This window comes from Zootoca vivipara, chromosome 11, assembly GCF_963506605.1.
Source record: "Zootoca vivipara chromosome 11, rZooViv1.1, whole genome shotgun sequence".
Lineage (NCBI taxonomy): Eukaryota > Metazoa > Chordata > Lepidosauria > Squamata > Lacertidae > Zootoca > Zootoca vivipara.
The window spans coordinates 18,264,727-18,336,815 of record NC_083286.1 but is presented as its reverse complement, the minus strand read 5'-3'; positions in this window follow the sequence as shown (position 1 = coordinate 18,336,815).

The window sequence follows — 72,089 nt, the reverse complement described above, 5'->3', positions numbered from 1 at the left end:
TTTATTATTTATACCCCGCCCATCTGGTGCCTTCACTGCCCTGAGATCTTTTTATGAAGGGTGGTATATAATTCTAATAAAAAATAAAGTAGTGTTGGGCATAGGTGCTGTGTTGTCTTGCCAAAGGCAAGGTGGTTCTTTTAAAATGAGATTCAGAAGCAATGCAAAATACACAAGTGAGTGAGAAGATTAAAGATTTAATTCTAAAACGGCAAGCAATGTATACATACCAAGCAAGCACTTCAATCTGCCACTTGGAAGCCCTTAAGAAGCGGTGAAGCGAATCCCCCAGGTAGCCTCAGTTTGCACGGCTGATTAGTCCGTGCACAAGCTTCAAAGAAACTCTGCCCAATCCGTCCAATTTTATAGGTGGCCTGTGTGGGTTCCAAGACTGGCTCTGTGCAGATCATCCATTAGCCATCCGCTCCCAATGCCTTACTTTCTCAAAACAATGTCCAACATCAAAGAAGGTACCCAACATTATCCTCCACAACTGATGAGGCACAGCTTTACCTCCTCCCAACGTTCTCAAAACATCTAAGACTGTTCTCATACCATCAAGAAACTTAACAAGAGCGAGGGAGGGGAAGGAACAGAGGCAGGAAGGACTCTGTGTCAGATCACTAACTCCTTGATATATTTTGTCTTCTAGATGCATTTACCATACATGTGTAGGTGATACTGAGCTTGATGTGCCAGTGCTCTGACTTAGTAAATGACAGTTCCCTATGGCCAGTTGCCCTACATGTATAATCATACTACTTATAAACTCATATATCATACAGTGATACCTCGGTTTACCACGACAATCCGTTCCTGGGAGCCAGTCGCTCCCCGAGTTCGTCGCTCGCCGAAGGCACACTTCTGCGCATGCGCAGATCGCTTCTGCGCATCCGCGTGCACGGAACCCGGATGTAAATACTTCCGGGTCCGCAGCGGTCGCTCTCCGAGTTCATCGTAAATGGAGGCGGTCACAAACCGAGGTTCCACTGTCTCTTTCTTTTTTGCTTTGTTTTGATTTTCTTCACCTCTTTCTCTTTATTTATCTACAGAAAAAAGTTAATAACATACTAATATTAAAAAATGAACTGAATACACACTTCCCAGCATCCTTTGAAAATGAGTACTAGGCTTCCATAACAGTTCCCGTCATGTGGTGCTTCTCAGTTGATGTAGAAAGGATTCCCTTTAGACAGGAAGTTTGAAAACTACTGTTCTAAAAGTGTAACAGCAGCTTGTGAAAGAAAATAGGGCGTGGGGTGTGTGTGTGTGTGTCTTTTGCCTCAAGGACTTCTGGAACTGTTAGAAATAATGAATCCTATTTACTTCACTGTGAATTTTGGCATAGTCTTAAGGTCCAAATAAGAAACCTGCGACTCACATAAAAACTTTCAATAAATATCTATTCATGACTAGAAATTGTAGAATAAGATGATACTATGTCTATCCATTCTTTCAAGGTCTAAAGCAAGCAAAAACATTCATAATAAAATTATATTATACCAATTAAATGTGTAACCAGCGTTTTAAATTGAATGTGGAAAAGCATTCCTACATTAAGAATGTAATTATACATGTATTTTGAGGTAATTTGACTTAGTGACTTTGCTTATCTCTTGCATTCATTCTAAATCTCAATAAGTGCTTTTTAGTGATCAATATTTAATTAACTTACAATAAAGCTGCTTTTTAAGATGCAAATTAAATACTTGTTTGAGACACTTTAGGAAGAGTAATGGATGTGCTAAATGAGGGGGGAGGTGGTGGAGGGTGGGGACTGTATAATTGCCAACTAAGACATGCTACTTCTTCACCAATGATGTCAACTGGATTGATACTTGCCATTGAAGCAAGTCATCGAGATCCGGAGATAGCTTGAAGTGCCCCCAAGGAGTTTAGTTAGGCAGGCTAGTATCCTGGGAGGGTTTCTATGCATGGTTAAGGGACAAGCAGGTATTTATTTATTTTACAGAAGCAGTTATACATCATTCTCTCCTAAAATATCTGAGTGGCGCATAAAAATATTTGTACAATAAAACACCATTAAAAACAGGTAGGTAGCAGGACATTCAATGCAGGAACTCAAAGCAGCTGTCTTATTACAAAATAATTTCAGAAACAGACTTGAAAGAGAAGTTGCTGAATTACAACTCATTACTAAACTGACGCGGGTGGCACTGTGTTCTAAACCACTGAGCCTCTTGGGCTTGCTGATCAAAAGGTCGGCAGTTCGAATCCCTGTGGCGGGGTGAGCTCCCATTGCTCTGTCCCAGATCCTGTCAACCTAGCAGTTCGAAAGCACTTCAGTGCAACTAGATAAATAGGTACTGTTGCAATGGGAAGGTAAACAGCATTTCCGTGTGCTTTGGTTTCCGTCACTGTGTTCCGTTGCGGTTTAATCATGCTAGTCACACGACTTGGAAAGCTGTCTGTGGACAAACGCCGGCTCCCTCGGCCCGTAAAGCAAGATGAGCACCGCAACCCCAGAGTCGTCTGCGACTGGACTTAGCTGTCTGGGGTCCTTTGCCTTTACCTTTTTTTTTACTAAACTGAAAACCATGGAGAGACCTGGTCTGAATAGAGATATTGGATTCTTGTCTCATTACATAGGCTAAAGCTATTTTTGATCATCTGCATGCTATCGCTTGCTTTGTCCTGTAGGACTAATTGCAGTCATCAACAGTTGTCAGCAGGTTTACCATACCCATTGAGTCAATCACCCATCTCCTACAACCCTTCTAAGAAAAACCCCATCGCACTATATATAAGGGTCTTGTGACTTCTGATTCAGTGTATCTGAAGAAGTGTGCATTCACATGAAAGCTTATACCCAGAACAAACTTAGTTGGTCTCTAAGGTGCTACTGGACATTTTATTTATTTATTTCGACCATTAAAAACAGTACAAAATCATTATTAATCAATGTTGGCCAGTCAAGAAAGTAATTTGTCCATGTGTTCTTAGAGTACAATATAGTATTCTCTTCATATTTTGGGTCTTCCTGCTGTTTATGCCCTGTTATCTAGGGACCCACATTGTTGCTTACTCTTCATCCTGTGCTACAGATTGTGACTATAGCTGCCAAGTTCTCCCCCTTTTTAAGGGAAATTCCCATATGCTGAATAGGCTTCCTCGTGAGAAAAGGGAAAATTTCTTGACGGCTATGATTGTGACAAAGTTCAGCTGCAACGTTTTCTCTCCCTGGACCAGGCAGTTAGTTACCCGAACAGTAACTCAAAGAATTTACAAAACCATATCTGTATCATGGTGTGAGAAATTGTTATTTAAAACTGAACCCTATCTTTCCCAGACGAAGAATGCCTTGTAGGATTACACATATTCCTTTGACTCCAAGGGAATGTTGATCTCTATCTTTATCTGTCATTGTGCTACCAAATCCTCTAATAATCTCAAATGCACAATGCATACCAAGTTAAAGTAGAGCTATCGGGAGGTGTGTGGGGGGGAAAGTACCCATCTTTTCAATGGATACATGTAATTTTTGCTTTCCTCTTACAGTGGGATGTTTTCGTTTGCCTTGGTTTTACATTTCTTATCACGCTTCAGAAAGACACACCCACCGGAAAATGTTGCATGTAAAATAGAGCATCTGCATTGACAAATAAATTGTTGATTATAAATAGAAGAACATACGTGCGGGAGAGAAATTGGCTCCTACCAGCTGGAGGAGCCAATTGTGAAATAGTGTCCTCAAAAGAGGCCTTAAATAACTCAGGACCGCAATGCCTCTCCCCATATAACCCATCCTGAACTCTGCGTTCATCATCTGAGTCCCTTCTTTGTGTGTGTCCTTCATGAAAGGTCCGGAAGATGGCAACACCATAATGGGCCTTCTCTGTAGTGGCTCCCCATTTGTGGAATGCTGTCCCCAGGGAGGTTCGCCTGGTGCCTTCATTATATATATTTTTGGCACCTGGTGAAAATGTTCCTCTTCAACCAGGCCTTGGGCTGATTGACATCTGATGCCCTTTTAAAATGTGTCATGGGAGCAGGGCTTATTGGGTTGTTTTTATTCTACAGCCTTTTAAATGTGTCTGTTGGAGGGGAAGGTTGTTTTGCTGTTTCACTTTACTTATTTACTTGTTTTTATGCTGTATTTTATTCTGCAAATCACCCTGAGATCTTATGATGAAACAAGCAAATAAACAAATAATACACTTAGAATGAAGGAAGATAGCACTTCCGAACTGCAGCGGATGAATAATATGTCAATTCCCTTTCCAATCTTAAATTTGGATTGCCACATTTCCAAATTTGCAGTTTTTCTGTTTTCCTTTAAAAGGTTCTCGTGAAAATTCATCAGCATTTTAGTGTGAATTTTTCCTAATATACACATTTCCTCTCCTGTAATTTTGCTTAATATACACATTTTTGCAAAGCCATGTTCCCTCATATAATGTATGTCATTTTTACTGATATATGCATGTATATAAACATTTTACTGTAATATATGAACATAAGAATACCCATGCTGGATCATCTAGACCAGGCATCCCCAAACTCGGTCCTCCAGATGTTTTGGGACTACAACTCCCATCATCTGTAGCTAACAGGGCCAGTGGTCAGGGATGATGGGAATTGTAGTCCCAAAACAGCTGGAGGGCCGAGTTTGGGGATGCCTGATCTAGACCAGCATCCTGCTCTCACAGTGGCCAACTTGAAACCTATGGGAAGCGTCTAACCAGGACTGAGAGCAATAGCACTGTTTCCTCCTGTGGTTTCCAGCAACTGGTATTCAGAAGCATGGCTGCCTCCAATAGTGGAACTCAAACACAGCCATCATGGTTGGTAAGCCACTGATAACCAAATCCATTGATGTGGGTTTTGCATTGCAAAATTCAGAGAAGTGTAAATTTTGAAGGATGACTTTGTTTCAATTCTCAGTGTTTTGGAAAATGCCAGATGACATTAGTTTGCATTCAAATGTGAACTGAAATAAATTTCTGCTCCATCCTTACTTCTGAGAGCATCTCAGTCCAGGAATTTGTTTTCGATATCAGATCAGAGCGCACAGACTTTTCACCTGAAAATCTGTTCTTGGTTTCCCCAGCAGTGCCTTTCATTTCATCAGCCCAATTTGGGAAAATGCTGCTATTATTAAACTGTTGGGAGTAAAAAAATCCCTGGTGATCTACTATAAATCATCTTGCTGCTTACTTCTGCTGTGGAGTTCTGCCTTCATGCTCCCACAGAGCTGGAGAGCTGGGGGGCATAAATCCAGCTCTTCCTACTCTCACATGTGATGGGTGGTTGTGAAAACCAATTGAACCAGTCTACTGCATGCCCACATGTATTTATTTATTTCCATCAATAACCAGTTGAGAAGGAGGGAAGAAAACAAAATACATAGGGTACATCAGGCACCCCCAAACTGCGGCCCTCCAGATGTTTTGGCCTACAACTCCCATGATCCCTAGCTAACAGGACCAGTGGTCAGGGGTGATGGAAATTGTAGTCCAAAACATCTGGAGGGCGAAGTTTGGGGATGCCTGGGGTACATGTTTGTACACAATGTTATTTTCCTTATTTTTTTTTAAGGAAATCCTGTGTTTAGATGCATTTCTCTCCAAAACCAGTTTTGATCCGGATTGAGAAAAAGAATGGCCTAGCTGCATTTTAAGCCAGTAATGTGTGCACAACATCTGTTGGCATTTTTATAAAGGAGAAAATTGTCAGGTGGGAGTCTAATGGAAGTGAGGTGGAAAAATAAACTTGCTAAGTTCTTACGTTGTTGAGTTTCTGTTCATAGCATGGACAGGTCACTTTTTTTCTTGCTCGTTCATTACTCTTATGGCCAGTAATTTATGCTGGATAACAAAATTTATAGCTTTCATAACTACCAGGTACACAGTATTTTCCCATAGACTTTTAATTTTTTTATCTCTACATCATGTTTTATTTCTACCCTGTTTCTCATATTTTAAGACATACTCATAAAATAAGCCATAGCAGGATTTTTAAGCATTCAAGGAATATAAGCCATACCCCGAAAATAAGACATAATGATAGGCGCAGCAGCAATGCCGGCCACGGCAGGAGGAGGAGGAAAAAAATAAGACATCCCTTGAAAATAAGCCATAGTGTGTTTTTTTGAGGAAAAAATAAATATAAGACATGTCTTATAATATGAGAAACACGGTAGGGCTTCTAGAAGGTTGAAAGATTTAAAGGTTCTATGAAGGTAAATGTTGCCCATCTCATAACACTACACTAATATAATATACTCGGTCATTAAGGGAGTGAGAACGTTCCATTAAGCTTAATTGGAATTAAGTGAGCACAGCCAACATCAGGTCAGCTAAATATCTGCACTCACTACACTCTTCAGACATGCCTTCCCAAATGGGGAGGGGAATATCCTTGTCCTGCTTAAATTATATTAGTTTCAATGGAGCCTGATCCATAAGAAGAAGAAGAAGAAGAAGAAGAAGAAGAAGAAGAAGAAGAAGAAGAAGAAGAAGAAGAAGAAGAAATGAACTTTTATCTGGCGCCCCAAAAAGTGAATCAGTTGTCAAGCGAACCTATCTGGGGAAAGTGGTTTCACAGTCAGTGCCCACAAGCAAAATAAATAATGTGTTTGTCTCTTATGCTGAAGGCAGTTATATCTTCAACACGGCTGGTGACTTATAATGATGATGAATCTATGCAGAATTGTAGACATTTATGTAGCCACCTGCAGACAGATGCCTACATTCAAACAAAGAACAAAGTAAGGAGTTTTGTTCTCTTAAAAAAATTGAAAGGCAGAACACAGGCGATATAGGATGTGTCACCTTTTTCAGTTGACAAAGTCTTACCACAAGCCAAGTAGGAAATTGTTCCTTTTATTACAGCTGTGCAAGAGGAATTGACACGAGCTCTTCCTTTGTTCGCTGTCATTCTGCAATGATATTTTTGAAACATCTGTGCTCATGTGGAGAACAAAGCCTATACCAGGTTTTTTTGCGAGTTACGGGTGTGGGTGGGGAGTCTTCAAGCGGTGCAGGCTAGCTTTCCTTTCAGTAGGCTACCTCTAACAATACAGCTTTATACTTTATGTATGTCCAGAGAACTAAGTCTGGCTAGATTCAAGGTGATTTGTATTCAACGGGTTTAAATTTGGAGCCTTAAGGAAGCCCAACTCCCATGTGGTTTAAAAGCAAACTGTTTTACCATTAAAGCAAAGCCCGCACCCACAGCCAACCAACATACCAGCAAAGGAGAGATAGGAAACTCACTATAAGCTCCCTGTTGTTCTTTGTAGGCGACTGGGTGCCTGACCCACACCTGATGTCAGGTGTAAAGCTGATGGGGGGTGATTTTGCAGCTCAGTGGGGGACCCTTGCTGGACCAAATGCAGCCCAAAGGATGAAGTTCCATCACCCTGCATTTTAACTCGATACAGTTCTCCGTTCTAATAAAAACGGCTTCAGTTGCTGCTGTATTCTTTTGACACCCCCCCCCAACTTTCTACTGCTGTCCTTTCGAATGCCAGCTCCAATTGCATCAGAGAGGATAGCTGAGTGCTAGCACAAGAAATGCTGAGATAATTGTGTTCTTTCCTCAGCCTGGTCAATCTTTTTTTCTTTTCACTTTAAAGATAAGCAGTGTGGCTCATCGTTCTAATCAGGTTTAGGGCCTCTGTATCAACCTTTAGCTCTTTTCTGTCCTTAAATCAGTGCATCAATTCTATTCCAAAATATTGTCATTTTTTGTTCAGCATTGCCCAAAGTTGCCAATAGACTATTTCCTGTCATTAGCTACTACCAGGACACTGATCTATCCCTTTCTAATGAGTCCAAACTACTCTTTCTTATCTTTTCTCCCTAAATCGTGTCCAAAATACAGAAGCTTGCTTAATTTTCTTCGCTTGTGATCACATCTCCCCTTTGAGTCTTTTTTCGCTTCCTGTTTTCTACCATATTCAAATTAGAATTTTAACCTCTAATACCTCCGAGTAATTTTCCTTCTGTCTATCCCCTATCTTATGTCAGTTTTCTCCAACCCAGTTCCCGCTAGATGTTCCTGGACTATGAATCTCATCAGCCCCAGTCAGCAGTGCCAATGATCAGTGATGATGGGAGTTGTAGTTCAACAACACATGAGGGTACCAGGTCCATGAAGCCTATTTTAGGCTATTATTCTGAGCACAGGAGTATAAATCTTCAAAAGGTTTGTGTGAGAGGCAGCGATTCCTGAGATATGCTAGTTCCAGGACATTAAGAACTGCAAAGACCAAAGAAAGCATCTTGCATTGAGCCAGGAAATAAATTGGAAGCTGATGAAGGTGGCATGAAATTGGTTTAATATTGTGTGTCCTGACAAGCTTTTAATAGCCTCAGAAGTGACATTCTTATTTCGCCTCTCATTCAAACTAATTAGAAAAGAAATTTCAAACGAAACAACTACCGTAGAGGCAAAAAAGACAAGTAACATTTTTAAAAAGATGAACTCCCTCCCGTTTCTCCTTGGCTTGCGTAGAAAAAAACTGAGGGAAATTATACATATCAGACCTTATAGTAACCCTGCTAATAAGCTCCCACTGCCACAATTTAACTTGAAAATAAACACATAATCTCACTTCTTTTTCTAGTGTTCCTGCTAATATAGTGTAGGCGTGAGATTCACCCCTGACATAGCATGAAAGCAAGAACCGAATGAATGTATTTATTATAAGGAATAATGTACGGTATGTACAAAGGGGCTTAATTTAAAGATATTTAGATTATACAGGCCTTTTTTTTTCAGCTGGAACTTGCCAGAACTCAGTGCTGGCACATCTTATGTGGATGCCGTTGCCAATAACACTGGGATAATATAATGTTGTGAGATAAAATGTTACACTTTCAAATGCTTTACCTGATCTGAACTTCTTCAAACTAAGAAATGTGGGAGTAATTTTTGTCTAGTTGGCACCTTTTGTCAATTATCATAAAATATCAGGATGGTATACAACATGAAAAGATAACATGACTGCACAATCAGGCAGTTGAGCAGGGTTGAGGTAGAAAACAACAACAACAAAACAACAACAAGGAAAGGGAAACTAAGGTGACATTCACAATATACATTTAAATCACTATGAGACTATGCTATGGGTAAAGGTAAAGATAAAGGACCCCTGGACAGTTAAGTCCAGTCAAAGGTGACTAAGGGGTGAGGCGTTCAACTTGTTTTTCAGGCCAAGGGAACCATCGTTTGTCTGAAGACAGCTTTCCAGGACATGTGGCCAACATGACCAAACCACTTCTGGCACAACAGAACACAGTGATGGAAGCCAGAGTGTACGGAAATGCCATTTACCTTCCTGCCACAGTGGTACCCATTTATCTACTTGCGCTGGTGTGCTTTTGAACTGCTACATGGGCAGAAGCTGGGACAGAGCAACGGGAGCTAATCCCGTCGTGCAGATTTGAAACGCCAACCTTCCGATCAGCAAGCCCAAGAGGCTCGGTGGTTTAGACCCCAGTGCCACCCACATCCCTTTACCATGTTATACAGGCATGGCTTTCCCCAAATAATTCTGGTAGCTGTGATTTGTTAAGGGTGTGGAGAGTTGTTGGGAGAGCCCTGATTCCCCTCCCAGAGCTACAATTCCCAGAGTTCCCTGGTGTCAGGGGCTGGGCAGAGGAGGAGGAGAAGTGGTAGAGACCACTTCCCCATCCTGACCCTTCCAGGGAAGAGAAAGAGAATTTAGATTTACAAAAGGGGTTTGCGGGAGGTCACAGCTCAGAGGCAGATGAGGGGGGAAAGTCGGGAAATAATGGGAGAGGAGGAGCAGGCAGAGCCGGAACAGCAGCTGGCTGACACATTGTCACTAGAAAGCATTCCAGACCCTCCATCTCCCAGAACCCGGTGAGCCTTAAAAGTAGGAGAGCAAAGAACTCAAAGACAGAAGGCACTTAGCAGCATTTGTAGTGGAGCTGATGAAGACGACGAATGAGGAAGTGGGAGAGAAGAGGGGTAGAAATTCACTTGGGACAACGCCATTATCCAAGCAGCTGGATTCTATCGCCTCTCTCTGTAAAGTTTGAAATAATCAAAGGACTGTAAGAAACTTTTCCTTGTCTTTCTGCTTTCCTGGGCAACCAGGTGGGAGCCGCCGACAGCATCCTGACACCTGAGGGATAGGGATTGATGATTAAAAGACTCTGAGAATTATAGCTCCCCTCCCTATAGAATGGCTTTGTGAATGTGGCATTGTGTTTAGGAAGTTGAATCTAACCCTCGATAAAAAGGAATGCATGGCAAGTGTGCAGCTATGGTAGAGAGAAATGCCTTCTGTTCTCAATACACAGCTGGAGGGCACAACATATTACAAAAGTGTTGCATTGATTATCTTTGTCAGATACAGCATGGTCACTTCACCATCTTTTTATCCAAGGATTGAGCATGCCAAGGAGAAAGCTCATATGTTTTATGGAATTTGCTAACTGCATTTATTTCTGAGACCCTACACTTCACCAACTGATACTTGCCAGGAAAAACAGAACCTGACTTTGGCCAAACTAGAGCAGATGCCATTTATGCAATTGAGGGTGTGTGTGCAAATAGATGCTGGGGTGTGTGTGTGGAGTGGCTAGAAGGATTTTAACCCTTTGTTCCTGACTGTGATTCCTGATCCAGATTGGGGACTCTGTGTCTCCTGTTTGCATTGAAATTAAAACTTCTTCGGCACAAAGGACTAAGACTCTTTCCAGCCCTCAAGTCCAAATTTGGGATGTGTTCCATGTGCCTGGCACTTGCTTTTTAAATACCCATGTGCTCAGGCATCTTGGCTACTTTGCCCCTTAGTATCGTTTTCACACACACAGAGAGAAAAGCTCACCACATCATACTACATAAACTTCCTTTATCCCATATGGCATTTTAAAGAATCTCTATAGTCAGATGCTGTTCCCCCAGTCTTTCTTCACCCTTTCCATAGACTTTGTATGAAAAAAAGAAGGCTGTAATTAGCTCCCGAGCAGCTGTGAACTTCACACGAACAGACAAAACTACTCTAGTCAGACAAACCCAGGAAAACATGATAGGGACGCTTTGTGCTTTTCCGAGTTCCAGTTGCCCATTTGCCTGCTACGGTGGGAGCTGCTTACATCCTCCCAGCAGGAACCTTGGGCATTGCAAAGCGGCAATTTGAATGCAGCCCACCTTACTACCGACTGCTATGGCAGGCTTTCCTGCTGAATGATACTGAGGAGAAAAGCCCTGTAGTGAAGCCGATCTTCTCAACTCACAGCAATCGCTCCAATCTTTGCTCAGGCCATAAAATAGATGTGCCACTTTCTCTGTTCTGTCCCCAGAACATCAAGAGTAAGGTCTAAAGGCAGATGAGCCTCTGAATTGTTAATAACACACATGCACAAACACAAACTGATGAAAACATTTTTATTTTCCCTTAGGCAAGTCTATCAAGACTTGTAATATCGACCCGTAATTTTATTTTATTATGTACATTTTTAAAGAAATCTGCTAATTCTACTTAAGTTTTGAATTTTTTAAAAGTCAGCTTTTTAACATCTGATTTTATTGGTACTTTTAATGTATATTTTATAATGTTTTGCATAAGCTGCTTAGAGCTTTGGATGACAAAGTGGTAGATAAAACCTGTTAAATAATTGCCATCGCTTTAAAGCTAAGCTTTGTTCTATTCCCAATAAGCGTGGGACGCCTTTGCCCGACGGCACCATGGCCCATAAAGGTAAAGGGATCCCTGACCATTAGTCCAGTCACGACCGACTCTGGGGTTGCGGCGCTTATATCGTGTTATTGGCCGAGGGTGCCAGCGTACAGCTTCCAGGTCATGTGGCCAGCATGACAAAGCTGCTTCTGGCGAACCAGAGCAGCACACAGAAACACTATTTACCTTTCCGCTGGAGTGCTACCTATTTATCTACTTGCACTTTGAGGTGCTTTCGAACTGCTTGGTTGGCAGGAGCTGGGACCGAGCAACGGGAGCTCACCCCATTGCGGGGATTCGAACCGCCGACCTTCTGATCGGCAAGCCCTAGGCTCTGTGGTTTAACCCACAGCGCCACCCGCGTCCCTTGTGGCCCATAGATTGCAGCAAAATACTGGACAAGGTTTTGCCCAATGTCTTGTTTGTGCGATGGGCTAATGGGAGAAAAAACTGTCCCATGAGCCCTTGCAAAACCTATATAAGGCTCCCTCTGCTGGAGCTCAGCGCCATTTTGCCTTGAGAGCTTGCCGCCTGCCAACCATCAGGTTAGAGCCTTCACAGAGCACTTTTGGGTTGCTGGTTGACAGGGCCATAAAGGATCCCCCCAACCTTATTGGCACTTGGTTGGGTTCCCCCCCACCTTTTCCTCGGTGAAATGATGTATTTCCTTTGTTAGGTGGAAGAATGTTGTTTGTATGAGGGCAGAATCAGCATTGGGAAGGATCAAAATGGTATAGGGGGGGCCTCCATTAGGGGCTTGAGGGGCGGATTGACCACGACAAACCCAAGCTCAGGTTCCGTATCTGCCTGGTTGGAACCTGCACCTTGGTCCCCAGTGAGACCTTGCTTGCTTGGCTTGCACTGCAAAAAGGATCAACACTGGCCATAGAAGCCAAATATTTGAGGGGCCCCTACAAAGTTGATGGGCATTCCCATTCAAATGGTGTGTGCACTGTGTCATGAGATCGACTATGCAGGGCGAAACTTACCTGGGCCCCCACAATTTTCTATTCAAGTTGGTACCCCAGCATTGGCTGACTCCCATGGTACAGGTTTGGAGCGGTTCAAACCTGGTGGATCCGTTCCATTTACACACAGCCTGGATAGCTGAGTTGGTTAGAGTATGGTGCTGATAATGCCAAGGTTGCAGGTTCAATGGGACAGCTGCATATTCCTGCCTTGCAGGGGTTTGGACTAGATGATCCTCAGGGTACCTTCCAACTCTACAATTCTATAATTCTGTGATCAATGTGGGGCTTGTGGAATGATGAACTGATGCTGGAACCCAATGCCATGCCAATCCTTATCCTGCTTGGTACTCTCAATAAAGATTTGGCCTGTTTTTATCCCATCACTGTTGTGCAGTCTGGTTATTTTGCTGCTCCAATGGGTGACATAATGCTCCTGCCTGGACAGTTATGGACTATGAAATGGGAGTGTAGGCCCAGTTTCAGGTTAAATGAATGGGGAAATCTAGACACAGCTTCTCAGACACTGGAGATACAGTGGTACCTTGGTTTGTGTCCACAATCTGCTCTGCGGAGGCGGTCGCTCGCCGAAGTGGTCGCTCACCGAAGGCACACTTCTGCGTGTGCGTGAAGCACTGATTGAGCACTTCTGCGCATGCGCGCGCTGCGCAAATTGCTTCTGTGCATGCGCGAGCTGCGCAGATCGCATCTGCGCATCGACTCCGCAGAACCCGGATGTAAACACTTCCGGGGCCGCAGCGGTCATTCACTGAAGCGGTCGTTCGCCGAGGTAGTCGTAAACCAAGGTTTGACTGTATAAGAACAGCATCCTCCTTTCCAAACAAGCCACAGATTTAATAACCATTCATTCTTTGTTTTAAAATGGGTGCTAGGAAAAAGAACCCCAGTGCCTATCATTTCCTTTTAAAAGTAATATCAATCCTTGTTCAACTTCACAGGACAAAGATTTTTGAATCATGAGTCAGAATACCAGTTGCTGAATACCAGTTTGAACAACTGTGTGAGAGAACTATTCTCTTCCATTCTGTTTCTGGCCCTAGTTGGTCACTGTGGGAAGTAGAATGCTGGGCTAGAGAGGCCTTTGATCTGTTCCAGCAGGGTTCGTATCTTATTATGAGTCTTCTGTTTCACAAATCAGTAACTGCAGGCTAGGGGCTGGAAGCAGCAGGTCTTTCCCCTTCAGCAAAAATTTAGCTCAAAGTGAAATGATGGAGTGACAGATTTAACGGCCCAGTGAAATCCACACACTGAAAGTAAGCGATCAGAACTTGATACGTGCAGTTAAGCATCTGAATGAAATGGGATTCTCAGTGTATTAGTGAAGCCCAAATATTCAATGGAATATGTGCTAGAACTTCTGTTAAAGTCTCAGTCAAAGCATTACGCCAGTTCAATGCCTAGAAGAGTGTGAAACAGTTCGCCACAGTTTTTCAGTTGCAACTGTAGGCAAATGTCACCTTCGATGTCAGCAGTCAAACTAGAGTTGAAAAGAGACCCTGAAGTTGGGCAATGTTAATCTGAGCTCTGTTGTGCCTAAAATGCAATATCCCATGGGGTTTGGAGGAAACCATGCAATGGTTCTGCCCTAAAACTTTGAAGCAGCAGAAATTAGGAAGCTTCAGTATCTGTATTTATTTGTGAACAACAGATCGACAACCTAGCATAGCGGGTAGGATTTGCTACATAGGTAAAAACCAAGGTTTCTTCCAATCAATTTCAGCTGAACTGTAGAGGGTACCAGGGAAAGCAGTTTCCATTACAGACCAGGCATGTGTCCTTAAGTGACAGGTGACACACACTACATAAGGAATCAGTAGCTTGAGCAAACAGTAGAGCAGTCCTGATTGATCAAAATACATGACAAGTTCAGCTATGTGCCACTTTTGTGGTAGCTGCTTAGAACTTTTGCTGACTTTTAGGAACAGTCACGAGACTTTGGCACTAGGGTGGTGATAAGATTAAAGATAACAGTACATCATCAGCATAAATAGGATGGTGCTTGCCTTTTGAAAGGATTAATAATGAAACTTTATTTGCATCAGCCATCGGCCATAGCAACAAAAGAAACATGAAGGGAAGAACAACAGCTTCACAATATATGTGGCATTATACCTGTAAACATTGTCTGAATGTTTTCAAACGTTCTTTTGGAAGCTGAACATCCGATGTGGCTTCTGTGGCTTCCCCTGTGTGCTTTTGAGCATGTATCTCCAGAGGTTTTCAGGTACAGTGGAACTCTGATAGGAACAGGGCTTTTTTCAACTGGAACTCATTGGAACTCAGTTCCAGCACCTCTCAGGTGGGCGCCATTGGCATTGTAAGAAAACAAGGTAGGCGTTTATGGTGAGTTCCAGCACCTCTTTTTTTTTCTAGAAAAAGAGCACCAGATAGGAACATACTTTTAAATCTGCTGGGAAATAACGGGAAATTTCCAGTCTATCAGATGGAAGAATTTCTAGGATCTGACTGTACAAACATTATAGGCAAGGATTACTGGCATTCATTAAAGTTTTATATGTCGAATGTGGTTTAACTGCAATATAAACATTTGGTTCATGTTCTCATAAAGACTATTCCACCTATTCATTTTGTTCCATTCTAAAGAAGCATGGCTTGTCATTGAGAGATTCTTCATATTACAGTGTAAGACTTAGGGTGCATTCAAATGTGGGATTTATTGTGTTAAGTTTCCTGATTGTAATGCCAGCTGATTATAATGATGACACATTTTCTGACATTCCTTTCATACTGTTGCATTATGGAACTGTGGCTTTTTGACCTATATACTGTCATGTCCCATGGTCTGCAAGAAGATCAAACCTATCCATTCTGAAGGAAATCAGCCCTGAGTGCCCACTGGAAGGACAGATCCTGAAGCTGAGGCTCCAATACTTTGGCTACCTCATGAGAAGAGAAGACTCCCTGGAGGAGACCCTGATGTTGGGAAAGATTGAGGGCACAAGGAGAAGGGGATGACAGAGGACGAGATGGCTGGACAGTGTTCTCAAAGCTACCAACATGAGTCTGACCAACCTGCGGGAGGCAGTGGAAGACAGGAGTGCCTAGCGTGCTCTGGTCCATGGGGTCACGAAGAATCGGACACAACTAAATGACTAAACAACAACAACAACAACAACTGTCATGTCCTGCTCAATTTCATTCACACTAGTGGGCATGATGTAATACAACCGTGAATGTCATAGAACATGCTGCCACCTTTTATAAACATGTGTGCTTTTGTTCCCCATGAGTCATCCAGGAAAGTGGCAGGAAAGAACTGTATGCCAGAATACTTTTCTAGATTTCATCACAGGTCATGATATAAGATGTAAATTTCCACTGTATTCCACTAGACTTCCAGTAGTGGCTTTTACGTCATATGAAAGAACAAATTCAATGTGAAAATTAACAGGTAGGCAAATGTCAGGAAGACAGAATAAGCTGCCATGTGAATGCAACCTTAGTCTTCGTAGCTCCCAAGCAACATACCAAAATAATTCTTCTGACAGAACTGCACTAAGAATCTTATATAATACTGTGTAGAAAACATGCTAAATTAATTTGGGCTACAAACCTTCTATTTTTGTTGAACAACATGTGAAAAGGCAGTAGTAGAATACTCAGGTGTATGAGGCAACATTTAGATGGGACTGGTATTTGGCAGACTATATTTTCTGGGAAGGCACTGCAAAATTCAGTTCTAGTTATTAAAATGTGTAGAAGTGGAGGAAAGAGCACCAGAATCTTGGGTTGCTGTCTTAGTCCCAGTATGCTGATTCAACACGTCTGTGAGAAACATATACAGTTTGCCCACTTATCTGAGAGTAAAAAAGGTAAAGGGGTAAAGGACCCCTGTATGGTTAAGTCCAATCAAAGGCGACTATGGGGTTGCAGCGCTCATCTCACTTTCAGGCTGAGGGAGCCAGCGTTTGTCCACAGACAACTTTCCAGGTCATGTGGCCAGCATGACTAAACTCCTTCTGGCACAACAGAACACCATGACAGAAGCCAGTGTGCATGGAAACACCGTTTACCTCCCCACCACAGCAGTAACTATTTATCTACTTGCACTGGCGTGCTTTCGAACTGTTAGGTTGGCAGGAGTTGGGACAGAGCAACGGGAGCTCACCCCGTCGTGGGGATTTGAACCGCCGACCTTCTGATCAGGAAGCCCAAGTGGCTCAACGGTTTAGACCACAGCGCCATCCAAGTCCCAGAGAGTATCTGAGAGTATGCTTCATTGCACTCAGTGAGTTTTACTTTTGAACAGACATGTATGGCATTTCACTGGATCTTTTGGGGGAAGCCATGAAGGTTTAAAGCGGTAGAATGCTGCTTTAAATGCATCAGGCAGGTGGGGCCTCAGACAGACAGAAGCAGAACATGTGCTGCCAAACACACTTTGCCAATTGAGGTGAAGAAGGGTGGGGAGGGGTTTTTGGCTCTGTTCTGACTTTGCCTTAGGCTTAAGCACCTATCAGGATACATAGTTCTGGGTTGGGGAGCAGGAATTAATTTCTTGGAGACACCAGTTTAAATTCCAACAACACTGCAGCCCAGCCCATACAGTGAAAATTTAGGATATTGTTTCAAATCTAATTATAATTTGTGTCACTAAAAAGAAATGAACGCAACTCTTTCTGTCTCCTTTGAATTATAATCACTGCTATAAATCTATCAAGTGTGCCGTTATGTCAAATATGCAGCGACAATACAACTAAACACAGATTACAGTATTTTGCTTCCCTCCTGATTTCAGAAAGGACAGTTTATATCTTTATGTTTTAAAAAAAGAAAGCTGCGGTGGTACATTTTTGAGTTATGAAATGGAGGCTGTTAATAATGAATAAGATGCATGTTGGATAGTTGCAGTGCATATAACTGTGCTAAGTGTGAAGCTCTTTAAACAATTTATAAACATGCAACCCAATTAGAAGCATGTTCACTCAGAATTAAACCATGCAGGGGCCTTAGAAGTGCAGCTTTAGAGATCCTTCATCTTTTTTTTGGGGGGGGGGATAGGCAAGTCTAGACACAGCCTGTACGGCTAGCTATAGGGAAAGTGTCCTAAGAACATAAGACAAACTTGCTGGATCAGACCAATGGCCCCTCTAGTCCAGCGACCTGTTCTCACAGTGGCCAGGTGGATGTTGTGAGAAGCTGGTAAGCTGGTACATGAGGGCGACACCTGTCATTCACAGCTATTGGTATCCAGAGGCATACTGTATCTGACAATGGAAGTAGAACATTTTGACTAGTGGCTGTTGCTGTTAACCTCATGAGCACTGTCATGAAATTCTACTCAATATTGATCCAGAGTAGACTCCAATGTATAGTTAGCAGAGGAACAACTTAAACACATTGCAGGACCCTCCCCAAATAGACCAGAGGTAATTGTATTTCATCCAGCAGAGTTTTACTGCTACTGAAGGCAAATGAGCATAATGGTCACAAATGTAATACATTCAGGATTGGCACTGTCCATAAGAAATCGAGGTGCAGCAGACTTAAACTTACAATATGGTACGTCTAAACCTGAACACTATATACAGAACACCACACCAGAATGAAGAGAGATTGAAAAAGAAAGTGAAGCCCAGGCTGCTTCTGGCCCTATTCTTATAGTCAGCATGACCTTGACAGAAAGAGATAACAGAACCAGTTTAAACCAGCTGTATTCAGCTTCTCTGAAGGTATAACCCAAATATCACGAACCTTCTGCTTGTTTCTTTCACACAGAGAAGCTTCCAGAACCCTCTTGAATTAATTAGAATAGAGCAGCAGGAACTGATCCCTTCGTGGGGACTCGAACTGCCAACCTTCTGATTGGCAAGCCCAAGAGCTCATTGGTTAAGACCACAGCACCATCCTATTACCATCATGGAACACTGGTTCAAGGGAACCCTCATGAAAGTGAATAGGTCATCCTGTTCTCACAGGGACCAATCAGAGAAGCCTGCAAGAATGTCTTGAGCACAATGATACTCTTTCCATCCTTTTGTCTACATCAGGTGCATCTGATACTGGAGACGGTATACAGCCAACACCAGGCATCCTCAAACTGTGGCCCTCCAGATGTTTTGGCCTACAACTCCCATGATCCCTAGCTACCAGGACCAGTGGTCGGGAAATATGGGAGTTGTAGTCCAAAACATCTGAAGGGCCAAAGTTTGGGGATGCCTGGCCAACACGATTAGTAGCTATTGAAAGCCTTTTCCTGTATGAATTTCTCTAGCCCTCTTTGGAAATCATTATGCTTCTATTTGTACAGGAAAGAATGTTTCAATCCTGAGCACAATTTTGAATGAGAACACTAAAAAGAAATAAGGATATAACCTCTTTCTTGACTTCTGGGCAGCTCCGAGGTCAGGCTTTCTCGAACAAATTCCATTAACTGGGTAGACAGAATGCAGACCCTGTGGGTGAAATATTTGTGTGTTTCATTAATTCATATGCTTTGCCCCAGTGTATGATTTTAAATGATGCTCTGTAACTTTTTTCTTCCTTAGGGGGATGGATAATTAAGACAAATGCTATATAGCATTCTATTAATTCTTTCCCCACACTATTGGAGAATATTCCCTGATAAACAACAAATACAATCTCTGCGGAATGACGAAGGGCACCACCTCAATAAGCAAAAGGCTCTGTAAAGTTAATGCGATGATGGATACAAGAGATAAAATTAGAAGGGGCACACTATGAAGCAGTTTTGAGAGAGGAAATGACTTACAAGTAAAGTCGTTGGGCTAAGCTAGGTCGTTATCCTAATTGTGTTTATGTGGGAGGATCAGTAAAATCAGTGCGACTTGTTCGCATGAAATTGCCCTAAACGAGAAACTGCTTATGGTTGTAAGCGCTCTGATACATGAGAAATGCCTGCGCATATTGGGTCCCGTTACTGATATGAATGCAAGAAGCCATGTACACAAGAGACTCATCAATGCATCTAAGCATCTTGGATGTGGGTAAATACCTCTAAAATTGCATTGCAAAAGAGAAGGTTTAATCTTGCTTGTTCATAGTCTTCCTCCTCCCCATCAAGCTAAGATGATTATCAGTGATACCCATCCCCTCTATTAGGGTCACCATCATCATCATTATTATTATTATTAATTTTTGGTGGGGTTGCTCTCTTGGCTTCCCGGCATTGCACATTGCTACCAATTAGAGGGGCAGGTCCAAGTTTCAACTTGTGCCATTTTCCCATTTTACAAAAGCTGTCCTATTTTAGATCTCCCAATCTTGGACAATTCCTCTCATACGCCTTCTTTTTTCCCCCTTTTACTTCCATGGCTTTGCAAAATTAATGAGAGAACAAGAAAAAGTTGCGATTTGTTTGTTTGCAAACAGCATCTCGCCAAAGTGTTAGCGTAAGACCATTCTCTCATTTAATGTGTGAAAAGGAAAAGGGAACATTTCCCCTCCGTCGTATTTAAACTTAAAGCAGCATCGTTCAAAATCCATTCCTACCTGAAGATGATGTCACTGCTAGGCAGACACTGAATTAGACAGCTTCTGATCATGTCATGGAGGAAAATGTTCAGCTCAGGCTGACAGTGACATAATGAGAGATGAGCAAAACTAGAAATACTCTGGTTATCAGGCATAGCATATCTTCCTTATTTTACTGTATATGAAAGCAGCTTTGCTTTGACTGGCATCTCATCCTTCTACATTCTGTAAAATCAGAGTCTTAGTTGCATTTTCCCCCAGCATATCTTCAAGCCATCATTCTTTTCATGAGATAGCTTGCTTATTGGGATTTTTTTTAAAAAAAATCACAAATAGAGCTCTTTCATGATGTGTGGAGTATCTGTCAGTGGAAAGCAAGCCGACTGTGATAAGCACAGCACACAGTGATAGCATTTGCTGCTGGAGGAGCCGAGGTGGGTTTCTTAAATCTCACCCCAGCCTCAATCTTTTCACTTCACGTTGAGAACTTGCCCCTTTAACCTCCCTTTCCCGCTACATTGGAAAAGTGGGCAAAGTTGACCTATTTCTACAATGTGTTTCCTGAAGTGTACCAATGCGAGTGACCATGGCTGGTTTTAAAGGAGTCTGACTTTTGCTTCACCTCTAGTTGCAGGCTTGTTCTGATGTGGCGGAGTAAAAGCTGGAGATGGACAAATCAATTTTGGCTTCTCTCAGTTTCTCATTTTTTCCCACTCTTAAATTCAGTTCTCCATATCAGTTTGCATTAAAAAAAAAAAAAAGTCTGCATGAAAATTCACCAGCATTTTATTGTGAATTTCTCCTGATATACCAGGGGCGTACCCAGGATCAAAACTAGGGGTGGGGCCAAGGGGTGGGGCCAAGGCACGGGAGGGGAGGGGCCACAAAGTGGGAATATGGGCGGGGCTACAGAGCCCAGGTGGAGCGCGCAGCCGTGGGCAAAAGCGGCGCTGCCAGCGGGGCTGGTGGGCAGAGGTGGAGACGGAGCACAGCCCAATAGAGTGCGAGTTTGGCATTCCCGCCTGCCGTGCCCTCCAGCTTCCCCTCACGCTCTCTGGTTCCCTGTCGTGCTTGGCCTTGCTGGAGGGCATGACGGGGAGCTGGAGGGAGGGCGCGGCGCGGTGGGCGGGAACGCCGAACTTGCGCTCCGCTGGGCTGTGCTCCGCCTCCGCCTCTGCCCCCCAGCCCCGGCGGCAGCACTGCTCTTGCCCATGGCTGTGCCGGCCCTGCTTCTAGGGGGGGCAGCTGCCCCCCTGCCCCACACTGGATATGCCCATGTGATATATTATACAGATTTTACATGAAATTTTGCCAAATACACACCTTTTTGCAAGGGAATGTTTTTTGATATCATGCATATTTTGTACAACATTTTCACTAATATATGCACACTTTAGTATACAGGGGGGTGAACATGAATAAAATAGGGGGCATTATTGATCACATAACATGGTGCACACACTCTATTTGAATGGCAGTGCCCATCAACTTTGGGGGCCAAAGATCACTCAGCTTCTAGCAGCTGCCAGTATATACAAATTTGTATACATTGGATGGCTCAAGAACCACACTGTGAAATTCAGAAAAATGTAAGTTCAAAATATACTTGTGTTTTGGTTTGCATATTGCTTCAGGAAGTGTGAATCAGTTACTCACTCAAAAATGGAAAGAAGCAGAAGTCCCAGCAAAGGAAGAATGGATACAGAAACTTATGGAATACAGAGAAATGGTGAAACTTGCCGGAAGAATAAGAAATCAAGATAACAAACTTTTTATAAAAGAATGGAAATGGTTTATTGAATATTTACAGATAAATTGTAAACAGATAAGAACATTGGCAGGATTATTGTAATAACCTGCAGTTTTATAAGAGTATAATTTAAAGTAGATGAATAAAGGAGAAAATTAAGTTAATTTGGATATGCAGAAGATATTAAAAATAAATTTAAGGAACCGCAGAAAAGGGGGGAAGGAAGTCAAATTGTTAAAATGATTGTAAAATGTATAAACCTGAAAAGCATAAATATTTTTTTTTAAAAAAAAGGTAGGTTCACCTTGAAATGGAAAGTGAATTAAATTATTCCCCCATCCCTAGTGAAGGCCTTACTTCTATTTATCCCTCCATGCATTATTATGCCAATACTTCTTCCTTCCTTCTTCCTTTGTTTGTTTAGATAAGTTAATGGTTAATCTGTTCTTGTTGTCTTCAAAGTTCTCTCACTCCCCCCCAATAAAAACTAATAATGTTGTTGCTTCAAAGACAGAAGCAAAACCAATAGCTCCCTTTTAAAATACAAAACAGGGAAGCCCAGGAATACCAATCACACTGCAGGTGATCACTTAGGCATCGTCAAAAAAGAGGACACAGATTTGCATGAAATTTGCATATTCATTTATATCTATAGATGCAAATTTAGAGATTATTTCTATAATTCAAATAAAAATACTATACATCTCACCTAGTGAGGAAGACTGTGGGCAGGTGAACTGCCTGTGTGCTTCCTCAGTCAGCTGTACAGGTGCTAACTATTGATGGAAATATTTAACGCTTAAAATAATAATAATGCACTGCTCTGCTTTAACAGCAGCAACAAAATCACCCAGAATTTTCAGGGCTTTAGAACCATTTAGACAGCTCCACTTCTTGCAAACCCCATTGATATAGAGTTGAGAAATGCAAATACATAGGCTTCCGGGTTCAGCGCCAACGCCGTCCGGTGGGGTTTGCTTCGAGCTCCGAGGCAGCCCGCCTTTGCGAGGGGGGGGGGGAGCAGCGGGAGCGACGCTGCGCCCCATAGAACCCAGGGTCGAGCGTCCCTGGGGCAAATGCTCAGCGGAGTCCCGATTTTCGACTCCCCAGCTCGCCGGCAGGCTCTAATAAGAGCCCCGGTGCAGGAAGGGTTGAAGTCGTGGGGGCCATATTGAGCGCCATCGTTATCCTCGCGGAGGGAAGCTCCGAACCGGAGGTGGAGAGCGCTGGATTTTTCCTAAAGAAAGATTGAAAAGATTGGGAACCGTGAGTAAAAGGATTTAAAATTATAATTGGACTTTAAATTTGGAACGGGGGTGAGATCGAAAAAACGGAAGCCGATCCCCCCCCCCACTGATGAAAGAGGAAGCAGTAAGAGGAGAAGCACCCGATGCCGGGGAAAGGAGGTTCGTAATTTGAACAATTCCAAGGATTGATAGAAAATTCTCCCCCTGAGGCAGGGCAAAGGGGGAGAACTGTATTAAAACTGGAAAATCCCTGCAAATAGAGGACATTAAAGAGGGAAGAGCCGCTTCCTCTCCCGAAAGCGGCAACCCGGACAGAACAGCAAGCAGACTGAGAGGATATAAAGGAAATGGTGGAATTGGCTTATAGACACTTCTAGGTGAATAAAAGGCTGAACTGAGGAAAGTAGAGACTGGACTGTTTAAACAGGAGATTGGTTGCAGCCTAGTGAAATAATTATAAAAACTAATGTAACAACATTTGGAATGGATACATCGCATCCAGTTTGCAGCATTCAGAACAGTTGTAACTTGTAACCACTTCCTGTTTTTCAAGCTCTGCTCTGCCCTTGAAAACTTGGGAAAATGTCAACAACAGATTATGCGCCTGGCTTCCAGAGGAAAGTTATGGAACTCTTATGGGAAATAAAGATCGGAATGGACAAAACTCGACAGCAGATGGAAATAATGAATCAAGATGTACAGAAACAGAATTTGTGTGAAAGAACTTTGATGGAGGACAATAGGACAGATGAACCTAACTACGGCATAATTGAAGAAGAAGAGGATGATTTGGATATACAAGAGGAGAAAGACCAAATTTCGACTTGGAACAATCCCCCCCTTTGGAGGGGGAGATACAAGAGCTGTCTGAGGGGCAGAGAATTCTTAAAAAAAATGGGATCACCCCCCTCCTCGAGGGGGAAGAACAAGAGCTGCTTGAGTGGCAGAAAGCACACAAGAAACGCAATGGGCAAGCAAGATGGGATCATCGGGGGGAGGACAGAGACATTTGGGTGTCAAAATATGTTAAAAAGGGGGAGGGATGAAGGAGGAAGGAATATATTCTGTATTAGGATGGATAAGAAGGTCTGAAAACTGGATTGTTGACTCTGGACATTGCTGGAATTGAAGGGAATAGCCGTGAACGAGGGAGGAGGAGGAAAAATTGAGAATAAAGGTTAAATTAAAGATTGGGAAAGTAAAAAGGAATTAAAATATAAGGAAGTCCTTGGAAGGAAATTGAGGCAAGGGAGGGAAATTGTTTTAAGTTAGTTAAAATTAGGATGTAATAGTAATTGGGCACATTAGACAATTAGTTTGGGCAAGAGGATTTGGGATGGTTGGGTGTCTCCCCCTTCTTGTTGGTCCCCTTCGGGCTGGGAGCTTCTGGTGGCAGGGGGGGCTTCAGGGCTGGGGGGGGGCAAAGGGAGGGGAGGGACTCAATTGGATAAAGAATCATCCCCTTGCCTCCTTTTGCCCTCCGGGACTCTTCGTGGCAGGGGGAGTCCTGGAGGTTGGGGGAGGGAGGGCGTGAGAAATGGGAATAAAAGAGAAGTTAATAAAGATTTTGGATGGTATATGAATATATGATTGGAAGGTTGGAAATAGAATGAGGATAATGATAAGAAAACTGTTAAATGAGATTTAAAATGAAAATCAGTTAGGGGGGAGATCGGGGAAGCCTACATATAAACAATGTTTATGGAAAATGATTAGTTAGTATTTATTATTATTATTATTATTATTATTATTTTTCCTGTATTTTTTCTTCTTCTTTTTTTCTTTTTCTAGTTTTTTTTTTTTTGAGGGGGGATTAAGTGTGGATAGATGATGGGATGGATACTCACTTTCATCTCTCCTGCCAACCTGGAGTCTCTTGGTGGCAGAGGGGGGTTCCGGGAGTGGGAGGGAGGGGTGGGTAGAAATTCAATCACAAATTGAACCACTGTCGACTGCTCGCTTTTCGGGGGATCCTCTTGTGGGAGGAGAGGGTGGAAAATTGGTTATGTATTTTTATGTACGTTCTCTTTATTATGCAAAATCAATAAAATATTAAAAAAAAGAGAGAAATGCAAATACATAAAAGGTAAAGGGACCCCTGACCATTAGGTCCAGTTGCGGATGACTCTGGGGTTGCGGCGCTCATCTCGCTTTACTAGCCAGGGGTGCCGGCGTACAGCTTCTGTGTCATGTGGCCAGCATGACTAAGCCGCTTCTGGCAAACCAGAGCAGCGCACGGAAACGCCGTTTACCTTCCGCCGGAGCGGTGCCTATTTATCTACTTGCACTTGGATGTGCTTTCGAACTGCTAGGTAGCTAATCATATAGATACATTGCACAGAAAAGCAAAGAGTACATAAAAACCGAAGAACATGAGGTTTTGTAGGGGGTCTCAACCAACTTGGGGGGCTTTGTTGACTGTGACTCAACTTGGGGAGGAGTAAAAACAACCCCAAATTTCTCCACTTCACATTATATTCAGCCCCAGCCCAGAGTGGTTTCACATTTTTTTAATCAACTATTTGGGTTTTGATGTACAAAAACTATAATGGTGTCATATTGGTTGGATTTGATTGTTTTATTGTAATTTTGTTTGATATAATCCCCCTAAGCCACAGAGAAAAAGTGGCCTACAAACTGTATGTATGTACAAACGAATAAATTTGAAAGCATGTGTTAAAAGCAAAAATCTGCCCTTATTCCCTTATGGGGTACACAAGGGCCTTATTGGGTTCTCCATTAGTCGGAGAATATATAACAGCGGCCAACCAGAGAAGTTTGAGAAGCAAAGCCTTTATTTTTGCTGTTGCAACAGGGTCCTTCCCCTCACGCAGGAGAGCAAGGAAGGAACCTAGAACAAAAGAGAACCTCCACCTTTATCAGTTTTCCCATCACCAAGAAACACCCCCAATACATCATTCCTACATCACAGCTATGTAATCAATACTTCACAAAAAAGGAGGGTTCAAGGTAGAAATCTGAGCACTTTTGACACCTCCTAGTCCTCCTCTCACCCCTCCCAGGTGTGAATTCCTAAACACAAAGAAAAATTAACATTTTCGTAAGAGTTGATCACTGTCTTTTGTTTGGAGGAGTCTTCCATTGTGAATGAGACCTGGCACCATTGATGGGGAAATGTCCAGTTGGCAGAGCCTCCGGCTGACAGGATTATGGCTCCCAAGTTGCCTGTCATGTGGAAATGTGTGTGTGTGTGTGATTCAGTGGGGTGGGGAAAACTCCTACAACAAGATGGATATCACTTTAATTCTGGTCTGTTTGGGAGAGTCAAAATGGTTTTCAGGCCTGTCTTCCTGTATTGTTTGCGTGGTACATTTATGAACATTTATTATATATGTGCGACCTCAAAATTCTTATAACGTGCAAATCTGCTTCTTTGAACTGTGTTATTCTCATCCACAAATTCAAAATTGATTTTCTGCATATTGTTTTAGTTCTATGCGAGATACTGCCGCTCCCCAAAAGACAGTTCGGCCACTGCAGATCACACTAGCATGTTGTTGTTTTTCTGTAGATATGGCCACATTACAGCAATGCCAAACAATGAATGAAAAACTGAGATGGGTGCATCGCTATCAGTGCTGCTTGCAAGGCACTGTGCTGAAAACAGATGTGAGAACCCAGGCTAACCTCTTTGCAGTGTAGGCACAGCAGGTACCGTAATAGAACTGATTCATTGAAAGACGCTTCATTCCTCTTTTGTTTTTCGATAAATTGAAATATCCCTTAAGTAATGCTTACCTCTTCTTCTGTAAATAGAACTGCCACCTTTTAACTGCTCGCCAGTCTTTCTCCAGGCCTGCAATTCCAATCTAACTGCCTAGAAAGGTTATTAGAGGGGTACAAAATTAGGTCGACCACTTCATAACAGAATTGGAAGGAAAGGCGCACAATCAGTTTGTGAGATTAAGGCCAAACTAGACATGGCATTATTTTTGTTGTTTGGCTTTGTGTGGTTGCTGGTTTTTAAAAAGCCAGAAAAGGAGGTGCAATGTCACTGGTGGGAGACATTGCTGGGATTGCAGCATGCAAGGCATGGGACTTTTAACTCTTTGCCGATGCCAAAAACTCATTCTGAATCTAGTTCGCCATCCTGGATATGGGAGGAATGGTGTGTTGTCCATTAAAAGAAACAGTGTGCTTAAGTGAGTTTAATCAGAGATTAAATAACACAGGACATTCAATACAGGATCTCAAAGCAGCTGTCTTATTACAAAAGAATTCCAGAAATTGACTTGAAAGAGAAGTTGCTGAATTACAACTTATCACTAAATTGAAAACTATGGAGAGACCTGGTCTTAATAGAGATATTGGATTCCTGTCTCATTACATATGCTAATCATCAGCATACTATCCTTTGCTTTTTCCTGTAGGACTAATTGCAATCATTAACAGTCGTCAACAGCTTTACCATACCCATTGAATTAATCACCCATCTCCTACTACCCTCCTGAGAAAAACCCCATCCCACCCTCCCACTATATATAAGGGTCTGGTGACTTCTGTTTCAGTGTATCTGAAGAAGTGTGCATGCACACGAAAGCTTATACCCAGAACAAACTTAGTTGGTCTCTAAGGTGCTGCTGGACATTTATTTTATTTATTTATTTTATTATATTTTGACTGAGTCAGACCAACACGGCTACCTACATGAATCCAGAGATTAAATAGTTTTGAATAGAAGGTATGCTTTAAAGTTTGTGCAATCTCCACAGGAAACCATCTTTAAGACAGGATTTGGGCACAGCTAGTTAGGACAGTGACAGTAGATCCCATACATTGCTGGAGATGTGGCTCTTGCAAACCTGACGTGTTATAAAGCATTTCACACTGCTGCTGACTGATTTTGGTAGGTAGAAAACAGCACACTTCCTGTATTGCAAAAGTACATATGGTATTCACACTGGGGAGGAGCTGCGCTTGTTCCATCCCAAGCTTCCCATATTGAAGGATCCCTTCATTGAGGCCTCCTACATAGAAGACTCCTTGTGATTGGGAACCTTGATAATACAGGGTTCCTGATTTTGGGTAAGCTTGTACACATCTTCAGATGAATACACTTAGAAGCCCTCAACCGACCACCCCACTCAGTGTGGGAAGGTTGTGGGTGAGCATGCCTGCTGTGTACATTGGAGTGGTCATGTCATTTACTTCCTTTCTCCCCAGCTTGTTTGTTCTTTGAAGAATTGAAGGGGACAAAGATCTAATATCACTTTAGTTGCTATCATTATGGAACGGCTCCTAAAATGAGTGAATTTTTACATTTAGCTGATAGATCCTAAGATAGCTCGTGCATAATTGTTTAATCTTGGAAATCTCACACTTGCCAGATGGCTCCCTTACGATCTCTGCCCTTTGAAATGATTTGCAAATTTTAATTAAAATGATTTAATTTTAAATCATGTCAAGCACAATTGGTCTGAAGTTTGTCTCTTGACAAACAAACCCCCTCTGATATGTCTGCTTCCATCACAACTCATGAAATCTCCCCAAGTAGCTTGGCCACCCACCTAAAAGCACTATTTATGAAAAATTGCCCTAGACAAATATACTTTTTTATTTTTTTATTTTTGCATGCTGTACATAATGACCTTAGAGTCAAACTCCCCATGTCCAGGAAATGACCTCATGGACTCTGATGAGGTGATGGAGTGAGGGAGGGAATTATCTTTAACACCAACCTGAGATGGCCACACTTCCCAGAAGCCTTAGTGCCTGAAGAGTCCATCCTGTCAGCACCTCCCTTGTCTGAAGAGTTCGCACTGCCATTGTCTTCAGAGTCCAAAAACTATGGTGGACCCATAGTCCGCTCAGTATTGTTGTCCCAGAGCGGCTGGGGCAACCCAGGCAGAAGCATGGGATATACATAAGAAATTGTTGCTGTTGTTGCTATTGTTGCTATTGTAGCCAACAGTTACAGATTAAAAGGAGGCAAGGCCCTTTTAATCTCAAAAGCCTTCTCCCAGCTGAAGGAGAGCTAGCCACCCAGACTGAGGTCCCATGCTACCGGTAGTTAAGCCTCAATGCAGGCTTCTCTGTTGCTGAAACAAGAGCCTGCTTTTATGTGTCGCCTACAGGCTGAGGTCCATTTGGAGCTGTCCAGGGTGCTGCCTTGAACTGGGACTTGAACCTCTGGAAAAGCTTGAACCACAATCTGCAATACAACCCTGTACAAATTCATAATAACTGAAGTTCAGACCTGGCACCACCATAATGCATGGCTGGACAAATGCTAGGTTATGGGACCCACTTTTGTCTATTTCCTTTTGTCTGCTGGTTATGGGACCCACTTTTGTCTATTTCCTGTACTCTCTGCAGTCACAGTTGCAGCAACCACCCTTATTTCCCTGTTGAGTTCAGTTAGGATTTAATAAGAGGTAAGTGTGCTTAGGATTGAAGCCTGCAGCTAGTCGATAGTGATTTGCCTAATATAAGAGCACCTTAGAGGTGGGCAAGTGGGTGGGGAATATACATATATTTCTAAACTTTGGACCCATAACACAAATGTCATATTTTGAATCTGAATATTGTGATGTAGACATTTACATGAAAATGATCTTCCTTGTAATTTATTTACTCTTCTTGAAAAGCCATTAATATAAATGAGATTTTTTTTCAAAAAAAATGACAACAATTTGTTTTCTGCTTCCCTTCTGTGTAGCATGGGACATTTTTTCCCCCCAGAGCCAATTTGCTTTGGACGAGTGAGCACGTATGATGTGTTTACACTAACCTGTTTATTTATAAGTGTATGAGCAATCAGAATAAGATTACCAGAAAGAAAGGAGTTCTAGATTCATGGAACCAGCAGCATCCTTGAAAAAGGAAGCACTTAGTTATCCACACTGCATAATATATGGACTTTGTGCCATAAGATATGGTGATGTTCATACTAAATACTGATGAATTTTCATGAGGACCTTAAAAAAAAAAGCAATCTGATTTGGAGAACTGAGAGGGAAAATCCTTCAGAGTTGCATTTGTTTTCTGTCTCTGTTGTTTACTCCCACTGCCACCCCCTCTTGCCTTCTCAGCAGGAGGAGAAAGTTTACCTGCTGGGGGAAATGAACAAAGCACATCACATTCATTCACCCAAGTTCTCCTCAGTTGGAGGCAGAGGTTGTGGTAGGAAATCATGGAGCCAGCAAGAAAGCTAGATTTGGAGGGCTTCAGCTGTCATTCAAAGCTGATTCGCCTGGTAGTTCAGGTATAAAGGAAGCCTTGGGATGTCCTTTCAGCTCTCTTTGCATTTTACAGCTGTCTTTGCCTTCAGTCCAAGTCAGAGTTGAAAGCAATATCTGCAGGACAAAGAATATGTCTTGTACCTTGGCAGCAGAAAGCTGATCTAAGAGAGAGGTACTGCAGTGTTATTTACTTATGCTGGCTCAATCACTGCCTTTACAACCCTCAGAAGACAGTGGACAGCAATTTAGAGGGGTAGCCTTGCTCAGCAGCATCCTAGTGCATTTTCTGAAGTCTACTGCAGGGAACCAAGGGGCTTTGGGAGTTGTGGGGTTTCAGGTGGTTTGAGCCACCAGCCAAGTGCAACACTGGATTTCCCCCCAAGGGATCTATCACTTTGGAACTAATTGCATATACTAAATTTCTTATGCCCGCACCTCTGGGTCCATGTCAGCATAAAGACCTCTGAATCCTTGCTTTCAGGAGGGGGAGATAATAACTTTCAGAACCTGACTCTACTTGTAGTAGATATGGTTTGAATACACATCAATCGGGTTCTCACTTAACATTAAAGCATAGTTTAGTGTGACAAGCACAGGCTTTGGAATCTATGTGTTCCCCTCCATTCTTCTCCCTTAGCAGATCTCTCCCGTCTGTTTTTAACTAACAAGTTACTTGTTAGGTCTGAACTGAGAACTGTGATTAGTGTTAACTATGATTTAGGGGTGTTTAATCATAGTTTGTGTTTTACTTTAGCAAGTAACTGCAGTTAGTTTAAGATAGAAGTAGATGCTTCTTCATTCCTGACAGCCATGACAGAGGAACAGGGTAGGAGGTAAGAGTATATCGTCCCAAGGCTTGCTGCTACTTATATATGTAGCACTCAACTATGCAGCCTGTCTCTGTCTTTAAAAAATGATAATGCTTTGGATGATAGTGAACATTCAGACTGCTTCCACCATACATTAGAGCCATATTCACACTTTACTTTGATGAAATAATCATGTAGGATATGGAGAAGCAGTCATTTTTGCCCCACCTCTTTTAGCTCTGTTAAGGATAATGATTTAATTTCCTGAAATGGGAATGTTTACTTATGTTAAATTACTGTGTACTTTTAACATGGGCTTTCTCTCCCCCTCTGGCAGTAGCTCTCATATGATTGGCTGGCTGTGAGTCACATGAGAGAGGCATTCCATTCTGTTGTGACTGTTATTCCAGTCACTGTCATTTTTAACTGCTTTTTGTTTTCCTCTCTCTGTGTGTGAGGGAGAATGGCTGCTGAGAGAGGCTTCTCTGGATACTGCTGAGGATACTGTCACTGTGATCTGTCTGAAGTGAAACTGACAGAGGAAGATCCCTAAATGATGTTAATAGGGAGAAAACTGTGCAGGAGCTCTCTGTAATGAATGAAGAGAATATTGCTGAGGTGAAAGTATATATATATATATATATATATATATATATATATATATATATATATATATATATATATATATATATATGTCATAAGAAACTATAGTGCCTGAGTGAGGTAGAACTCTGGTGCAAGTCTCAACACAGTTTTGTTTATAAGAAGAACTCAATCTATGATTCAAGTGAGAATGTACCCATGTTTGAATAAGCATGAGATTGCAAATATATTATTTTCAATGTTTATGAAAATTAAGTTATTTTGAATATAAAGAGTCTGGACATTGTATAGTCTCCACCCCCATCATTCTGCCCGGACACTGAGGTCCAGCACCGAGGGCCTTCTGGCAGTTCCCTCGTTGCGAGAAGCCAAGTTGCAGGGAACCAGGCAGAGGGCCTTCTCGGTAGTGGCGCCTGCCCTGTGGAACGCCCTCCCATCAGATGTCAAAGAGAAAAACAGCTACCAGATTTTTAGAAGACATCTGAAGGCAGCAATGTTTAGGGATGCTTTTAATGTTTAATCGATTATTTTATTTTATTTTTCTGTTGGAAGCCGCCCAGAGTGGCTGGGGAAACCCAGCCAGATGGGCGGGGTATAAATAAATAAATTATTATTATTATTATTATTATTATTATTATTATTATTATTATTATTATTGTCTTTACAAAGAAGCTATCAACCACCTAGAAGTGTTATTTAGCTCCCTAGCTATAAGCTACTCTGCTACTTTGCATATCATCAAAAATTATTTTACATACATAACAAGCCCCACTCTCAATATCACCTCTTCTGCTTTCAATAACTTTGTGATGTGCCCAGTAAAAAAAGACCAACACACTTGCACAACCAGATGTCCTGACTTGTGTGGAGCCCCTTCTCATGAGCAGGATCTCAAATCATAGAATCTATTGACCTTTCTTTACGGGAAATCATGCACAGCACATTGCTATTGAAAGAAGATGTGGTATTGGGAATGGGGTGAAAAGTGTGGCCCAACTAGACAAGTAGTGAGTGAACAGGGCTTTTGCTTCTCTGGCTTTGCTCTAATACGAGAGGATACAGTGCACGTTCTCCCCATTTTCTGTCTTCCTCACTTAGAAAAAGATTCTATAAAAATAAACTCAGTAATGGAGACATTTTTAAAATCTCGCTTGGGGAGAAAAAAAGAAGAGGTTTTCCTCTCAAAATACCAGGCAAAGTTCTGAGGGAATATTTAATCTTTAGAGTGTGAGAGAATGCTTTTGTCTTTCAGAGCAATCTTTGCTACGAACTTGCTACAGTTAACCGCCGCAGCATGGCTTCTTCACCATGGTGCAATACAGTAGGGCACAAAGGTTTTGCAGAAATCTGTAATTCCATTCCCTGAAGTGGTCCAACAAACACTACAAAGATCATTGGCAGTATCTGAATCAACAGACTCAGACTATTGGTGATTAGCTTGTGATGCCTTTTGTAAATACTTGTAAATAAAGGCTATAAAAACGCCAATGGGTGTGAAGTGGTGATTACAGTGAAGTATCTCTCTGACAACGAGCCTTGAAAGTAGTAGAACAAAGGGCTCAGAAGCAAAGGCCCTAAGTGCCACCCATAGAAGAGATGGTGATGATTGAGGAAAAGGATCTAGGAGTCTTGGTAGACCACAAACTTGACATGAGTCAACAGTGTGATGCAGCAGCTAAAAAGCCAATGCAATTCTGGGCTGCATCAATAGGAGTATAGCATCTAGATCAAGGGAAGTAATAGTACCACTGTATTCCGCTCTGGTCAGACCTCACCTGGAATACTGTGTCCAGTTCTGGGCACCACAGTTCAAGAAGGATACTGACAAGCTGGAACGTGTCCAGAGGAGGGCAACCAAAATGGTCAAAGGCCTGGAAACAATGCCTTAGGAGGAACGGCTTAGGGAGCTGGGTATGTTTAGCCTGTAGAAGAGAAGGTTAAGGGGTGATATGATAGACATGTTCAAATATATAAAAGGATGTCATATAGAAGAGGGTGAAAGGTTTGTTTTCTGCTGCTCTAGAGAAGCGGACACGGAGCAATGGATTCAAGCTACAAGAAAGAAGATTCCACCTAAACATTAAGAAGAACTTCCTGACAGTAAGAGCTTTTCGACAGTGGAATTTGCTGCCAAGGAGTGTGGTGGAGTCTCCTTCTTTGGAGGTCTTTAAGCAGAGGCTTGACAGCCATCTGTCAGGAATGCTTTGATGGTGTTTCCTGCTTGGCAGGGTGTTGGACTGGATGGCCCTTGTGATCTATTCCAACTCTATGATTCTATGAGGAAGTGGGAGAAAAAGGGGGTGGGGAGTCACTTGGGACAATGCCATTATTCCAAGGGGCTGTGTTCCAAGCCTCTCTCTGTAAATACTGAATAAAAAGCAGATGGCAAGGACTTTTCCTTGTCTTATCTGTTCCTGGCAACCAGCCATGGGGGTTGTATGGACTACTTAAAATGAGGCTGCATTTTAAATTTTAATATTGTATTTTAATCTGTATTTTAATTAATTTCTTTAATTAAACCCTGAGCCCGGTTTTGACTGGGGAGGGCGTGGTATAAATAAAATATTATTATTATTATTATTATTATTATTATTATTATTATTATTATTATTATTATTATTTCCTCTGCCTCCTGACACCACCCAAGGCAGAGTCTTCGTGGTCAGGATCTTACTGGGGCTTCTTGGCACATTGTTTACCTGCCTGTTGTGATTGACGGAAAATTCCAGTGGTTACTGAGAAGATATTAGATGAAAGAACCTACCATTTCTGGTCACTGCATTGGAGATCCAGAGCCACTAGTGTCTTAAATACAGCCAAATTGTTCTTTAGATGCCAGGAAGTATTAATAATAAATAATAATAATAATAAATTTTTATTTATACCCCACCCTCCCCAGTCAAAAACCGGGCTCAGGGCGGCTCACACCAACAGAATTACAATAAAACATAAAAACAATTAATTAAAATACAGATTAAAGTACAGTATTAAAATTTAAAGTGCAGCCTCATTTCAAGTAGTCCATAAATCCAAGCCATGAGGGAGGAAAACACAGGGGTCAGGCTGAGTCTAACCCAAAGGCCAGGCGGAACAGCTCTGTCTTGCAGGCCCTGCGGAAAGATGACAAATCCCGCAGGGCCCTGGTCTCCTGGGAAAGAGCGTTCCACCAAGTTGGGGCCAGTACTGAAAAGGCCATCTAGCCATCTTATGTGTAACGAAAGAACTTCATTATTAAGAGCGCAAGAAGAACCTGGCTGCTGGATCAGGGCAAAGGCTCATCTTGTCCAGAATCCTGCTCTCACCGTAGCCAGCCTATGGGAAGCCTGTACACAGGATCTGAGCACAGCAGTGCTCTCTCCTACTTGCAGTTTCCAGCAGCTAGTATTCAGTGACCGACCATCTCCAGCAGTGGAGGTAGAACTAGCCATCATGGCTGGCAGCCACTGATAGCCTTATCCTCCACGAATTGGGCTTGATTAACACTCGCACTTGTTGTTGTGATGGGAATTCAATTAAAAGCACTAGTGAGTTTTGTCATTCTGTGTTTTCTCAATTAACGGAGCCTAAAATTATAACAATTAGCATGTGGACATCTGCAGAAGATTTTGAGGTCAGAAAGGAGTCCTCATCTTCGTTAAGGTTGGGAACCACTGGCCTTAAAACAATTTCCCCATATGCTCCCTCAAGGGAAAAGTCCTTATCATAATGAAGAGAAATGTTCTTTCTCGGAGAATTAATTTTTCACCACAGTGATCAAATTGTTGCTGATCGTGGCAGGAGGCTGAATAATTGTTGCTGAGGCAGATATAGTGGAACTGTCATCTAACTTGCTGTCACCTCTTCTCTTCATAAGTTCCATGTTCCACTTAGCTAATAAATTACTGTCTCCCTGAAATAATATTCTGTAATAATGCCACATCATCTTTACAAATTGAAATTCGCCCCATAAATTCTTACATAGGAGATGCTTGGTGTGGTGTAGTGTAGAGAGCCAGTGTGGTGTAATGGTTAAGAGTGGCGGACTCGTAATCTGATGAACCGGGTTCGCTTCCCCACTCCTCCACATGTAGCTGCTGGGTGACCGTGGGCTAGTCACTTCTCTGAAGTCTCTCAGCCCCACCCACCTCACAGAGTGTTTGTTGTGGGGGAGGAAGGGAAAAGAGATTGTTAGCTGCTTTGAGACTCAGTTCCCTGATAAATGCCTATTATGCCTTAATGTTTTGCTTGCATTCCTAATTTATTTTTCCTATCAGCTCAGGTATACATATTTGTTCCTCTTCTGTGGGTAGAATGCAATTATAATTTTAAAGTCATGGGCATTCAAAACACCCTGATTTCCATGATTAAAATGAACAAATGACTTCCCCTCTGCAATGGAACCAGGCACTTTAAATATAAGGCAAACAGTAATGATTTGCCTTTCTTGATTAATGGTTTTTATCAAGTTAGCTGACAGCATAAATGTGAACAAACGGTTTTCAACACAAATGAGTAGAGAGTTCTTATGAAGCACTTAGAAGTATGGAGAACATGTGACAAGGACTTTTCATTGACCTTAACCTGGCAGTGCTTTCCTTATTTATTTGTTTAGTGCTAAAATTTGTGTAAAGCACTTCTCATACACAACAACAGATCTCTTCTCAAGGGATGCAGTATCTGAGGGGATCAGAGGTTAAGAAGGGCAGAAGGGAAGGGCTCAAATAAATGTCATAAAGTCCATTTCCTGCAGAATCAATAGTTCTTCTAACACAACATCACATGGCCCTTCTCAGCTCCTTGTTCTCAATCCAAGCACTGAGAGAATAGCCCCCCCCCTTTAGATCACTGTTGTCTTAAGTTCAAGGGCGATATTTGTGCCTTTCCTGGAGTTTCTAGATCACAACTTCCATCATTCCTGACCATTGGCCATTCTGACCTGGGATGGTTGGAGCTGGAGTCAAGCCGCATCTGGGGGTTGACAGATTCCCCACAGCTGTCTGACATCAACCAGGGCATGGTCCATTACCCCTTTGATTCCTCCTTTCGGCTTGATTCAAAATCAGTTTGGCGAATTTACAGTTTCCTCTGCAGTTGTTCTGAAGAAGGCCACCTGTTTCCTGAGACTTTCTGCCCTCGGTTTATGAACACAATTGGTTCCGGAAGTCTGTTCATCAACTGAAGCGTTCATCAACTGAAGCAAACTTTCCCATTGAAAGTAATGGAAAGTGGATTAATTCGTTCCAGATGGGTCCGCGGCGCTCGTAAACCAAAAATTCGTAAACCGAGGTGTTCATAAACCGAGGTTCCACTGTACATGCGTGCCAACACACTTTCACCTCAGGGGAACTTTGTTCTCCATCACCATCTGTGATGGGGAGCCACTCCAAAATTAAATCAGCATCATTGATATATCACATTTCCTGTCTTCATGGCCTCAGACAGCTGTGGGCTTTTTTGTTTTGATTCCACATTTGTTTTTATTTTTTTATTTTTTAAAAAAACCCTTCATTTAGAATCTGAGTTTTCACCTCCTTCCTCCAAAAGTATTTATGACACCGAGTTAGGCCAGAGGACACAGCTCAGGGGAATTCCTGCACCTAGGTTGCAAGCATGGGTGTACCCAGGATCAAAGCTAGGGGGGGCACACCAGCCACGCCCCCAGCCACGCCCCCAGCCACCCAATTGGCTAGCTGGCAATAATGTGGCCAGGATCCACCCAGGAGGCATGGTCAACGTCCACGCCCCCCAGAGAAAAGGGGGCCGTTTGCAAGGCAGCACACGGAGCCACCCGCGCTTGCACTCCTGCCTCGCCTGCTCCTTTAACGGCAGCGGTGACTAAAACGAGGCAGCAGCAGCAAAGCTATGCCATGGAGCATTGTGGGACAGCACTGCTCACTGTGACTTGAAGGAGTGTGGGCTGAAGTTATCCCAGGTCCAGGTCCAGGGTTTTTTCAATGGAGGCAGCTTCGCTGCTGCTGCTGCCGTTTCGCTTCAGCCAAGCAGGCTGAGGCGGAGCACAGCAGGCAGTGTCCCTGCCTGTCCTCTCCAGCTGCCCTGCTTCTGGGGGGGCAACTGCCCTCCCTGCCCCATGCTGGGTACGCCCATGGTTGCAAGGGCACTGTGGAAGCCCTGATCTTTTCTGAACAATGTTTGGGAAGCTTCACAAAATGAATGAAATACAGTTTAGGCAGTGTCCCTTGTACCACGTGACTGCCCTAGCCGGGCACCACCCTACTCACTAGCTACTTAGACTGTCGAAAGGCTGGCAAACAGTTCCTTTGCTCCCAAGGCTTGGGAGTAAACAAGATGAGGGAACATAGTTTAAAAACCACCAAATTGCCCCCATTCCACCAGTTTGGGCTGCACTGTGTACAGTGACTAGACCTGTGTCTAAAAGCAGAGAAACACTTCTGAATGATGTGAATTTTATGAGCTGTTTATCAAAATGTTCTCCCACACTGAAAATGCAACAGTTGACACAAAAATTCAAACTCGTGAAGATTCAGCCCAACCGAATTGCTACCATGCTCACTAAGTAAAAGACTGCTCGGTTGGGTTGCTGCATCACACAGCTCATAGCAAACAACAAGATTCACCGAGAATAAAGGTTAACATTGAAGAACTCTTGCATGTACTCCTACAAAATCAAGGCTTGATCACTGATTATACATTTAGAGAATCTCATTTTACATTCTGAGCTGGAGGAACAGCTTCTGAGAGAAATGGCACTCACATTGTAATATATTGAAGCAGTACATGTTGGACATGTTTATATTCTACACCAACTTCAACAAAATCATTAGAAAGTAAACATCTGCCCTACTCAAGGCTCTGCTGAGGGAAAACAATTGTGTTGTATTGACACTGATGTGTGGAATATTGGAATAATTTTTATCTCCACGCAAGTCTCTTCTATGAAAGCAGGCAGAAGTGAGCATATGGTTTTACTTCTTATAAATCTTTGCTCAAATGCCTAGTTAGGTCATCCATGCCAAAACAAATGGCTCACTGAAAACACTAAAATAAATGTAGCCTGTGTAGTTTTGCTGGGGGAGATATTTCTGAATTCATACAGTTTGCTTTTCCCTCCAGGATCCTTTTTATCATTTCAGACACTGTAAATATTTGAACACACTGTAAAGACAAACCTGCGAAGGGAAGATTTCCACCCAAGTGAACCAGATAAAGTATGGGAGGAACTGTTTTGAAAAGGGTGATACTGAAAATAAATTTTAAAAACCGAATCCTTGCGAAATGTAATATTTCACGAACATTAAAAGAAACCGTTGACAGCTATACAACTGTTATCGGTCACAAACCTTAGTACAGCTTTCAAATACACATATAGACTTTGATCCACAAGCCAAAAATCATTCCAGCATGTTAATACTTTAGAGAAGAAATATATATTGAAAGAAATATTTTCCAGAGAAGTTACATGGTATGTCTAAGAATCTGTTTGTGGGGGGAAAAGGAGTGGCTACTTGGTGGTACTGAAGAGAAACAGATGTCCATTCATTACATGCCTATTGTTGACCATTTCCATGTATCTCACTTATTTGTCCATTCCCAGTCCTTCCCACATCCTCAGTGGGGAACAATGGGAAACGTGGAACTGGTGCTGACTAGGCAGGCTCCATCGCCACTAGGAGTTCTTTGTTTCAGAGTATTTTAAGCAGGTCCATCTGAGGTCAGCCTACAAATTAAAACAACAACAACAACAAAAACCCTAGCACATGGCATCCTTCTAGGGGGAAGGCATTCCATAGCTGGTGTGCTACCACAGAGAAGTCCCCATCCCATGTCACCGCCTGTTGTCACCACAGATCTAAGGCTAATATTGCCTACAGGCACTGATGCAGCAACCGATTGTGATGGTTATGAGAAATAGGCAGGGATGAGGCAACCCCCTCTGGTGGCATGATCCACATGGGCCGCAAATCTCGATGTACAGTAGATCTTTGCACACCGCCCCTTGTTCCTGATGTAGACCTTCAGTTACCCCTTCTTCTCTGGTGGGGAGAGGAGCACCATTTTGTGGGTCACCTCAGGTGCCAAAATGTCTTGGTTTGGTCTTAGCAATAGAGTTGGGTGTCATCAACATACTGGTGACGCTATGTTTCAAATTCCTTGATGACCTCCACCAGCAGCTTTGCACAATAGGGTAATGGGACAGAAATAGTACAAAAATAGTCTATCGGTGCCTCTGAACTGGTGTACAAGGGACAAACGAAGAATACAAGAAGCTCTGGATTCTAGTCTATATCATATAAAAAGGTAAAGGTAAAGGGGCCCCTGACCACCAGGTCCAGTCGTGTCCGACTCTGGGGTTGCGGCGCTCATCTCGCTCTATAGGCCGAGGGAGCCGGCGTTTGTCCGCAGACTGCTTCCGGGTCATGTGGCCAGCATGACAAAGCTGCTTCTGGCGAACCAGAGCAGCGCACGGAAACGCCGTTTACCTTCCCGCCGGAGCGGTCCCTATTTATCTACTTGCACTTTGATGTGCTTTCGAACTGCTAGGTGGGCAGGAGCTGGGACTGTGCAACTGGAGCTCACCCCGTTGCAGGGATTCGAACCACCAACCTTCTGATCAGCAAGCCCTAGACTGTGGTTTAACCCACAGCGCCACCTGGGTCCCTATATCATGTATCATACACAAAATGGAAATATTACTAAAACGAGATGCTTTGTCTGAAATACCTTTGCACCTGGAATATCATAAATATGTAAAACTATGTATGTGATAATTTTTCCTTGCTTAGAATTGATTTTGGAAATAATGGAGAGGGGGAGGGGAGGAGATTAAACAGCCTTGGACCTGCTGACATTAAGGATTGTTTCCTCTCATACAAGAAGCTCCATCTAAGAGTGCTCTTGAACTTAATGGTAATGGTGCAAAGGCAGTTAAGCAGGTTAAGTATTTCCAAACAGGATGGTTGTTCTGCTTTGCAAAAACACAATTAAGGGTATGATGCTTGATGCAGACAGGCAAGATATAAATTTTAATAATATTAAGGATATAATCAAAATTTGAAGATATATATGTTTTTAAGAATCAAGCCGGAAAATATAAAATGAAGGAGAAAATGAATGTAAAATAATCTGCAGCTCAAATCCTGCTGCTGCCTGCATAGTGCATTTAGGACCTATTTTTAGACATCCACTGCTTTTGAAGTGATTCAGCATGTTCTTGACCTAACCCTTGATGGTTTCTACACATTTAAAAGCCCATTAGGTCCTACCATTTTCACTTTAGCAGAATTAAACAAGTTCAAGCTTTGGCTTAATATACTGTTCTCGAAATTCTGTGGGACGTATGCCTGGCTCAGCTGAAATAATTTTAAACGACAGAAACATTTCTAGAGAAGCAATAAGAGGGGTGGGGAATGTTCCTTGAATATTGCTTCAAAACGATTCTTCAGTAAGTTCTTGTTATTTTGTTTGTGTGATTCATGAACAAAATAGTTGTGGAGTTATCAGTACAATATTGTCTTCAGTATAATGGAGCTATTTCTTTTTCTGAAACTATTCTTAGCTCAGCTAGTAACTGATAGTGCACTGCAATAGTTTGAAATCCTCAGAGGGAGAAATAAATAGCTCTATCCCAGAGCTTATTTTACAACCCAATCAACAGACCATTTAATTTCAATTACTTGTGTTTAGGATTATTTAAACCCATTAAAATCAATGGGACTTACTTCCCATCCTCCAGTTGTAATCCTAAAATTTAGCAAATGCATATCTGTTAGCCAACTGTCCGGTGAAAGTATCTTTGTATTGTCATAATTCTAGTTCATTTGCATAAGTGGAAAGCAGGATAGTTGTAAAAATCCATAGAAGAAACCACTATATAATTCTCTCTCATTCTCTCTCTCTCTCTCTCTCTTCTGGTTTTATTCTTGTTTTTTTGTCCTTTATTGCTTTGTTAATGCTGTTTGATTATTTTATTGTTTTAACTTATTTTTAGGTAATTGGTGTCAGATAACCATGCATTGTTTTTCTCTCTGAGATCTTCGGGGGAAGGGTGGGTTAAAATATTATTTATTTGCTTATTAAGAGTCTCTACAACCCTCTCTTCACCTGAGACATTCTTTCTATAGTTTGAGATATGTCGGCAGCCCCATGTGTATTTTCTACTCCACTCATAATTTTGTTCTTCCGAAGACTGAAGCTGCAACCCAACCCCAATTACTTTGAAGTAAGCCCCACTGAATTAAATGGAACTTACTCGTGAGTAGGCATGGTTAAGATTGTGCTGTTAGCAGATGAAATAACAGTGTAGTATGATCAATATGTCACTTCGCCTGTATTAAGATATTTCACACTTAAAGATCTTGTTCCAAAAGACCTGCAGGGAAAGAATATGACAAAAGGTTTTAACTTTTATGTGCAAGACAACCCATCATTAATTCCAGATTAAAAGGGGGGAAAGAAGGGGGGAACATGCTATCTTCCATCAGGAAAGATATTTATATCTTCCCCTTTCCTTTGTTAGGATCACAGATAACCAGTCCATATATTTTTATTAGCATTCATATGCAAAGGCTTCTTTATTTAGTTAGCCACCCTTGTGTTTTATTTTTATAGCTCCAGGGTGGGCTTCCCTTCACCCTATAACATGCATAGCTGCTTTCTACTGGGCTAGTATTTGGCAGAGCCTTGGGCATCCCTTCCTAGAAATGTATGCTAAAAAATTGATTGTGGTTCAGAATAGAGACATTAAAAATGAGAGATGCTTTGAAATGCAAGATGTAGGTGGAAATATCAAAGGGGCTAGACATGTTTAGTCTAGAAAAGCTATCGGGCATGATATATGCATTATGGAAAATTCTATATTGGGCTGGTCCAGGAGAATGGGGTGCACGTATGCTTGGCCTTTGTAGGAAATACAACAGAACATGTAGTCAGGAATCACCATTAGGGTTTGCATTTGTTTAAGAATGAAAAATGGAACGGAATGGAATGGGTCCAATTGGTTTGAATTTCATTCATTCCAGGAATAATACAGGGCATAACGAAGGTGGATCATTTGGAACTTCCATTCATATCTACTTGGGATTCTCATTCACACCAGTTTGGGAATCCCATTCATTTCCCCCCCATTATGCCATTCTTGGGTGGAGAGGACTTACTAGCTCTGAGAGAAGTCTTCTTGGTAACTGTGTCAATGGCTACTAGCCATGATGTCGATGGCTATTGGAGTAGGCTATTGATGGCTACTACCTCCAAGGGCTGTACTCTGGCTGCAGAAGTGGAGGCAGCAATCCTTCTGAATATCGACAGAAAGAGAAAGTGCCCTTGTGCTCATATCCTGCTTGCTGGATTCCTAGAGGCAATTATCCTGCCACTGTGAGAACAGGATGCTGGACTAGATGGGCCATAGGCCTGATCCAGCGGGCTCTTCTTATGTTTTTATTTGTCAGGATGGTTTTATTTACGTGCAATGCTCCAGACCTAATGTTGTTCTAAGGCAGGCATCCCCAAACTTCGGCCCTCCAGATGTTTTGGACTACAATTCTCATCATCCCTGACCACTGGTCCTCTTAGCTAGGGATCATGGGAGTTGTAGGCCAAAACATCTGGAGGGCTGCAGTTTGGGGATACCTGTTCTAAGGTAGTGTGGTGGCCATCACCCAGCGTGCCACAGGTTCAGGGTAGGAGATGGGCAGGGAAGCTGCTGACCACTCTCCTCCTGCCCTCCGCCGCTGGGTCAAGCCGGACCCGGAAGCAGAGCGGCTATGGCTGGGCCATGGCCGAGGAAAGTGGGCGGCAGCTTTGCCACCCATTCTCCCTTTGCTCTCCGCCACCAGGTCAGGCCCATACCTGCCAAGTTCTGGCCTGAGAAATAAGGGACTGGACCGGAAGTAGCAGACCGGAAGTAGCGCTGTCGACATTTTGGAACTGGGTGGAGCATGCTCAGAAGCGACTTTTGATGCTGCTCCGCCCAGTTCCAAAATGGCCATCGTGCCAGAATAAACCAGGAAAAAACAAAAAAATCCGTTTTTTCGGCTGGGGGCAGCTGGAAAAACGGGGGTTTCCCGGGGAATACGGCAGACTTGGCAGACTTGGCAGCTATGGTCATAGAATCATAGAATCATAGAGTTGGAAGAGACCACAAGGGCCATCCAGTCCAACCCCCTGCCAAGCAGGAAACACCATCAAAGCATTCTTGACATATGGCTGTCAAGCCTCTGCTTAAAGATAAGCAGACCTCCAAAGAAGGAGACTCCACCACACTCCTTGGTAGCAAATTCCACTGCCGAACAGCTCTTACTGTCAGGAAGTTCTTCCTAATGTTTAGGTGGAATCTTCTCTCTTGAAGTTTGAATCCATTGCTCCGTGACCCGGCAGCGGAGGCAGATCTGCTGCAGCTGGGCAGGCCTCACTGCGGCCGAGGTGGAATGCTCTCTGCAGCTGGGTCAGAAGTGACCCGGCAGCAGAGCTGCTGCTGGGTGCAAGGTGTGGCACAGGCGATGTCAGGGAGGATTCGGAGGAGCAATGGACAGAAGAGGCAGAAGAGGGGGCGGAGAGCAGTCAGGGAGAACAGGAGCTTGGGATGCTGAAGAGCCCTGCAACCACCCAGAGGCTTGGGAAGGAAGCTCAGACTCAGGAAGGGAGGGGGCTTTCAAATCAGCACAGGCAAGGAGGGAAATGAAACATAAGGATAAAAGACATCTCGCGTAATTCCCACGCCTACTTTGTTGGCACGGGAATCATAGGAAGCCACTCCCCGAATCTGGCTCAATGGGTTTGGACGCGTAATTCTGAACTGTAGCTGCTGTTGTATATATGTAATACAGACTGTAAATACCACGCGGATGTCTTTAGAAAGCATTCCAGACCCCACTCTCCCAGAACCTAGCAGGCATTGAAAGTAAGAGAGCAGAAAGCTCAGAAGCAAAGGGCACATCTTAGCATCTGTAGCGATGACACATAATGGAAGAGTGGAAGGGGGTGGAGACTCACTCGGAGCAATGCCATTACTCCAAGTGGCTGCATTTCTAAGCCTCTCTCTATGAATATTGAATAAAAAGCATTGGTAATAACTTTCCTTGTGTTATCCGTTCCTGGCAACCTACCGTGGGGGTTGGATCCTCTGATGCCTGACAGAGCAAGGATCCGATGAAGGAACCTGCTGTGGGGCACCTGCTTGTGACCCTTCTCAGAATTGCACCTGGGGCCATGGCCCCCACGACACCACCCCCCATGCTACGCCTCTGCCATCACCCTCAAAATGACTTAAAAAACCAATAAACACCACCTACTGTTAGAAACTGAACGATCACCTCTTTATTGAAAGCTCACTTCAAAGTGCTTATTGTGTGTGTGTGTGTGTGTGTGTGTGTGTGTGTGTGTGTGTACACACACACACACACACACACACACACACACAGATAAAATTGGCAAATCCCTTGAAAAACTGACAGGTTCAAAGTATATATGATAAGTAGCTTCCAGCACCTAAGCAATAAAATAAACTTTGTAGTGTACTGGTGTGTTTTGTGAAGAAAAAAGGAGGGGAAAACATGAGATGAAACAGTCTCAATTTTAAATTTCATTATACAAATAATATTTTTGATTAAAAAACCCCACTATATTGGGGATGCTTAATTTAGTATATCTCCAGCCACACACCATGGAACCAACTACCTAGAGCACAGCAATCTGAAAAATGAGATAAAAAAATTCCTTCAGTAGCACCTTAAAGACCAACTAAGTTTATATTTTGGTATGAGCTTTCGTGTGCATGCACACTTCTTCAGATACGAAGAGAAATGAGAGAGAGATTAATGGAAGTTTGCATCCTTAAGGTTTTGTTTACTCACTGTAGGAAGACAATGTTATCAGTTAATAATGGCAGGATGTATATAAAGCAGGGTGGTAAAAAGTGGGGAAGTGTTCTTTAGGTCATTAAAATGGCTTTTGTTAATAAATGTGTGGGATTTTATGTACAAAACAAATTAACCAGCTGTTAGTTTGATGCTCTTTGGATTCAACCTAAAGTTTATACAGTACTTGTTTCTGTGAAAACATGGTCACTAGCTCCTGCCAGTTTCGGACCATGAAAACACTGGCAGCAATACACCACCTTTTTAACTGGGGTAACAACTTGGTTTTTGTATTTGAATAAAATACATTAAATTATACCTTCAGGGGAATGGAAGAACATGATTTATACTTTTTAAAAACAGAATATTGCATGACTCAGACATTCTGAGTCCCATGAATTAGGGTTGACATATTTCAAAAAGTAAAACCCAGGAAAACCCAGAAGTCGTTCAGGTTTTTTTTAGACAAACCCTCAAGATGTTGAGCATTCCTTTTTCTTTTCTTTTTTTACAAAAAAGTAAAAAACACCCCCCCAAGTGTCAATTCTGCAGGCCTACATGAAATGTTTTGTAACTTTCCAGCTTACCAAAATGCCTGTAAGAGGAATGAATATTTTTAGAATCCAAAAGGGCTTAGACTTTGTGCTACTGGCAGGTACTCTTCTAGTTTGGAACAACTTCGGAAGGGAGCAACTTTCAAAAAACCTATGTACCAACTTCTTTGGGGCACTGATTTTCTGGCCATAAGCAATAAGCATTTCCCCTCAAGGTAGTCTTTGCATATGGACTCCCTTCACCAATCTGGTACCCACCAGATGTGTTGCATTATAATGCCCACCAGCCTAATCCATGAGAGCTGTAGTCCAAAACATCTGGAGGGCACCAGGTTGGCTAAGCTAAGGCTGTGCAAGCCCTGAGGCAATAACAGAAGAAACAGGAGTAACACATCATTTCATGGATGTCTGAAGTCACAATTGTTAACACTGGAAAACAGAGTTGCGTTTACACTGAAAATTATTCCGCTCACTCCAGTATTGTTCCTCGGCTCTTTTTGCTGGCCCATGTAGGACCAGCATGGATAGTTGTCCCTGGTGAATATTTGACGCTTTCTCCCCCTGTGGTCTTGATCTATGGGCTACCACTAAAATGAGGCTGCATTTTAAGATGTATTTTAAACTGTATTTTAACCTATATTTTAATCAACTGCTTTTTAATGTTTTTACTGTATTTTATATTTGGTGTTAGCCGCCCTGAGCTCGGTCTTGGCCAGGGAGGGTGGGGTATAAATAAAATGTTGTTGTTGTTGTTGTTGTTGTTGTTGTTGTTGTTGTTGTTTTAGGTAATTCCTCTATAACAGGCACGTCCAACAGGTAGATCGTGATCTACTGGTAGATCACTGGACGTCTGTGGTAGAACACTGGCTCCCTCCAAAGAAGCTCAACAACTTTGGCTCCCCTAAAATGCTCAACATTTTAGCCCTTCACCCCCCAAAACAGGGCTTTCTTCCCACCTCAGAAAAGCTCAACAACTCTGACATGAACCCCTAAAAAATGGGCCTTCCTAAAAAATCTCAACAACTTTGACCTGAACCCCTAAAAACAGGGCTTTCCTCCTCCCTAAACAACTTTGACCTAAACAACACCCCAAAAGGGGGTAGATCACTACCAGTTTTTAACTCTGTGAGTAGATCGCAGTCTCTTTGGAGTTGGCCACCCCTGCTCTATAAGAAGGACTACATAGCAGCCATCCTTTTGCTTTTGCTAATTTGTTCTGTCTGCACCGTAGCACTTTTCAGGCATTCAGCACCCATGGATAGCAAAGGTATGAAAAGTCTATCAAGGACGTGGAACCCCACCCTTACCTATGAATGCTAGCCATGTCCCCTGACATCAGTCTGAAGGTGAGAACATAAAACATAGAATCATAGAGTTGAAAGGGACCACAAGGGCCATCTAGTTCAACCCCCTGCAATGCAGGATTCTTTTGCCCAAAGCGGGACTCAAACCCATGGCCTTGAGATTAAGAGAGTATGCCTATATATGTATGGGACTCACTCTATGGGGGTAGGAGGAACCTTCGCCCGTGGAAGTTTTTGTCACTATAGAGGGAGTCCTATGTGCGTACATAGCACGCCTTCAGGCTGATGTCAATCATACCTCAGCCAGGGAGCATGGCAGGCACATGAGTTAGTAACAAGGCTAGCCTGTGCATTCTCAATAAATCCTTCAGTGAACTGGGCTCTTGTTTGGCTGGGGAAAAAATCTTGTTTGCTAGACTACCTGAGAATAACAGGCCAAGGCCCAAAATGATATGGGATCAGTGCTAATCCAAAGTGTAGAGGTAATCTTATGTTCAATCGAATTTAGTTGCACATTTTTCTTTCTTAGGCTAGAGGGACTATATGACATGAAAAATACATTTCCCACTCCACATGCAAGAGTACAAGTAAATGAAGCTGAGGCTGCCAGAGATCTGGAGAACAGGAAAGCAGGTCTCTGTGGCTCTATGAATGACTTATTAAATGAAAAGTTGAGTACCGCACACTGGCACCAAACATGAAACAGGTTGGGAATGAAGGCTGTCAGAATTTCGTAATGACTAGTTGGAACCATGGATGCTTAAAGTGCTAGCCAAAGGCAGCATTTTTTACCTGCTGTTCTAGTGAAGACATGGTATGAGATTGGGGTTCTGAATTTTAAGCATCAGCATTTGTATTTTGTTGGCATAGTATGCTTTGTAGGGCTGCTCCAAGCATGACAAGGTATATCTTCAGTTTCGCTGCACTGCTGCTTCAAGTGATACTATAGGAAGCAGTGCCCAACATTAGGGTGGTTGCTGAAGACCTAAGGCCAGCTGGTTTGCAAGTACAGTGGTACCTCAGGTTACAAACACTTCGGGTTACAGACTCCGCTAACCTGGAAGTAGTACCTCGGGTTAAGAACTTTACCTCAGGGTGAGAACAGAAATCGTGTGGCGGGGGCGCAGCAGCAGCGGGAGGCCCCATTAGCTAAAGTGGTACCTCAGGTCAAGAGCAGTTTCAGGTGGAGAATGGACCTCCAGAACAAATTAAGTTCGTAACCAGAGGTACCAGTGTAATTAGTAATCCAAGACTAAATGGGGCATGGTAAAGGGTATGGTATTGGGACGCGGGTGGCGCTGTGGGTTAAACCACTGAGCATAGGGCTTGCTGATCAGAAGGTCAGCAGTTTGAATCCCCGCAATGGGGTGAGCTCCCGTTACTCAGTCCCAACTCCTGCCAGCCTAGCTGTTCGAAAGCACTTCAAAGTGCAAGTAGATAAATAGGTACCGCTCTGGCGGGAAGGTAAACGGCGTTTCCGTGTGCTGCTCTGGTTCACCAGAAGCGGCTTTGTCATGCTGCCCACATGACCTGGAAGCTGTACGCTGGCTCCCTCGGCCAATAACGCGAGATGAGCGCCGCAACCCCAGAGTCGGTCACGACTGGACCTAATGGTCAGGGGTCCCTTTACCTTTAAAGGGTATGGTAAAGTGCCGTCCTGTGAAGACTACAATTTATTAGCAGGGAAATGTAATTACCCGGTAGTCAAATACGGCTACTTCCACCCCAATTTCATTTCTAATTAACCTGCAGAAAACCACTTCAGGATTTTAAAAAGAAAGTACTTAATTAAAGCATCTTCGGATGTCAGGTGATATTTCAAAGTTTGCTGAGACCTTCTCTTCCAAGTGATACAATCCAAAGACAAAAGAGGTGTTGGCTATGAGTGCAGTTTTGGATGGTGTAAATTGGGGCTTAGCCTTGATAATGTTTGTGGCAGATCCACTCCTTGCTTCAGGAGAGGATTTCAGAATGCCGTCATCACAAACTCTCCCCCACCCCACCCCCCAAGATGTATACAGTACTTAGACCAGGGGCTTTGGAGAGCCAAATGACTCATTTTGAATTTTGAGAGACTGCTGGGAGCGCCAGTCATAAAATGGCTGCCATTGTGATGTATAGGGTTGCCAGACTCAATAGTGGACAGGACTTCTGTGCCTTTAATTGCCCTGCTCTCTTTTGAGTCTGGAAACCTTAAAGAGAGACCAGCAGACCCTTTGTTTAATTTCCAAGCAAAGGGTCTCCTGGTTTCTCTTTAAGGTTTCCAGACTCAAAAGAGAGCAGGGCAATTAAAGGCACAGAAGTCCTGTCCACTATCGAGTCTGGCAACCCTAGTGATGTAGCATAACACAAAACCAGACCCTGTGAATGTGCCTATTTTCAGGGACAGTCCCGGATTTACAGAAGCCATCCTGGTTCCTGATTTGATCCTGGAATGTTCCGCTTTTCCTTTAGACGTCCCTATTTTCATTGGAGAAATGTTGGAGGGTATGCAAAATTTGAGAAGCAAGGCTTTTCTCACAATAGTATTTCCATAGGAGGAAAGGCTTATCGTGTTGAATTTATGCCTAGAAAATAAAACAGAAACAGAAGTGTATTATAGGGGGAGAGGACATGGCAGCTCTTTAGGACTCCAGGGATTCCTATTCCCTGCTGTCCAAACAACTCACTCATCTATCTCAGCCCTAGTGTCACTCATTGGCTAACAACACTGACAGCTGGGAGCAGCTGGGAGCAGAAATCACTTAGAAGACTACTTGCACATTTTGCTGAATAATTTTCTTTCTAGGAGAATTACTCATTGTCACCAGATTGGTGACCCCCTGACAAATAGGACTCTAGAATGAAGAACTTATGCCTGTTTATGGTTGTATGCAAGGAAGGATCTATACAGCTCTATGTCTATTAAACCTAATCTGAATCCAGATTCATATTTCCAAAGATCTCAGGCCTATGAAGAACACAATCGTGTTCTATTTTGTTTCAAATATACCCTCTGTCTACTGGTTCCTAACTATGGCTATGGAGCCTGTCAAGTTTTGAGTGGTGGATTTAGAAACTGCTGATCGGAGCTGCCTGTTGCAGTGGTACCTTGACTTACGAAGGCGATCCGTTCCGCGGCGCTCTTCGGAAGTTGAAAACTTTGGAAGTCGAAGCGTCCATTTTGCGCTTTGCGCTTTGCGCATGCGCAGACCACACGCACTGCTTCTGCGCATGTGTAGACTGCGCGCGCAGCGAAAATACTTCTGGGTTAGCGGACTTCGGATGTCGAAACCTTCGGAAGTCGAGGCATTCGTAAGTCGAAGTACCACTGTATGTCTTTTCTGTCAAGAGTAAGCTTTTGTGTGGCCCCACAGCCTATTAATGCGAGCATTTAAATCAAGTGAATATGTGTTTCTTTAGGGCTTATGCAGCCCCACAGCAAGACTGATGCATTTTACTTGGAAGCAAAACGAAACCTATTTGTCAGGGCAGTGGGATATATGAGGAAGAGTCTTACAACTTCTCATGGCCCAGGGAATTGCTTGAGGCTGAGTATTTAGAATGAGGTGGTGTTTAGACCTAATTTATCCAACAGCAAACACTTCAAAGTGCCACCTACATGAACACTGCCCAAGTCTTAATTGGAATTGTCTATAATAACTTGTAATAATAGCTTCTGCTCTTCTAACTCGCCATCAGTTAGGGTGAATTGCTGCTAGGATATGTTATTATTCAGGACTCCACCGCCGTTTGACAATTTCAAGCAGTACACAGATGACTGCCAGATGTTTAGTAAGGTGGCACTTTAATACTTCAGCGATGTAAGAGAATTGTTTGTGTCTCCCCACCCCCACCCCAGAAAGAGCTGTCTTTGTCTAGAGGTTTTGCAACACAGCCACAGAACATTGCTTCAGGGTTAACACTTAACACAGAGATGATTCATTTTCCATCTCCACAAACCGGGGGGGGGGGAATCCCAGTGTTTGTAAAATGTTAGATGTGTTCCAAAAACAGTGATTTGTTTATTAAATGGCTCCCTTGCTTTTTTCTCTTAGCTTATAGACACGAGCCCTTGCCTCAATAAGTGCTTGGAGAATTCAGCTAAAAATCTTTATTTTTATTTGTTTCTCTCTTTGGTATGTGTTGCATTTATGTATAAACGGGATAAACGGGGGGGGGGGGTGAGGAGTAGAGTAGTCTGTGTGTGTGTGGTGTGTGGTGCGTGTGTGTGTATTTATGTACAATTTCTGGCAAATGGCCTGTGTGGGATTTTCATAACCTTCTTGCCTGTAATATACTGCCTTGCTTGTCCTTTGGCAAGCTATGTCTGGCTCTATATTTTGAATTATAGGAGCTCTGCTTTACCTGATGTTTGTAGTTATTGTAGCGTAACCATGACAACAACAAAAATCCAGCTGTCAATCTTTTAGACTGCTTAATTTCTGTGTAAAATTGTAAAGGCCTCTACCATAAAAAACCCACTTACAACCAGCTACCACAGATAAGCTTGCACAACTCCAACCATTGTGCTTATGCACAAACACCAAGATGCCCCTCCTGTCACAAAAAAAAAACCTGAGCAAAGAAGATTTCACAAGCAAACGAATCAATGGACAAGCTACAGACTGACAGACTTGCCCAGGGTCATAATTGAATTGAATCTGGTGGGGAGTATTCTTTTCTGATCCTAAAACTTGATCATAAACAAAAGGCATTGCGGGCAGCCTCTTGGCAGGCTTCTGCTTAGTGGAGCTAATCCACTTTTGTCAGTGTAGACACAATGCCCCGACTTTGGCACCAGCTTGCCTTGCTCCCACCTATTCCTGGGAGCTTGACTCTGTGGCACCACCCTGCTGGCTGCTTCTGGTAGCAGTGTGAAAGAAACCTTGTGCCAGGAATCCTCAAATTGTTGTGTGTTACTCTAATGACAAAGACCAAGGGGATATTTCGCTCTTCAAATCAAAGTTTAGGGGCTTTAGAGAAGTTAAGACCAATTTGACACCACTAAATTTGTTTCGTATAGTTAAAGCTATGGTTAAAGCTATGGTCCATATAGTTAAAGCTATGGTTTTCCCAGTAGTGATGAATGGAAGTGAGAGCTGGACCATGAAGGAGGCTGATCGCTGAAGGATTGATGCTTTTGAATTATGGTGCTGGAGGAGACTCTTGAGAGTCCCATGGACTGCAAGAAGATCAAACCTATCCATTTTGAAGGAAATCAGCCCTGAGTGCTTACTGGAAGGACAGATCGTGAAGCTGAGGCTCCAATACTTTGGCTACATCATGAGAAGAGAAGACTCCCTGGAAAAGACCCTAACTGATGCTGGGAAAGATTGAGGGCACAAGGAGAAGGGGACGACAGAGGACGAGATGGTTGGACAGTGTTCTCGAAGCTACCAACATGAGTTTGACCAAACTGCGGGAGGCAGCGGAAGACAGGAGTGCCTGGCGTGCTCTGGTCCATGGGGTCACGAAGAGTTGGACACGACTAAAAGACTAAACAACAACAACAACAACAACAAATTTGTTTCTGACCATCAGGTTTTTAAATTGTTTTTAGTCTGTAGCCATTACAATGTAGCTCACAAAAACAAACAAGACAACCCAGGAGTACATTTTCAGGAATTCTCAAAATTTGCATGTTCTCCAAATTATTAATAGGTCACATAGCATCTGGTGCCTTCGTTACATAACTTTAGGCACCAGGCATAAACATTCCTCTTCTCCCAGACCTTTGGCTAATTAAACAATCAATGGCCTTTTAACCCAGGGAGATATTGTTTTTGTTTTCTACTATGTTATGTTTTGTGTTTTTATATTATAAACCACTCTGTGATCCTTGGATGAAATATAGTATGCTATAATATATATATATACCTTGACAGTTGATATAGTTTGGGGTCCAAAAAGTAGCTTGTAACTTTCTCACTGCTAGTGTATATCAAGATACCGTATAGGTAACAAACTTGTCCACACCGGCCAGTGACCCCAGATGGGCGGGGTATTATTATTATTATTATTATTATTATTATTATTATTATTATTATTATTTTGAAATCATCTGGATTGACCTTCAAGAAGATTCAGAAGTGAATAGTCAAATCTATCTCTAGGCAAATTCTGTAAAGGTCAATATAGGATATTTTGCACAATGCCTTCAGTCTGGCTATGTGAATATCTTCTATTTATGTTCAGAGAGAATAATTTGAAAGCTAAACTGAGTAAAAACATGTCTAACAGGATGGGGGGGAGTTAATTCTTGTAGATAAGCAGCTCTTTTATGGTCACATTTAATGTTACTAACTCAAACTGAATTCTTAATACTATAAATTCAAAGTTCATTTGCGTATCTTAAGCAAGAATCTTCTGGTCAGAAAGGTCTTGAGATGACAGGGGAAATGGAATACCTCTGTATCAAATTGTTATACAATTTTGCCCAGCTTTTTCTATTCTGTGGGTCTAAAAACACAGTTTTACTAAATAGTTAATTGTGAGAGTTTTCCCCAGGACAAAACCATGGATTTACGGTAGTTATCCCCTCACAAAGGTCCCGTCCCCTACTTCACTTCTAAGTAATTTTTAGTCATATACTGTATGGGACTCCAAGCAGTGTATGTAAAATTTTATTTTATATTATATCCAGTTTGTCTCTACTATCTACCCCAGATTGCTGTTCCATGTAACAAACAAGACATACTTTTAGCAACAAACACTTTTACCATCAGTTTTAACAAATGACTATGGCCTTAAATGAAATAAAGTCCTTATACAGGTATCTCCCAATGAATGGGTAGACAAAATTTTAATTGTCTCAACCTAAGTGTGTCACAGAGTATTTTAAATGATTTTAAGACAGTTCACAAAGCTTTGCATTATATTTAATACAGTTGTTGGAACTTCTAAAATCTTAAATGTTTTTCCAAAAACGTAAACAATGAAACACTTTCCAACTTTCCACTTTATATCATATGGTTCCAGTTATTTTCCTGTTCTCACTCTTGCTCTTTCATACAAGTTGGTTTTTTTGTTTTGTTTTTTTGTTTTAGATTTAAGAACAATCTTGAGAATCTATTGGTTTTTATCCAAATTAGTTCCATATGCACTGTGGTTCAATTCTTAATTGGATGACCAAATACACTTAGTGAATTCTTGCAACAGTTACATGTGGCTGAATTCCCAGCTCTATTCCCATGGGAACATCTTCCATATGGTCTGTTCCATGCCATATTGGCAATGTCTACTGATTGGTAATAAGGAGAGGCACAGCCTGTTTTATTGTTTAGTCCGTCTTTTCATGGTTATCCAAAGCATTGATGCTCAAGGTTTGATGGTAAAATTATAGTCCATATGTGTGGGCTACATCTTCTACATTTCTCTGTTTGGGGAAGCTTTTAATGCTTGATGGATTTCTGTATTTTAATATTTTGTTGGAAGCCGCCCAGAGTGGCTGGGGGAACCCGGCCAGATGGGCGGGGTATAAATAATAATTATTATTATTATTATTATTATTATTATTATTATTATTATTATTAGCCTTATTAGCCTTATGAATATAAACATGTCATTAGTCCATGAACTGCCTTGTTTTCTTATTGCTTATATCTGTGAAACCTAGATTCTATGAAGATTTCAAACTAATTCTCATTTTCACTTTGTTCGTGGTGGTCTGTCTGTCTGTAATAATCATAATAATCCCTCAAGTGGGTTAACCTATGCTTGGGTTTCCTAAAATTTCAGATTGTGATGGACAGAGTCTCCTATTCCCACAACATCTTTTAAAGGTTCTGCCTGACCTGCACATAGTTGCTTCACTATTGATAAACTTCAGCCTAAGCAAAACCTGAACTGCAAACAATAGGCACTCATCACTCATAGAATGGCTATTAAGACGAGCCCTTAATGTTTTTCAAGCACAAAAGGAATCAGGTGATATGTGAGGAAACACTATTAGAGAAAGATGATGAGAAGCTAGTAGACAGCTCTCCACAATAGCAAATTGCCTGCCATGTTCTCCCTTCTACAAGCTAATCTGAGAGAAGAATCTGATTACTTGTGTCTACCAAAGAGCAAATTAATGGACCATTTGTTGAGTTCATCCAGTTTCAGTGCTTAAAGTCAATATACAGTGGTGTCTCGACTTACGAATTTAATCCGTTCCGAAGGCACCTTCGTAGGTCGAAAAATTCATAAGTCGAAAAGCGCCATTGGCAACGCATTTTCCCATAGGAATGCATTGGAAACGAAAAAATTCGTAAGTCGAAGCAACCCCATCTAAAAATTCGTAAGTCGAAAAAACCCTATCTAAAACCGCCGTGGTTTACGTTCAGATGTCGAGAAATTCGTAAGTGTGCGGCCATTTGCCCCACTCGTAAGTCGAAAAATTCGGTTGTTGAGTCGTTCGTAAGTCGAGGTACCACTGTATGGCCAAAGAAAGCTTTGAACAATTTTGCATTCCCACAGTTTGCATTAACTCTGTTACTGGTGTTCATATTTGCTCTGTTTCTGAGTCACACTGAAGTACTCTATTTCTGAGGCACTCTATATAAAGCTAATACATCAGTCCCCCCCTCACTCTTATGAAAATCTAAGAATGAACACACACATACACACACACACACACACACTATTTGGCAGAAGCAAATGAAATTTGCAGGCACAGGAGCCCCTGCTGAGTAGATTCAGCCTGTCAAATTGCCTTTTCAAGGGTAAGGAACAGGGGGTTGTCTACATCTTATTTTTAGCCTTAAAATAACTAAGGGGCTGCTGAGTGGTAGGTATTCTTGACTGTACATATTTTAAAAAGTTAGCAACTTAGCTTTCTTAGTTTCCACCTGACCCGGAAAGGTGTCTGTGGACAAACAGTGCCCCCTCGGCCTGAAAAGTGAGATGAGTGTCACACCCCAGCCTTTGACTGGACCTAACTGTCCAGGGGTCCTTTACCTTTTACCTACCTACCTTTGTTTGGATAAGCCCTAATACTAACCCTTAAGTAATGCTACTACTGGAACAAAAGTCCAGTAGTAGAACATGTAATAGCAGTATGTATTTGTATTATTGTATTATATCTGTTAGGGAAATCTGTAAGGCTTTGATGGTTGTAATTTGATGTGTTTTGATTTGATATGTTTTGATTTGAATCTCAATAAAGTTTTTTTAAATCTAAAAAAAGAAGAAGTTTGCCATCCATGGCGTTTCCTCTGTCTGGGCTCTAAATAGGTCAAATAAGCTTGTGCATAGGATGGCTTGAAAAGGTTAGAAGGCAGGCAGAGAGAGAAAGCAAGAGAAAGTCGCGTTCCAGCATTTTCATGAGAGCGTCCTAGCACTGACCAACACAAATTGAAGTCAATCAATTCTAACTACAACGTTCTGGCCTTGTATACCAAAGCTTTGTGACAAAGTTTTCAGAGTCAAGGTACTAGGGACATACTTAAAACAATCGTGAGACAAAGCTCTGCAGCAACACTGGATCTGAAGTGAAAATTGTCCTTCCAAAATTATTCAGGTGAAATAAATTGTGTGAAGTGTTTATTGTACTTCACTTCTCCCGTGGGAGGTGTAGCTTGAGATTTATGCTTGAAGTACTATGTGCCTTCGGTAATGCTAATGTGGCAGATGGATCAGAAAGCCAGCAACCCTGCTTCGTCAGTGAATACCACAGGAACAATTTATTAAATAAAGCTCTCTACTCAGTCTTTTGCCTAACCTGCGAAATGCATATTTTAGTCATTCTTACCATTTGTGTTTGCTTGGCAACTGGATTACTGTGCTTGGAGACTTTATCTTCTCTTGGGCCTCCGTCCTCTGGTGGAAATAAACTTTTCATTTTGACATCACTGTTGGCTGCTGGGGGAATTATTATGACTTTAACGTTTATATGGTGCCTTTCAGAGGTCTCATAGTGCTAAAAATTACAAGTCGACGGCCAAATATTGCAGCTGTGCAACAATTTCCCCGCACATGAATATTATAAAAGCAATGAAATTGACGCATCAAGAAATATTCTGTTTTTATTAATACAAATTATTTATATTCATGCCAATAGGCATGCAAAATAAATAAAAATGTTGGCACCCTTTTCGGCTTTCTGTGGGGATGCGGAAGCAACACTATGGTTGTTATGGATGCAGAAATGACATCTTTTGCTATTCAGTTCATTTAATAAGGTTAGAAAAGAACAAAAGATATGTGAATATCACAATGTTCTGGCTATTCCTTAGTGGTCAGAATTGTGTTAAACAAATACGTGAACTATAGTTCACAAATAATAATAAAAAATGATGATGATGATGAAATCCATTCTCCACCCCAAGTAATGTGAACAAAAATGCATATACAGTGGTACCTCGGTTTTTGAACTTAATCTGTTCCGGAAGACTGTTCGAATTCTGAAATGTTCAAAAACCGAGTCGCAAAGGGCCGTCTGCAAATTTAATTGAGAAACACTCAGCAGAAGCCATTTGACTTCTAGGAGCGTTTGAAAACAGAAGCATTTACTTCCAGGTTTTCGGGGTTCGAGTTCCGAAACGTTCGTCAACGGAGATGTTCAAAAACCGAGGTACCACTGTACTAGTGTAAAGTGTCATAAAAATGCACATATTAGTGAAAAAACATACAAAGTTGCATTATATTAGGGAAAACAGGCTTTGTAAAAATGTGTCTATTGGGCAAAACTGGATACAAAAAATGTGTATGCAGTATTAAGAAAAAAAATCACATTATAAACATTGTAGCTGTTGCATAAGGACTTATTATTAAAATTGGCTTAAAATTGGGTTAAATAATAGATTGGAAGCAGAATTAAATAAAATTATTAAACCTTGAAATCCAGCACATGGGGGGATCTAAATTGTGTAATTGACTATTTGATTGATTGGTATTTGAATTGTTATTGTAATTTGGTATTGATAGAAAAAGGCTTATATTGGATTTTTGTAATTGAAAACTAATAACAATTATTACTGTACAAAAAGAGAAAAATTCACACTAGAGTAATGATTAATTTTATTGAAGGCTTTAAAAAAATACAAAGTAGTATGGAAATATGCAGAATTAAACTCAAGACTGGGGGAAAAAAAAGAGAAATGGAGAGAAACTGAAATTGACATATGTGCCCATTCCCAGTATGAGCCAATGTTAAGTCCTAGTTAAATTCATTTAAATGGGGTAGTTAAGTGTGTGCCTAAATATATCCCACTGAAGTCAATGGGGCTTACAAATGGATTGTGCTCATTTTACTTCTGGAAATACGGACTTTAGCTGTCTCATACTGTGGTCTAAATTTGATTCATTAGGAGTCACTGTAAGCTTTCCAGAGTAGACGGTTCAGTGCACCATAAAACAAACTCTGTGGAAACCAGAGCAACAGTGCATTATCCACTTAATAGACCATAATATTGGGGGTGGGTGGAAAGCTTTCTTTAAAAAAAGAAAAAGAAAAGGTATTGCTTTGTAATTATGGAGATAACATTGAGTGCAACTTCAGGTAAGTGCTAGCATCATTAAGAAACTATTCCAAAAGTGCACTTTTTAATTAATCTGCCATTTATTCTACTGAACTGTGATGAAGCATTACAAATTAGTACACACAGGGGGCCAAGACTGTGACAATTAAGTTTTGTGAAATCCTGGGAGAAAATAAATGCGGCTATGTTGTCCGGTTGCAGAACACCTTTCAATCCAGCAGAGGCATCTGCTAATGTAAGAGAAGAAGCTGGGGCATAGCGTGGGTTACCGGTGCCCGGAGTGAGGCACGTGTTGTGCTCCTTTAGTGGACTGGGCAGTGGTAAGTCCCTTTGCCAGCCAGTGTCTAATCAAGGGAGTCTCTCCTTGCAAACTAGACACAACCTGGGAGCAGAGATAAGGCGGAGAAACACAATGCCAGGAGCGCCGCTGTGTCGCCTTGCCCTCCTGTCCTAGCAGCAAGGTGCTCTGGGTAACGCATGTGGCTCCAGCAGTGTTTTTCCACCTTCCTTTTCCTCCCTCCGTCCTCAGTGAGTGGTGGCAGCTGCTCCCCTTCACCTCCCTATCTCTCAGCCAGCCCAAGGGAGGGGCATGAGCAGGCGTCCCTTCACCAGCCGCAAGGAGAAGGAGGTGCCACCATTGCCCCAGCCCCAAAGGCCTGGCTCACCTCCCCACAGCTCTGGCTATGATGAGGGAGTCTGTCATGGAGGCACATGGGGCCTATGCTACGCCAATGGGAGAAGGTGTTTTTTCCGGCTCCTCCTTCTTCCTGCAGCCCTGCCATTCCACCTTTCACATTGTTCTGAAGGGTCCCCACCAACTCTGAGACTGATTTGCAGGTAGTGCAAGGGGGTGCAGAGGGGAAAGACAACAGGAAAAACGTCCCCTACCCTTCTCTCATGCCAGCAGATGCCTCAGCTGGGTCAGCATTGAGTTCCACCCCTACACTGTTGCCATTAGGGTGGTGCAGGATAGGACACACATTTACTAACACCAGCAACTATAAGTAAATATTTTGTTCCAGGAAGCCTGTTTAGCCAGGTTATTTTACCCTGCAATTTTCACATGTGCCTTGGGTAGGTGTGTTTAAAAATTACTGATTGTATTAGCTCAGTCGTGTCAGCTGTTTTTTAAATGTAGATTTTATCTATGCGTTTATGCTGCCTACCAGATTCCAGATTGCTGTAATCTTGCTAATATATAGGCATCTTCATAAGATTTAAGGATAATGGCTAAAATGCCACCTTGGAGACTCATAACTGATTCGGAGAGATAACAAGAGAATGCGTGACTGTTCCATAGCAGTAATTTCCTTAAAATGTATGCAAAGTAGCATCTCCAGTTCTGTGGTGTGCAACTATTAAAGTCAAGCTTTTTGCAAGTCTGAAGTCTTAACACTACATTTCCCAACAGTCCCTGCTATGACCTGCATTTCTAATCAAGGGAGGAGGTTTGTGTTCATCGTGTCCTCCCTCAAAGAGTTGCGGTGCGACCTGGCAACCGAACCCTGTGTTGTGGGTGGGTACAATTGGATGGCCACAACACCCTATTGGTAGGTCCCTTGATGCTGGGTTGAATTAGACCAATGGGACGCTAGCCAAACCGATCAATATACCCATGCACGTGACTCAGAGCTTCCTCTTTTGGCCAGTGCATCGGAACACCCGCTCACCTCTCCCTGCTTTTAGGGCTTGTGCGCTTGACCTTGCTATGCCATCATGTGTCATCTGTTGTTGGGACAGGGGCATGGCAGGAATTTTCCCCACTTGGCTGATCGGCTGGTGCCACTTGGGTTTCGCCTGCCACATAGCAAATCGTCACAACTTGTAAGGTTGAGGATAGGCTCTGGTTCAGGTGATAGGGATGGGGGAACGCTCTCGCCATCCCTATGTGAAGGGTATTCGGTTAAAGGAATCCAGGGACCCAATGGTTTGGTCAACCCTGAGAGGGGTTGTGTCCGTGCCTGAGTCCAGGGGGACATCTGGGTGGTGGACATAGCATGTCCCCAGCTTTCCGCCATTCCAGGTGTTCACCCTAGGCTGACCTATGGTGGTGCCCTGGGTCAGCGCTACCTGCAAGGGTGCAGGGAGCTAGTCAAACCAGAGCCTATGCAACCACTCACCTGATATAATCAATAAAGTTGTGGCCTACATTCTGCCAAAAACCAAACCAAAATTTGAGTCTTGTCTGAATTTATTTATAGGGCGAGGTTTCAAGGTCTAAACACACAACTGGAAATAGAGAGGAAAGCAGGGAGAGAGACAGAATAGGATTACAGTTTAAGAGCAGGCCTGTCAGTCCACAGTCGGTAGACTATTGTGCCTTTTATTTTGTTCTTTGCTTTTGGGGGCTGTTGATGCAGTGCCCCCTCCTCTCAAAAATATTGTGGCACTTGCATATATTGTTGCTTTCTTTGTTCGACGGAATAATCTGACTAGGGAGCAGCATGTTTATCTGCCATCTCTAATTTGAAACTACAGGAGGATTTCCTTGTTATAAACGAGCGCTGAAATTGCTCCTGGTTGCTTCCTCACTTCTACGACTGCAGCAAGAAACCGTGCTTCGTTGCCCATGGCATGCAGTGGCAAGAAAGTAAGCCGAGAGAGCATTTTACCTTATCTTCAGTCACCTGCAGTTTCCCAGCAATCCAGCCCTCCAACTTAGCTTTGCTATGGAGCCTTGTTTTGTCACCAAACACTCTGAGAATATTAGAAAAGAACAGCAGCATATCTTACCCTCTGTGATGAAGGAATTGGAAAAGAAAGTGCTGGAATTCCACCATGACAGCAAAGTAGCAGCAACAGAATGAGGGGGAAAGTTATGTTTCTTTTAGGTGAGGGGGTGGGGAACCTGTAGCTATTTAGATGTTGTTGGGCTCCAACTCTAGCCAGAAGAAGGAGGCAAATCTATCTATCTATCTATCTATCTATCTATCTATCTATCTATCTATCTATCTATCATCTATCTATCATCTATCTATCATCTAATCCCTCTTTGCATTCATGTCTCAGATTCAATGTTCATTGAACAGCTTGATTGCATTATAACAATAGACTGCCCATCACTGAGGACACCCAATTTGCTTTGGCTCTCTGTTTAAGCCAAGGGTTGGAACCTCAGGCCCAGGGGGCAGATGTGGACCCCACGTCTTCTCTACCCAACCATTGGGACACTCCTCAGGCCACATTCCTCTCCCCCCCCCCAGGAAAGGCCCCTCACTGGCCCTGCTCTGTGTCCTTCTCAGGTGCTTCTGTCTAACTGAAATGTATCCTTGAAGTCCAATACTGCCTCTTGTTACCTGTATAGAAGATGGAGAAATAAGAAGAGGCCTGCTGGATCAAACCACGGTCCCATCTAGTCCAGCCTCTTCACAGTGGCCACCCGGATGCATGTGGGAAACCTGGGCAAAAGCACCATCCCCTCCTGTGGCTCCCAGTAGCTGTTATTCAGAAGCATTACTGCCACAACAATTGCTCTCCTCACTTTTGCCTTTGGCCCCATTCCACTTTTTACCTCTGGCCTTGCCCACCTCTAGAGTGTGACCCCCCCCCCAAGGAGGTGGCTCCAGGGCCGTCTTAAGCATATCGGGCGCCCTGGTGCTGTGGTGCAAAGATCGCTCCAGCGCCCCCCACCCCATTTCCCACCACGGTTGACTGGCGGGCGCAGCCGCGCGGCGCCCCCTGGCAGCCCTGCGCCCTGCCGCCTTGCGTGACCCAGCCTTGCCTTAGAGCCGGCCCTGGGTGGCTCAGTAGGGAATGAGGTCCTGAAGATGAAAATGTTTCTCCTGGCCTAAGCAATATTGTATGTTCCTTGTCATAACATCTTATCGCTTTCGTTTGGGCCCTTCTTTTTTACAGGAAAGAAGCCGGTTTGTCTCCTCCATTCTCTCAACATGGCTTTGCTACCAGTTCTCAATACATGCCATTGCCCTTTACTTAGGCTGCAATCCTAAACTCATTTGCCTGGGAGAAAATCCTACTGAATTCCATGGATTTATTTCCAAGTAGACAAGGTTAGAATTGCAGCCTTAACGTTTATTAAAACTTACCATTTCCACCGTTCTGGAAAGTATGTGTCTTTTATAACCAAGAGGCATTCCTAATCATGATATGTTTATAGCTCCAGCATATGTGCAGTCATTTAAAAAAGATGCTCCACACAGTAATTATTATTTAGCTTGACAGAAAATATTTTTGAATTAGAACACCTGAATGACTGAGTGGGAGGGGAAGCGCCTTTTTAGGTCATGTTGCTCTGTGCCCTTCTTCTTTAGGCCATGTAAACAGCAAATGATATTTGCCTGACTGAAGAACAAAATGTTGAATATGCAGAACGGAACACTGCCTGTTTAGCAAGGAAGGCGTTAAGCAGCAATGGAGAACCTGTGGCCCTCCAGATATTTTTGGACCTCAAATCCCATCAGCCATGATGGCCAGCAGTCAGGGTTGATAGGAATTGTTTTCCAGCAATATCCGGAGAGCCACAATTTTCCTCATCCGTGGTGTTAAGGATGGCAAAGCTCATTAGGCAAAAGATCACAGAATCACAGACTTGTAGAGTTGGAAGGGACCACAAAGGCCATTTAGGCCAAGATGATGGCCACTGAAACAGGCTGTGTGCACATCATAACACAGCCCACCCACCCAGCATAAGGGAATTGTAGTTTACCATTCATGTAGCTACGGTTCCCAGCACTCTTATAATTATAATAATTTATTATTTATACCCCACCCATCTGGCTGGGTTTCCTCAGCCACTCTGGGTGGCTCCAAACAGAATATTAAAAACATGATAAAACATCAAACATTAAAAACTTCCCTAAACAGGGCTTCCTTCAAATGTCTTCTAAAAGTCAGGTAATTGTTTATTTCCTTGACATCTGATGGGTGTTCCACAGGGCAGGCACCACTACCGAGAAGGCCCTCTGCCTGGTTCCCTGTAACCTCACTTCTCGCAGTGAGGGAACCGCCAGAAGGCCGTCGGCGCTGGACTTCAGTGTCCCGGCAGAACAATGGGGGTGGAGACGCTCCTTCAGTTATACTGGGCCGAGGCCATTTAGGGCTTTAAAGGTCAACAATAACACTTTGAATTGTGTTCAAAAATGTACTGGGACCAGCTTTTAGGACCAGCGTTATATGGTCTCGGTGGCCACTCCCAGTCACCAGTCTAGCTGCTGCATTCTGGATTAATTTTAGTTTCTAAGTCACCTTCAAAAGGAGCCCCACGTAGGACGCATTGCAGTTCTCGAAGCGGGAGACAACCAGAGCATGCAAGACCACTCTGGTGAGACAAATGTGGGCAGGTAGTGTCTGTGTACCAGATGGAGCTGGTAGACAGCTGCCCTGGACACAGAATTGACCTGCGCCTCCATGGACGACAAACTACAGTTTAGGGTTGCCAGACTCAATAGAGGACAGGACTTCTGTGCCTTTAATTGCCCTGCTCTCTTTTAAGTCTGGAAACCTTAAAGAGAAACCAGCAGACCCTTTGTTTAATTTCCAAGCAAAGGGTCTGTTGGTTTCTCTTCTCAAAAGAGAGCAGGGCAATTAAAGGCACAGAAGTCTTGTCCTCTATTGAGTCTGGCAACCCTACTACAGTTCCCAGGAATATTTGAGGGAGGGTGTGAATGTGCTTGAAATCTATGGTGCATGCAGCCACTTTTCAATGTGCTTAAGGCCATCAAAAACACAGAATTCAGATTCCTGTAACTGCATTGGGCCATGACCACTGCTGTTAATATCCTCACTGCTGGTCTGCTCGTGAGACATTGGAAGTCATAATATTATTATGTAAAGAAGATTGAAAAGATACAAAATGCTGAATCGATCAGTCCTGTTGTAAACCAAACCCAGCAAAGATTTTGTGTACATTCCTAATGCAGCTGCTGCAAACTGTCTGTGAAACTTTTGATGAGAAAACCACCCAAGGCCGTACAACAGTTTATGGAATCTAGTTTTACTCCACAACGACCAGTGTGTATTTGCAGTCTGTGCCTGCTGTGAAGATGTGTGTTTACTTCATGCTGCTGATTTGCTTGGGAAACAAGGCCTTATTTAAAGAAGAGTAATTAAAATGAAGAGTTTTTTTAAAAAAAGAGAAAAAGAAAAACATAAGCAGCTACAGAAGCTAATCAATTTTCATTCTGAACAGAGCCAGATTCTGTCAGTTTGAGCCCATATGACCCCCTCACACACCATAGAAATCCACACCAATGACTTTAGCATCATTGCTTGAAATTTATGACTCTGAATTATAGTGGGGTTTGTCCAGGGCTTGCCTCTACTCCAGATCATTGCAGCTTGTGTCGTTTGCACGGTGTGCACAGCCTCTGTGTCTGACCATCTGTCAGAAATTGAATTGGATTTGAATTCCCTGTTTGTCTGGCAATAGCCAATCTCATGCCAAAAGGCTTGCCGAAACACACACACACACACACACACACACACACACACACACACACACACGTATGGTTTCTCCTGACCTCACCTACATGGAGACATGCAAAACCAGGCATTTCTGCTGCACCAAAACAGCTCAGTTGCATGAGCTCATCCTTCATAGTTGTCCAACTCAATAAAGAACAATAATAAATGAGGAAGAAATAGCCCCATGTATTTCTTGACACACCAAGCCTGGTATGTTAATACCTTTTGAGACATGAGGATTACACAGAGGGCAGGCAAAAGGCAACAGAAGAAACTAGTAGAGATGTTGCCAAAGTTTATACTTCCTTAGCTCGAAATATAAATCTCAACAACTCAGCATTTTCAGACAATGGTAGGGCAATTGCTATGCTTGCAGTAGGTCCTAGTTTCAATCCTGGGCACCTCCAGTTTAAAGAATCAGGTAGAGGTAATGGGAATGACCCCAAAGAGTCACTGTCAGTCATAACAATGGTGGACTAGATGGACAAATAGTCTGACCTAGTGTAAGACAGCTGCTTATGCAGCTTCTCATGTATGTAGGGGGCACTGGGAAAGCTGCATTTCCCAGTCCTTCTTATACCTGACCTCTTGCCAAGCAGAGGAGAGAAAGAGAAAGAGAAAGAGAAAGAGAAAGAGAAAGAGCGGGGGTGTCCTCTCCTGTTGCCACCAGTAGATGGGAGAATGGAAGAACAGGCATTGAGCTTGGTGGGTAGGTGGGTGATTGAGAGAGAAGGAAACTCATGGGTCCATGTGTAGAGATAGGGTGGGCAAAGTAGGCACGCTACCGTAGTATGTGGTGGTGGTGGGGAGGGAGCATGAACTGCCCCTGGGTCACTCCACAAGTTGCCCAGTTTTTCTGGGGCTTCGGAGCATTCTCAGAACATAAAAATGTGGTCAAAAGCCACAGCACTTGGGGGATTTCATCCATCACTACCTAATACCAGCTTTAGTCGGGACTTCAAAAAGATCCTCATATGTTATGATCTCAAAGCAAGGGCAAACCTTTACTTAACACATTCCTCTTTGGGTAAACTTCCATAGAAATGACCTTTCATTTCACTTTCATTTCACTTCCTTATTTGTGGGCAGTTATTATTATTTATTTAACCCTAAAGCAGAAATAGGGAATGGACTATAATTTCTACCATCCTTTCCCATTGACCAAGCTGGCTAAGCATTTGGAATCCACCCCCTAGATTATAGCATCCTGGAATTATATATGAAAATACCATAATCCTAATGGATCTCAATTCCAATAGATACTCTAAATATCTTGCTCCTCTTCAAGGTCAAAGAGTATGGTCAATCCTCAAAGCAGTCGTCTCTTCTGTTTTCTTTTCTTTCTTTTTACAAACAAATACCTGGTGAGTCTTTTTTGAGTTTGCAGAAATCACTCTCTTAACTAGGTGTGCCTTTGCTTCACCTCTTTGCTATTAGAGGAAGTGATGGTGATGGTTAAGAAGCACAACAACATGATCATTCTGATAACTGAGGGACCAAGAAGAATATGTGAAGATGGGTATCATATCACCTCAAAAATACAGTATCTTCTACAGATTAATATGTTCATCTCCTTCAACCTTTCCTCATATTCTCCAGTCCTCCACATCTTCTTTTCCCTCTTCTGGACCCTTTTCAGATCATCCACATCCTTATTGAATGGCAGTGTCCATAACTGGACACAGAACTGGCAAGTATACAGGGTAAGTATGATTTTTCCCCTCATCAGGAATTAGTATTGCCTGCACATAGGAACATTCTATTGTAGCTTTAATGGATGGTTGAAACAACGATCTGAAATGGGATGGCTATAGATCCGTTCTTAGATCTATCTTTTCTTAGCTTGTCAGAATGGGAAAATAATGGCAGCCAATGCATTATTTTGAGGGCATCTGTAGCATCTGCTTCTGCTCCCTGTCAAAGAAAAGACGCAGGATAAATGGATGACACATAAAATTGTTAAGGCAATTTATATTCAGTGTGAAACAGTGCCTTACTTTCTTCTTTTGTTCATGAAGAGACCTTTTATAGTTAATTCAATCAACTTTTTAAAAATGTGGCTTCATTCTCCCTGATTCAGCAGTGTTCTGAACGTTCTGAGCTCTAGGATTCTCTTGACACAACTATTCATTTACAAGGACTTCCCTAATCATTTCATGGATGGCCCATCTCCACACATGCAAATAGCCTGGTTCCTGGAAAGCATCCCAGAGTAATAATGTGAATAATGTGTTTCAATTATAATAATGGTCACTGATGTATACTGACTTTCGTATTGATTTCTGACATCTGTATTGATCTCTTTACACACTTATGGAGTATGGCTCAACTTCAAGATTTATATTGTATTCTTGGTGGGTTCTAGCACTCTAAAGAAGTGCAACACTGGCATTATTTATTTTATTCCATGAAAAGATGGATTTCGGGAGTGGGGGTGGGTATTTTAAAGTTCCAGCACTGGATCTGCTTCATGCATGGAAATGAATGAAAAAGGCAATTTTCTCTGAGCCAATGTAAGAGAGTCTCTAGATCTGGAAGAATGACTTTTGGATATCTTTTATAAGAAAACGAGGAACAGGACTCTTGAGAGATGAGCGGGAAGGATATACCAGCTGCATGGAGTCTGCCTGTTCCATAACTTGCCCAGACATCATTTAAAGGTCTTTGATCATACAGACATTGCTGTGGAAAAAGTTTTCAGAGATGTGACTCATTACTGTGTAGCTGTTCTTTCACTGTTCGTTGGATCTTCTGTTGATCCCGTTCCATAGACATTCATTTTTATAATTTCTTGGTCATTCCATACCTGTTTACTGAGGCTTCTGGGAATGCCGTACAGTAATTGGTTTCATATTCTGTAGCTGGTGTATCATTTTGCAGTGGATACAAAAGCTTCTCCTGTAATATCTTCTTTGCTTATGGTGGTTAACTAATCTTCATCAAGTACCAAATTGTCCTCAGATGTATTCTCTGTTTCCACACTAGATGTGTGTCTATGATCTTCAGGCTGAAGCACTTTGTTCTTCTCTTCACTTTGCATCTTACACCCACAGGAGAACCTACCACCAAAATTTAATGTTTTATTTACCCACACAAGTAATTAACTGCTTTGGTAATAAACAAATGCCCCTCCATTTCTCTTCCTGCTTCCCCTGCCCTGTGAAACTCATAGATGCTTCTGCAGTCTTAGCCATGTCTACTCTGAAGTACCAGTAAGTCCTACTGAGTTCACTGGGACTTACTCCCGGATAGGTGGACTTAGAATTATAGCCTTATAAAAATGAAGGGAGACTTGATATAAGAAAAACCTAGATGCATGGAACAGCAGGCATTGATTCAACGCTGAAATGAACGATCACCTCAAGGGGCTCCTGATGTCTGGAGATATTTGTTGCCAGCACCAGCAGGGACATAAACCTAGGAAGAGACTTGGAGGACTGTTTGACTTGTTAATGTAACATGCAATCTTATGAGTTTAATGGGACTTACTCCTAAATATTATTGCAGCAGTTTTGGTCAGGCTATACATTCCTCATGGGGAAACTCCAAGAGGGAGAAATTGTGCTGTGGTTAGGGTTGTTGTTGCTGAACCCTGTTGTCTCCCAGCAGTGGCGAAGCATAGAGGGTGGGGGGCTTCCAGGCATGGTTGCCCGAGGTGCATAGCTGCCAAGTCTCCCGTATTCCCCGGGAAACCCCCGTTTTTCCAGCCGTTTCCTGCTGGCAGCCTGGATTATTTTTTTTAAAAAAAACCCCATAAATTCCCCAGATTTACCGGCCCCGGGAGGCTCCTTCTGTGCATGTCTGGAGTCTCTGGACATGCACAGAAGCGATTTCTGGCACTGTGGCCATTTTGGAAATGGGCAGAGCATGCGTAGAAGCGACTTCCGGTGCTGCTTTGCCCAGTTCCAAAATGGCCGCAGCACGACTTCCAGTGTCACATCGCGCCGATCCCGGATTTTTCAGTCTGGGAGTTGGCACCTATGCCCAGGCGCAAAATTTCAATACCTAGTGCTGCCTCAATACAGCTGCACACTTTGGTCTGGGACTCTGTTGGAAAACAGCTTCCCCATGAGAACCAGGAAGTGACCTCTCCAGACAACTTCTTTTCTGATCTCTGTACCTGCGATCTCCTGGATGCCATTAGGCAGTTTAATGTGCATGCATACTCTGTCCATTTCGCTCCTTCCCACCACCAGCCCCACAAGGCTCCGCCACTGTCTCCCAGTTTTATACATACACCATGCCAGGCTACAAAATATACCATCTTTAGCAACCGGGAGTAAAATATTGAGGAAGCTCTTTCCCTTCCCCCAATCTCCCTTTCTCTGTTCTCCTCCTGGCTTATCACTACGGGTATAAGTAATAAACCATTGTGTTGCTCATTTCTTGATTAACTGGTAGTCTAGGAGGAAAAGTACTGTTATAGAAAAAAAACTTGCTCCTTTTTCCCTTATGGGGTATCCAAGAGCCAGTATAGAGTCCTTAAGTAGGTTCCCTATCGGTAGGAAAAAATAACAGAGGCCAACCAGAGAATATTGAGAAGCAAAGCAGCTAGTAAGCCTGATCTTTATTAAACTGTTGCAATGGGGTGCTCGCTCACCACACGCAGGAGGGAGGAGGAACCCAGAACAATGGTGCACAAGCTCTTATATAGACTTTTGAGATTGCCCTCCCAGTAGCTCAAGACCACCCCATAAAACATCATACATACATCACAGAAGGAGGCGGGTCTACAGCAGAAATACAACACAGGAGGCAGTCTACAGCAGAAATCCTGTTTGCCAGGATACTTGATAATGGTCACTGATTGCTTTACCTGGGCAGCCTGGCCATTTTTTGGGGGGTGTAAATGCTTTAGTTCCTGAACCCAGGTCACAGGCTCACCCTATTCATACATAAATACTCCCTTAAGACAGGATTTGCAAGGAAAGAGACAGTGGGAAGGCTTTCCCAATTTTCCTCCCTACTGCAAAGGAGTATTTGAGGTCACTGGGAGAGTCAAAATGGTTTCAGGATTGTTCCCCTGTACTATTTCCGACACATGGCTTATATACTTATGTATGTGTTTGCCTTGTAAATTTATGAACATTTATTTTATATATTTGAGACCTTGAATTCTTATAACAGTACTGAGTACCTGTAATCACCTAGTCCCCCTGCTCCTGATAATTACTTTGGCAGGCAACATGTATAACTGAGGTTGCAAACCTGTCTCTGCTGTTTGTCTCTCTCCTCTTCCAGCATATTCAGTGCAATAGACTCCCACTTCCTTGCCTTCAGTCTGGAGAATGGAATGTTTAGCCAGAAAATTTTAATGATCATTGGCAGACTACCTTAGCATTTGCTTAAGTTGTTCCTGCTTGCAGCAGAAAAGGGTTATCCCACCACTCTAATCCTGCTATCTCTAACCATGTTTATTTCACAGGGTACGGTATTTTTCCCTGTATAAAACTGGGTTTTTTTTCTTTTAAAATAATGTCCAAAATTTGGGGGTGTCTTATACACTGATTGGGACCCAGGTGGCGCTGTGGGTTAAACCACTGAGCCTAGGGCTTGCTGATCTGAAGGTCGGCGGTTCGAATCCCTGCAACGGGGTGAGCTCCCGTTGCTCGGTCCCAGCTTCTGCCCACCTAGCAGTTCGAAAGCACATCAAAGTGCAAGTAGATAAATAGGGACCACTCCAGCGGGAAGGTAAATGGTGTTTCCGTGCGCTGCTCTGGTTCGCCAGAAGCAGCTTTGTCATGCTGGCCATATGACCTGGAAGCTGTACGCCGGCTCCCTCTGCCAATAACACGAGATGAGCGCCGCAACCCCAGAGTCGGACACGACTGGACCTGATGGTCAGGGGCCCCTTTACCTTTACCTTTATATACTGATAGATCTCTCCCCTCCCATTTTCTTAAATCGGAGTTCCCCCAAATAAGGGGTGTCTTATACATGGGGGCATCTTATAGATGGAAAAATACAGTATTTCAGGGGCCATGACCAAATTTCAAGCAGTTGCCTGGTGGGGTGTGGAGGGAGGGGGAAAGGTTCCTGTCTCCCTCCAGCTGTCTTCTCTCTGCACTCTATACAGACACAGGAACTGTGACAATAGTGAATGCTGATTGACAGGAGTCCTCGGCACGGCACATCACACACCCACACACCCACACCCGTTTGAATGAGAATTCAGTGTTAAGTTGTAGTGTCCAAGGACAAACAGCTTAAATAAATAAAGATCTGTGCAAAGCTCCACAAGCCCCATCTCTGCCCTTTCTAACTGTCTCAAACAGTCCTAGAACTGCAGCCTGGAAGTTAAAAGAGCAGGAATGGAGGAAGAAACAAGCAAAGAAAGAAAGAGAGAAAGAGAGAAAGAGAGAAAGAGAGAAAGAGAGAAAGAGAGAAAGAGAGAGAGAGAGAGAGAGAGAGAGAGAGAGAGAGAGAGAAAGAAAGAAAGAAAGAAAGAAAGAGATTGCTGAATAGATGGATCAACAATGACCAGCAAAGATGATTTGATTAACACCAGTTCAGCAGCCTTTCTTCCTTCTGCTCCCGCCTTTGCATCTTTAACATCCAGTCTGATGAAGAGCTTTGAGCAAATCAAATGTGTGGGTGCGCGTACACACACACACACACACACACACACACACACACACACCATGTCCTGGAGCTACAGTGAGAAAATACGAGATATGCAAGGCAGAAGACAGATAAGAAACACAACAATGAAGACGGACTAGATTGGCTAATGGTTCCATCAACACCCCAGTGAGAAGATCAAAGGAAAGGTATCGACATTTCAGCAGTGCTTCAGTTCAGATGTACAAGGAAGAAGGAAG